Source organism: Arachis ipaensis, chromosome B9 (genome assembly GCF_059453495.1).
Source record: "Arachis ipaensis isolate K30076 ecotype BB chromosome B9, ASM5945349v1, whole genome shotgun sequence".
NCBI lineage: Eukaryota > Viridiplantae > Streptophyta > Magnoliopsida > Fabales > Fabaceae > Arachis > Arachis ipaensis.
The window spans coordinates 3,550,858-3,622,946 of record NC_142444.1 but is presented as its reverse complement, the minus strand read 5'-3'; the positions used below and the strand labels follow the sequence as shown (position 1 = coordinate 3,622,946).

At 35.6% G+C, this 72,089-nt stretch overlaps 2 protein-coding genes and 1 pseudogene across 2 annotated transcripts; 1 reads left to right on the top strand and 2 right to left on the bottom strand.

Moving 5' to 3' along the window:
- Nucleotides 1-38,465: 38,465 nt before the first annotated feature.
- LOC107614865 (UPF0481 protein At3g47200-like) lies at nucleotides 38,466-39,842 on the top strand (annotated as a pseudogene).
- Nucleotides 39,843-40,315: 473 nt separating this feature from the next.
- LOC107616713 (UPF0481 protein At3g47200-like) lies at nucleotides 40,316-42,505 on the bottom strand. The gene is made up of 2 exons (XM_016318655.3): nucleotides 42,402-42,505; nucleotides 40,316-41,861 (listed from the first exon to the last, which is right to left on the bottom strand). Exon 2 carries the CDS (start codon nucleotides 41,817-41,819, stop codon nucleotides 40,467-40,469), a length of 1,353 nt encoding a protein of 450 aa, XP_016174141.1. The 5' UTR covers nucleotides 41,820-41,861; nucleotides 42,402-42,505; the 3' UTR covers nucleotides 40,316-40,466.
- Nucleotides 42,506-65,705: 23,200 nt separating this feature from the next.
- On the bottom strand, nucleotides 65,706-67,142 carry LOC148543543 (putative disease resistance protein RGA1). Its single transcript, XM_088498564.1, has one exon. The coding sequence runs from the start codon at nucleotides 67,140-67,142 to the stop codon at nucleotides 65,706-65,708; it is 1,437 nt and encodes a 478-aa protein (XP_088354690.1).
- Between the last annotated feature and the right edge of the window lie 4,947 nt (nucleotides 67,143-72,089).

Genomic DNA, 72,089 nt, shown 5'->3' with positions numbered 1-72,089 from the left:
GAGAAAAATAAAGAATTAAAAAGAACATTTAAATCACAGCAACAACACAACAACACCAATTGAAACATTTAAAAAGAAAGCAACCAAAAAGAATATCTAAAAATCACCAAGGTTGAAAACAATAAATTGATCTCAACGAATTAAAAGCTAAGCTTCCAGGAAAGTAAAGAATACCCAAAGCTGGCAGGTGAAACAGAGCAGGAAATTAGAAGCATAGAACATAGCAGAGCAGATCCTGAGGAAGAGGGGGAACAGCACTGACCGGTGAAACAAAGCTGGCGCCGGCGATGGTAACAAGTGAAGTAACAACAACAAAGTTTACAGCTTAACTAACAATAATTATTCATCCATACCTAAACATTACCAGCAATCCAATAACAATACAACAATAATACATACCTAAACATTACCAGCAATCCAATAACAATACAATCCAATCCAATTATTCAATTGAAACAGGCAAACATGCAATAACAATCCATTCCAATAACAATACAATCCAATCCAATAACAATACAAAGTTCACATTTCTGAACCAGTAACTTAGTTCAGTTGAAACAGGCAAACAATTATTCAATCAATTATTCAATCACTATATCACTATATCAGTTCACACTTCACAGTTCACAAAAAAAATAATTATTCAATCACTATATCAACATATCAGTTCACAGTTGAATGACTTGAATCAGAGTTCAGAGTTTCACTATTTCAGTAAATCATAAATTCAGAGTTGACAGAGCTTCACTATATCAGAGTTCACATAGCTTCACTATATCAGAGTTCAATCATAAATTCATAGTTAATAAAAAAATTACCTAGAGAACATGCAAGAGACTGTGGTTGCGGAGAGGGACAGAGACACCGAGAGGCAAGAGACAGAGACACCGAGTGACCAGAGACACCGAGGGAGACAGAGCATACAAGAGTGGTGGAGCAGACGGTGGCTTCGAAGGTTGAGATGGCTGCTGCTCAATGGAGGCTTCGAAGGTTGCGCGACAGAGCTCGAAGTCGAAGGCTTTCTCTCAGAGCTCGAAGGCACCTTCAACGCTTCAACCGAACATGCAGTAGGCCAGTAAGGAGAGTGGGAGACAGACAGCGACGCCGAGTGGTGACTGGTCGAAGGGAGTGATTGCTCGCCGGAGGTGACTGGTCGAAGCCTCGAAGGAGCTGACTGCGCGACGGAGGTGACAGGTCGAACGAGGTTATTGCGCGACGGAGATGACTGCGCGACGGCGAACCCGTGTGGCCGTGTGAGCTGGTGAGATCGTGATGGCGTTCTCTACTTCTCTCTGAAGCTAGATGAGAATGGTGAAGGTGAACTGTGAAAATGAAAGTGTGAATTGTGAAGGGAATTGCCAAATTAGGGATTGATTCATTGATTTAGGGTTTTAGAGCTCCAAACGGCAGCGTTTTGCTGCGAAGCTCAAAAATCAGCCGGTTTACAGTTCGGTTCGACCGACCGGTTACCGGCCGGTTCACCAGTTCAACTTCGATTTCCAAATTTCACGGTTTTTCTTATTGTTCAAACCATCTTTGTGACCGGTTCACGGTTCGACTGGCCGGTTCGAACCGATTTTCAGAACATTGGTTATTATTATTCATAAAACAGCATACTAATTTTATTATTATTATTATTATTATTATTATTATTATTATTATTATTATTATTATTATTATTATTATTATTATTATTATTATTCATAACACAGCATAATAATTTCCTAATCTAAGTTTAGTTACTACTAATTTATTGTCTAAATTTTAATGAATTAAAATTCAATTATTAATGATCATGAATAAATTAATTTATTACATTTTTATTATTAATCATAATAAATTATTAAACTCAATTACTACTGCTAATAATAACTACAATCTACTCTAAGGGAGTATGTACAGATCTGATCTCATTCTCCTTCTTCTTTCATTCGTTCATTAATTATAAAAAAATTCAATTATTCTGTAGAGCTTACCATACCATATCATATCATACATACATACATACATACATGATTAATTCCCATTTTAATTTCTATTTCTAACTACCTAATAATAAAATCATACACACATACATGATTAGTCTCTACTTAATGCCATTACAATATATATTGCTAATCAAATTTAATATTATCACTATTATTATTATTAAATCAGATTATTAAAAAATAAAAAACTTACATAATTTGGATCTCCAAGATAATTAATAATATAAAACTCTGGTTGATTTACTTCTTTAATTTTTGGTCTTCTTGACATTTTCTTTGAATTCTGTTCAAGATTTGTTGTGGTCCAACAATGGTGATGCAGGAAGAAAGTGGTGGGGTTGAGTGTGTGTTGAAGAGAGGGAGACGAGAGTGAAAGAAAGTGAAAGAGAGTGAAAGGGATACTGCTGAATCGGGGAAAATATTGGTCTTTTGTACCAAGGGAGTCACGGGCCAACCAAGGGAAGCAATTGCATGCGTGACGCGTGGACAGAGAACACAAATCGAACCCACCGATTTGTGCACCATCCGCGTCCTGAAATCGGTGCCTCCGATTTCCTTCCTACCACTCGGTGCCACCGATTTCTTCTACCCAGCCGTCACAAATCCGTGAAACACCAATAAACCCCATATCGCTGCTATACTCCATCAACGAATTCATATCAAAATTAAAAAATTCTACGTTCTTTCTTTTTTTTTTTCTTTTTCATCCTGATAATAATAAAATAAGGATAGAACAGTGCTTTTCCAAATAAATGAGTGGACAGAATGAAATGGATTCAATTCAATAACGCATCAGTGCTTTTTCTCAAAACACTACGTGAATGTGAATAGGGAAGCCAATCAATTGGGAATTGACTCATCAACTGATATATTTTTCGTGTGGGTTAGTCAATAACATTATGTGTCCTTGAATCGGTTCCTTAACTATCATACGTTTTTTCATAATTAGGATCATTTAGTATTACTTATATTTATATAATATACCTGTATATTTGTTCTCAAATTTTGTATTTTTATTGTCTTGATTCTTCTAACACTTATATATACTCTTGTACATTGTACTTTTGAGAATAACTTGAATAATATACTCTTCATATTATTCTCTTGTTTCTAACATGATATTAAGAATATAAATTTTTCTATTTTTTTTTCATAAAAATTCGTTTATAACCTCTTTATTTTCCTCATCCGATAGTGTTTTTAAACCTCGTTTTTTATCCTTTTCCGGCGCTTTGTTTTGTCACTGCCGCCACCAGTATGTTCGTCTCGTCGTCACGATTCTAACGTCTCCAGACTCGCCGCCAACAGCCACCAGATACACCTTCACATGCTGCCTGAAGATCGGTGTAAGTTTCAGGTTCTCCTCTCTCTAGACGTTGATCAACGACACCTAGAGCACCATGTGTTGAAGCCAGAGAAGTGCACGGACCCGCTCCAACCCGCGTCACACCCAACCAGGCTCACCTCTTTGACCCGGTGCCACCTCCCTCTCCGTGTCAGCATTGATGCGTCTTCCTTCTCCTATCACGTGTTGTCACGTGGCCTATCTCTGCTGACGTGGTATCTGACGTAGCGGCTAACATGACAGATCGTGGGACCCTCTCTAAGATTTTTTGGTGAGTTCTTTCAATTACATCCTCAGCAAACAGCTCCTTCAGTTCCCCAATGTTACATCCTACAACTCCATACAAATAGTTTGCTGCTTCTTGCTTGTTACCATTACAAGGAGCTACTTCTTTACTGTACTCTTCAATGTAGAGGGATGTCCATTAAGATTTCAAGTGTTGACCTTGTTGCTTCAGATTTTCGTTGCCACGATGAATGGGACCAAATGATATCATTTTGGGTATGCAATACTCGTAGAAGCTGGTTTTTTGACGCCAAAAAAGAGGAACTCTTTGTATCTTGGGAGTTGAAGAAATTTGATTATTATGATCAAATGTTTGATTCAGTAGTTGGGCAAGCGTTGCTTCCCTTGCCACCTTTGCATCATCTGCCATCGCACATGATACAACAAGAACTTTTATTTTTGTATATTGGATTATGAGTGGTGAAGTCTTTAAAAGTGATCTAAATTAGGTGTTAAACGTTATTGTGGGTGTTTACAAAACGTCAGTGACGTTTTCACTTTATATAATTAAAATAATATTTTTTTTACAAAACGTCAATGACGTTTTCTCATTTTATAATTAAAAAATATTTTTTTACAAAACGTTGGTGACGTTTTGTTTTTTTATATTTAAAAAAATATTTGTTTTACAAAATGTTAGTGACGTTTTGTACTACCATCATAGCATTGTAAAATACCAAAATGAACAAATATTGTCGTATTTCACATTAAAATTATCCATATCTAAAAATTTTAGCCGATACAACAACACCTGAGACTATTTAATTGAAAAAGTATAAGTAGACAATGAGAGTATTAAACAATATGAACAATAAATGTTCAATTCAATAGATATGTAGATAATTATATTCATTATTTTTAATTGAATGATTATTTCTTTTGATTCAATTTACTGCTGCTCACTGCTCGTACCACAAACAAAAAATCAAAATTTATTAACACTCACTTCTAAGTTAGTGTTACAGCCCAGCCCAAAGGATATGCTGGCCGACCCGATCCGTAGGTCACCTGACCCGAACGGGCGGGTGAGATGCTCAATAACTGACCCGGACACACGTCTTGCACAGCTTACCGTTATAGCTGTATTGGGAAATTTCGAGGAAGGTGGGTCTGTCTTTGCGGGACCCACTCCTGATAGGGTATATATGGGGAAGAACCTACCCCTCTCCCCCAAGGTACGTCACACCCCACTTGATCATTTTTTCGCTTGCATACTTGACTGACTTGAGCGTCGGAGTATCTTTGCAGGTGACACCCTCCATTTGGCGAGGAGCTCGGGAAACCAGTTACAATCGCCTACCACCACCAAATCTGAGAGACGTCCCCAATCCGTTCGGTACCCGACTAACTGAACAGTTAGTATTTTAGTAAAATATTTTTATAATCATTCGTCAATCTTTTCAACTCATGTAATCAAACAGGTAAGAAAGGTGCGTGTGTATATTTTTTTAGGAAAAGTTTCATACATTTCAGAAATAATGATATTTTAGTGACTTTACTCGTTGTTTTTAATTATAAAAAAATATATTAATTAAAATTAACAGATAAAACTATTAAAATACTAGTATTTCTAAAATATTTTTCGATAATTTATTAAAGGCTGAATTTTGATGTTCGAAACGTACTTTATTACCAAACCTTTATGTCTAATGTCATCTTCTATTTTGTTAGTATATTATGTGAAATTATGTTACACATAAATAAATAAGATATATATAATAACTAATTTAATAGCTAATTTTTTATATACACGTATAATATTTCATCCCGTGATCACTTTCTATTTCTAAATTCTATGTTTCATATAAAGTATATTTTAAATAAATCTAATATCATCATCTTATGCATCTTTATACATGTTCAATATTTTTTTTTAATTTCTTACTTGAACCGTTTTTAAAGAATTAAACACATATTTTAAAATATATTTATAATGACAATCTCAAAATTATAAGATAGCAAAAAAGGAATTATAATTCATTATTTATATGTATTATTTTATAAAAAAAAAAAGCAAATACAAGCTAGATACCATAAAATTACTTATTTTAAAAATTTTAAGTTGACAGAAAAATATATAAATAATTATATATTTATTATCATACTACTCCTTCACATAACTCTTTTTTATGGATTTATGCTAACATTATTTTCTTCTAGAATAACAATAATATACTTTTAAATTATAAAAATTTTGATATCATATTATGAAATTATTTATTTTAAAAACTAAAGTTAAAATTCCAATATCATAATGTCATGTTATAAAATCACTTCTAGAGTATTACTTCTTATATAATAAAATTGGTCTCATTTTAAAAAAATCATATTACTTCTTATATAATTATTTTGATAGAATAATTAAAAATAATATAAAATTTAAATTAAATTAAAACTAAATATTAAAATAATAACTCTCATATTTAATTTTAAGTCATTATTTATAATATATAATTTTATAAATACTAAAAATAAAACTGAAATTATAGCATTAGAGTGGCTAATAAGAGAAGAAATATATATATCACCAAAAAGTATACATACATGTAAGTCATTCCTTTACAAATTAAACAATTAAGGAAGCAAACCAATAATTTAATGAAAAGAAAGCAATGAATGCAAAATAATGGTTTCTGAGTTAAATAATCAATAAAAAAAAAAATGAAAAAGGTTTATAGGAAGATAGAAGAATAGGGTCATAACTTGCCTTGTAAGAGGAGAGAGAAGAGGGAGATCAGGTAGTGTTTGGAGTTTGGACACATATATCATTTTAATAAGGTAAAAACTTTACACTAATTTGATTTAAAACTATAAGTTCAAAAACGTTTATTAAATGTTTAAATATACTATAATTATTGAATAGATATATAATTGGAAAAAATTATTAAAATTAATATCAATAAACTTATAATAAAACAACTTATAATGTTGTCTGTAAACTGTAATTGAATAAAGGGAGTACTTGTAAATGTTCATATAAATCACAATAATTTATTGCAATCTTATAGTTAAGTTATTTATAATCAGTCATTTTGTTAATTAACCCGCTAAATACATAGTTTGAATCGATGATTACACTTAATATAAGATTTTTTTTTTAATCAAAATATCCTTGTTTATTTAATTATAGTACTATATATTAATTTGTTTTTTCTTAATACATCTTTTATTAGAGGCAGTTTTGTTTGAAATTATTTCGGATTATTTTAGCCACAATTCTCTTGATACCTTTTTTTTCTTCTTTAATTAACACATATTTATAAGTTATAACTCAACTGAGATATCACTAATTAAAGTAAACGAGTCTCTGTCCTACTAATTAACTACATACTTTTCTTCTTCTTATATATTATGATATTTTTATATCCATTTGTGAAATTTATGTTGATTAGCAACAAAAAGATTATCAATCTGTAAAAATTGAAAATAATAGATTAAAGAAGCTGGATTATTGTAGAATAATTTCGCTCAAACTAAGAATCACATTTTTGAGAAGCTCCATAAAATAATAAGCATCTTTTTCTCATATCCTTCACTCCATCAACACAACAAATATATGCAGTTACATTACTCTTTTTTTTTTTTTCTTTTTTCTTTTTTAAACTACAAGTATTTGGAGACAATAAAGTATTAGAGATTCTATAAGAAATAAGACTCACGTTACAATATTGATTACTTTATAATGAATGTCTGAACTGCGATACAAGCATTTTTTTGAAAATGAGCGATTAGTTGGTTTTAGATATATTACTAGAGATTGGTTTTTCTTTGACGAGTGGAAATGGCTGTAGGAAACAAATGAATTGTGAATAGGAACTGTCTTGAAATGCAAAATGGTGTCGGTGTTGAAAAAAACTCCAAGAAAAGTCAGTGGACCATCTTTTAATTTCTACCATTTATATTCTTAACAGATATTTTCACGTCTCCTATAATTATTGTCTTCGTGCTCAGACAAAACAAAGAAATTATTGTTCTTGTATTGTTACTTTAATTTGTCTCACATCAGTAATTTTCGCAGTATGTTGATATCTTTTTCATTTGGAGGTCCTCTCTATAGCTGTTTGAACATTTGGATTATTCAATATTTGAGTTGCAACTTGCAACTTGAGTAATCCTCATGAGCTTTTGTTTGATACAGATTAACTAAAAACCGATAAGAATTGAGCTTTTTATGCTGAATTAGAATTGAATTTTTAGTTGCATGCTATATTAATACTTATGTGAGAAATGCAAAAATAGATAAAGTCAAACTATACATAACCAATTTTAGATCAGGTAAAAATTAGGGGTAAATACGATTTTGGTCCCTTAAGTTTAGTGACAGAATCGAATTCGTCCCTCTTGTAAATTTGGGTTTAAAATCATCCTTAATGTTGCATTTGTATTTAACTGCGTCCTTTGTAATTAAAAAATTTTTTTAATGACAATTCTACCCTTTTCATTTCGCGGAAAACGCTTGGTTTCTTTCCTTGGATGAGAAACCCTTAACGTTTATTACACCAGCCTTTATTCACAACGCTTCGTAAAGGAAATCCAATACATTGTGCCCTAACCCAGAATCGGAGAGGACCGTAGATGTTGATGGACTGAAACTGAAGAGAAGAGGCGAGATCGAGGAACTGGAAGAAAGGGACGTGAAGAGTCGCTGAAGCATTACTGATAGGGTTTGAGCAGGTATGATTTTGTTCCTTCTTTTCAGTTTGGTAGCTCTCGCTGCAGTGGGTATTCTCGGGTTAGATTACTTAGGGTTTGGGGGTGTGTTTATCGTTGAAATGAGGCCATGTGTGTGGAGAGTAAGGATTAGGAAGGTCCGTCTGTTTCATATTCTATATTAATGTCTAGGTGTTGTTGTACTCTGTTTCAGGGTGTGGTAGAAGATGATGGGTTATTTTAAAGTGAAGGTTTACCATGGAGGATGGTTTACGTATAAGAACGGTCCATTAGAGTATGTGGGAGGAGAAACAACGGTGATAGAAGAGATTGATGGTGATCGGTGGTCTTTATTTGAAGCGTATGCTGAGCTAAAGCAACTTGGTTACGTCGAGGAGAATATCCTATCATTATGGTTCAAGGATCCAGTTGCTGAAGACATGGAGAAAAATCTGAAATTGTTTAAAACTGATGCGGATTCCATTGAGATGTGTCGAATAGCAGAGTTGAGAGACCATGTAGAGTTATATGTTGTCCATAAGGTTCAGGACAAAGAGATGTTTCCTGATGTTGGGTACATTGATGTTGGGGATAAAGATGGGATGTGTGACATTAGTGAGGGGCAGGAGCTGGTTCCGTATGGTGGAGTAGATGAGCGGGGAAAGCAATCTGAACCATTTGCTGCTGACTCTGGGGCAGAGGACGACAATGAAGTTGGGTATGATAAATCTAGTGACAGTGACAGTCTCGATTCGGAGTACAATCCATCTGGGGAAGAGGACGATAGTGAAGATGATGTGCACTTTACTGATAGTGATGATGAGCTTGATCCTGAGGTAAGTGGGTTTCAAGATGAGAATGTGATGAGTAAAAAACCTAGGGCTGTGAATAAGAATGCTTGTGCAAATGAGTAGTTTGAGAATGTTGAGGGAGGAGACAGTGATGACTTAGATTTCGATCACCAGGTTGGGTCTGATTCAGAGCATGAGGGCTTCACATTTCCAGTTCACAAGCTTCAGAAAGATATGAGTCAATACAAATGGGAAGTTGGCACAGTGTATGCATCTCGGGAGGAGTTCAAGGACACTGTAACTTCTTATGCTGTGCATACGGCAAGGTCAATCAGGTTTAGGAAGTGTGACTTGCAGAGGGTTAGGGCTGTTTGTTCGGGGGATTGTCCTTTCTGGGTGTATGCTGCAAAGGTTAGAGGTGAGAAAACTTGGCAGCTACGCAGCATGAACTTGACACACACATGCACACAAGCACACAGGGTGGGGATCTTACATCCGAAATGGCTCGGCAAGGCGTTTAAGAAGAAGGTTGAATCAAATCCGAAGGTGAAAATAAAGGAGTTGGTTTCGAAGGCACAGAAGAAATGGAACTTGACTGTCACTAACTCACTGGCCACTAAAACCAAGCAGATTGCACTTGATCAAATTCAGGGAACCTTCCGTGAGCAGTATAAAAGAATTTATGATTATGGACAGGAGCTGATGAGGGCAAATCCAGGATCCTCAGTTCGCATACAAGTGCAGAGGTCCCCAGATCTTGACAGTGAAGCACCAGCATCATCAAGGACCACTTACTGCATCTTTCATAGGATCTATGTGTGCTTGGAAGCATGCAAGCAGAGCTTCCAGCATTGCAGGGATTTCATTGGCCTAGATGGCTACTTTTTGAAGACACCCCAGGGAGGACAACTGCTAACTGCAATTGGGTGGGATCCCAATGACCAAATGCTGCCGATTGCGTATGCGGTTGTGGAGGCCGAGACGAAGGACTCATGGAGTTGGTTTCTAAGTCATCTTGCATCTGATGTTGGGCTGGATAAGATGGGAAGATCTACCTTCATGTCTGGCCAACAAAAAGTAAGCAAAGTACACTAAATTTATAGCATGAATGACATCCATTCAATTCTCCCTAATTACAATTTTCTTGATTTCATGCGTGCAGGGTCTGTTGCCAGCATATGAGGAGGTTATACCTGGTGTGGATAATCGGTTCTGTGTGAGACACTTGTACAGCAACTTCAGAAAAAGGTTTCCAGGATTACAATTGAAGAAACTGATGTGGAAGTGTGCTAAGGCAACTCACTGGAGGGATTGGGAGAGGCACATGGCCGAGGTGAAAGCTGTGAATCAGGAGGCCTATAGGTACCTAATTGCTATCCCTCCTAGGTATTGGTCTAGATCTAGGTTCACTTATAACTCTAAGGTAGATACATTGGTTAATAACATGTCCGAGAGCTTTAATTCTGTCATTGTTGATGCTAGAGAGAAGCCTATAGTCACCATGTTAGAGGAAATCAGGGTAAAACTAATGACTAGGTAGGCAGAAAATAGAGAACTTGCACAAAATTATTTAGGGACAATCTTACCTAGGATTAGATTCAGGTTGGAGAAAAGATCTAGGTCAGCTGGGGATTGGAGACTAGACTTAGAACCTTTTGTGGCTGGGTGTTATAAGAAAGAAGCTTACATGAGGTGCTATGAGTCAATCATACATCCCTTGAATGGAGTAGATCTTTGGGAGAGGACTGCACACCCTGATGTTATGCCTCCCCCCTATCGAAGGCCTAGTCACAGGCCAGTGAAAAAGAGGAGAGTAGCTGCTGGAGATGAAGAGCAGAGCAGCCGCACTCACCTATCAAGGAAGGGAGAGAAACAAAGGTGCTCTCTGTGTGGATCTGTTGGGCACAACAGAAGCAGATGCCCTAAACCTATTGAGGAGTTGGTATGATTTTTAATTTGTCTTCCTTCTATTAATTGGTATCTCAACTATTGTTGCTATCCCATTATTAAATTGTATATATTTGTGTGGCCCAGCAGTCAAAGAACAAAGGAAAGAGCAGAAGGAAAGCACCAAGACAAACCATCTACCTGCCAAGGGAGGAAGGAAGACTGCCTCTTCCCAGCCCAATCCCAAACAATCTGTCAAGAGGAAAGCTGTTTCAGCAACTCAGCCACCCTCTGCAGCCCAATCCAACAATGCAGCACAGCCCAAAAGGCCTAGAGGCAGGCCCAAGGGAACTACTAAGCCCAATTCCTCAACCCAACCTGCTCCACAGCCCAACAAGGTTGCCAGCCCAACAAGTTCAACACCTCTTTCATCCTTATCACAGCCAGCCACCAGAACTATTCCTTCATCTCAGCCTACCCTTACCACATCTTCAAGCCAACCTGTTGGTCACTTCTCTGCCAGGCTCTCCGGAGCACCTCACATATCTCCAAAGAAACTGAAGTTAATGGCAAAGTTACTTCCAAGGAAATGGGAAATGCTTTAGGAAAAGGAAAATGGGATATGCTTTATTTTGGGTTATGTTGTCTTTTGTGTATTCTGTTGGGTATTTTGTGCATGTTGTCTTATTTTGGGTTATGTTTCTGTGAACTTTGCTGGGAAAGTGCAGTGTGATTTGTTAGCTACTTCTTGCTATGTTATGTTTCTGTCAACTTTGCCTATGAGCATCTATGTGTTGTACTTGGTTGCTGGATTGGACCAGCCAACCCTTTTGGGATTACCTATGTGCCTGAAACACTTTTTATTATCTATGTTATTATGACATTTACCATATTCAGATGAGGTTGTCTTTGATTCAAGTTTGTTATATTGTTAGAAAATTAGTCAGTAATGAAAAACAGGTATTTACCAAGCAGAAATCAAACTCACATTACAACAACCAACCATGGCAACATAATTGTCATTTATACATGTTGAGAACCAATTCAACATAACACATTCATACCAGGTACATCATTGTCACCTAATAACTTACCATCAAAACACTTCTCACCAAAACACAGTCAACAAAACCAACCCTAAAAGAATTTACCAACAACAACAACAGCATCATACCCAAACACCCTTTTCATACCAGGTTCAATGGAATTACACACTTAGTCCTAGACATAGAAAAATTCTGCAGCAGCAGAAACAGGAACCCAGCCCACCCAACAAACCCTAACAAAGCAACGACCATTAACTTCCACTCTGCCGCTTTCGTCCTTGATTTCAGGGAGGCAACCTTCTTCTTCATCCTTGCAATTTCTGGGTTTCCCACCTCTGTCTCCGGCTCTGCCCAACGAAAGAAGTTGCAGCCTTCATGCACCTAGACATAATCACCATCTTCAATCTCCACTCCTCAACCCAAATAACTCAACTCAGAAGAAAAGAAAGAAAAACAAACCCCATAATAAACACAGCCCCAAAATCTGCGCCCGTAGTTCTCCTTCGTCCCCGAGGTCCGCAGCACCGGCCTCTCACCATGGGAACAGAGCAGCAACGCTCCATGCGAGGAAGATTTGCTTCGAGACGAGATCGAGCTTTCGACAGCCATGGCGTTCTCCCTCCTCGAGGTGGACGATAGCCACTCTAGCAATTGAATACCTTCCAGACCGGTGGTGTCGACAGCAGTTCCAGATTCAAGCAACTTGCCCTTCTTTTTTGGGGTTAACATATATCTATTCCCTTTATTTTTATATAACCATTCTTCTAACTACCCTAAAGATGAAAATGGCATTTATGTCCGAAACAAATTTTAAGGGCGAAGTTAAATACAAATGCAACATTAAGGACGATTTTAAACCCAAATATACAAGAGGGACGAATTCGATTCTGGCACTAAACTTAAGGGACCAAAATCGTACTTACCTCTAAAAATTATTATATAGACAGATAAATAGAACAATTGATTGATTGAAATTTTCATTTTAAGGACTTCAAACTATGTTAGAAAAATAAATCCAGCCTGTTTTTCGTAGTTTAAATATCAGTAAGATAGTAACCATGATCAGCATTCATGTTATCGTAAAAATTAAAACGAATACCAAACTCACTTTTGGGGTCTTGCGAATGCTCTCAAGATTTGTGTCAGAAACCTCCCCCAATAAAACTTATTGTAATAAGTGCATGGTCTGATTTTTCTTCTCAAGTAGTTGAAGCTAATAATTCACTCCTCCTAGACCAAACATTAGTACATTACATAATAAATTTGCAGTTGGCTAGACAGAAGACAGTCACCTTTCTTTATTCTTATTGATTTAAAAGAAAAAAAACCGTTATTTTTATCCATAAATATTTAAAATGCTAATAAAATTATCTATGAAAGTATAAAATTAATGTTATACTCATAAAAGGTGAGTTTTGTTTAATAAAAATAACAAAACTATAAATTTTCATTCATTCTTTTAAAATCTCTCCTAGAATACTAAGTAATTTTACTCTCTTTTTTACCGAGAAACTGCGAAGTTCTAAAATCAAATCACTTTGAAATTTAATGGTAAAATGTTTGGTAGACAAACATTATTATTAAGCCAACCAAGTATGGAGAGTAGGTTCCTTTTGTACATACAACTATCAATGTCCTATTAAATATTGAGAAGACTTTTACTATGTAGTATGTACTCATGGCAATACAATCTGAATCCACGGCTATTCATTTTGAGCGGAACAAATTGGTATTAGGGTCTAGGTGTATCCATTTCGGTATATATAAAAAATAAAATAAAGCCATTCTTTATCTAAGAAGTTATAAGAACAGGTAGAAGCAGGTGAATATTCTGCAGAATAGGTTATGATATAGATTTTTACTATCATAAATAGCAGTCTAGTTTTATATAGAATAAAATAGGATAAGACGGAATCAGACAGTGCAAATGTTTAAATTCTATAATAATTAAGATAAGAGAGATTATAAAGTATGCATGTTGTTTTTTATTTGTAATTTTTTAAAAAGTAAAGCTAAGTATCATGATCGTTTTGTTTTGAATTTAACGAAGATTTTTAGTCAGCCATGTTTCTATACAATCTTCAAATGCTTCAAAGTATAAAGTAATTCCACTTGCAAAAGTTTGAAAGAAGCTGCATTATTTTACAATAAGGGTTCGTTTGGAAAGTTTTAAAAGTAATTTTTTAACTTTTGACTTATAAAGAGTAGTAGTATTAATGTCTTGTGCAATTTTCAAAACTAAATTGCGGCTTTCTAAGAAGCTATTTAGAAGCTTATAGAAAAGTTAAAAAAATGACTTCTCTCATAATATTACTATTTTTTACTATATTTTTATAAAATAAGCACTTTTAGAACTAAAAATTTAAATACAAAATAACTTATTTATAAACTACTTTTAATATAGTCATTTATTGTTTAAGTTATTTTTTTAAAAGGAACTTAATTAAGTTGTTTACCCAAACTGAGCTTAAGTCCACTCTTAAATATGGAAAAATTCAACGCAGCAGCATGCAGTGCTAGCTGAGAAAATATCGACATGAACATCATATATAGGGTTGGAACTTGGAAGTGAGCCAAGCTGAGGCGAGCTAGACCAAGCTCAAGCTCGGCTCACGAAAATTGAGCTTGGCTCACGGTTCGACTCATTAACAATCGAGCTTATTTCTTAAACTCAAGCTCGGCTCACTAAAAACTCACGAGTTGGCTCGAGCTCACGAGCTGGCTCAAATAAGAGAAACATAAATACATCATCTATAATTCTATATCAATAAATTATAACTTATATATTTTAAAAAATATTTGAAAAGATCAATTTTATATATTGTTTATCTATCAATAAATTATAAATTTTTTATTTATGTCCTATATTAAAATTATATGTAAAAAATAAATATAAATATTAAATAATTAAGATTGTTATATATATATATAAAATCCAGACAGCTCACGAGCTAATGAGCTGAGCTCATCCAAACTCAAGCTCGACTCATTTAATTTATGAGCTCAATTTCAGGCTCAAGCTTGGCTCACCAGCTCACGAGCTTAGCTTATCGAGCTGTTAACGAGTCGAGCTCAAGCTGGCTTGACTCACTTCCAGCCCTAATCATATAGCATCAAACCAACAGGAAAACTCTCTGCTCCGTAAAATTTTCAAAGAAATTTATAAAAACATTTAGTCTCACATACATAGCTAGAGAGTTCATACTATATATTAATAAATGCAACTCGGTAAGAGTAGGTTGCGTTGGAAAATTATTAATTTTTTAATTTATTTATGGACAATACATATATATTAATTATAATTATAAATTATGTTATTTTATATTAAATAACTTATATAACGATGATGTTATTTATTGTCATAAATATTGAATTTAATAAGTTATAATTACTTTTGATTTAGAATTAAATGAGAATAAAACCAGATAGACAATTTTATTTGGATTTTAAGAGTTAATAGGTGTCACACTTAAATATAAATAATGACTTTGGAATTTTGGTCCCTAACATATTAAAGCGGTCTATGTAGCTCTTTTCCAATAAAAAGAGTTGTGATTCAGTTCTATTAGAGATACAGAAAATTTTAGTTGAAGAAGATCAACGTTTTTGCATTTAAGTATTTCTTTCTTAATGATTTAACATGATGGTCTTAAAGTGAAGAAATATTATATATATAAGACAATTCCTTAGATATATAGATCCTTGAACTTATGCTCCATTTTCCTATAGTTAGAAACGAGTGCTAAATCTCATTATTGTCTTCAGAAGAATCCTGATGTTGTCGAAATTAAAGAAAGTTCAAGTGTGTGTGATACAACATATAACACAATTAGGAACAACAATAGTAATGGTTGGACGAAAATAATTCGCAACACCACCAACCGAAAAATAATAGAAGCTTGAATTATCGAACAAGCTTGAATTTTAAAGAAGCAGTTGTAACTTTATTTATATATGGAATACTCCGAGCAACTGTATCAAGCTTGAACTATCAAGTAATTAATCAAACAAGTTTTTCTAATACAGCAATAATTAATTAATCAAAACTAGTATTACAAAACATACAAATAAGAAGCATCTACGAAGTATGGATTCTACTCACACAGACCTATCTTATTTATATTGAAAAATGATGTTTGCATTATTTTTTATATGCATATTTTATTTTGTGATATGAAAAATAATTTTATTTTATTAATCACTTTAATTATAAAAAATAGAAAGTATATAAGAGAGATGTACACAAAAATAGTACATAAAACATTCTTTATTTACAAATTAGTTCATCATCATTATTACTTGTATAGCCTTCAACTAATACATTATCCAAATTGATGGTTAGTTCTTGAATTTTCGAGTATGAGTTGCATCTTGAATGCTGATCTGTTTTTCATTTATTTTGGATTGATGATAATCGGTGGCTAAAAGAAGGAGGAAATGGTTGAATCTTAGCCCCTTTTTATTGAATATTACTTTCTGCCTTTTAAGATAGTTTTATGAGATATTTTTGTTTTTTGTCTCATAACAAGTCAAGAGACATTTTCTTTCATCTCGTAACCGGTTAGGAGATATTTTTCAATTTTGTCTCCTATGCAACAGAAACAGAAATGGAGTAGAAGAAAAAGAGAGAATCACACCCAGAAGTATCTTGGTTCAGCTGTTAAGTGCAATGCAGCCTATATCCAGTCTCCATCACAACAGTGATAGAATTTCACTATAATCAACTGATTACATACACCAATTCTTTTCTAGGAACTACCCATTCCTATCCGGGACAAGTCTAGAATCTATCCCCAAAACTGAACTTGACTTGGTCACCTACCAAGCTTTCAACCATAAAGTGCTAACCCAACTTGCAAGGGAATCCCCATAGGATCATGAAACACAACATAGATGTACAAAGAAACTCTTAAACATCTTTGCCTTTTTCTTTAATTTTGCACTCTCTGTCTTTTTTCTCTTATTGGCTTTTTCTTACAAAACTCACTCTGTTTGCCTTTTTCACTATGAGATTTAGACAGACAAAACTAAAGAAAAGAAAACAAAATGTAACACATTGAAGGAGAAGAATTTCTGTTAGCTTGGGTAGCTATGAGAACTCTGTGCTTACTCTCCTTACCCCAACCCTTGGCCGTTCACCCTTATTATAGAAGGGGAAGCTTCTAAGATTAAAACCGGTTCAACTAAGCACCAACATCTTCTTCATCACATACAACCGGTTCGGACAGAGAGAAGAGAGAGGAAAATCGAAAGCAAATCAACGTACATATACCTCTCTCTCATCCCTTCTCATCAAGCTTCATCAATCCGAGCCTTCCATCTTGACTTTGTCCCCAAGAATGAATTCTGACCCTTGATGAATCCTTGATCCTTGACAGCTCCTTCTGTTCCATATTTGCTTCTTCCTCAACGTAGCTCCAGTAGCTACCTTCTGTCTTGGATGAACAAAAATGGAAACGAGCCATACCACTGAGATCTTCTTTTCTGACTGAGGCCGATATCTTCTATTCTTGGCATGAAGATCTTGAAGCTTCTTCTTCACATCTTGCCTTTTGTGGCAAAAATCTTAGCCATGCCATGCTTTAGATCTTCCTTTAGCAAAGACCATCATCAACCTAGCCTTTTGCTTCTTCATAACTTCACTGCTTTTCTGATAACTTCTATCTTCTTCTTTCCTGTTTGACATGACTAAAACAAAGAGAGAGAGGAGAGAGAAGAGAGAAGGAAACTTTCAAAGGAAGCAATGAATGATATTAAAACAAATTAATTTCCACTTTCATTCCCCTATGCATAAAGAAACGTGTGGAGTCATTTAATGCAATCAAATCACTTTTAATTTTTCTTTTCAGTTACCAAGGCATGAATTTAATTTGGGCAAAAAACCATAATAAGCCAACATCACTTCAAATTTACGTATATGAGCCAAAAGAAAAATTGATACAGCAATAAGCCAAATGGTATTTTAATGTAATTCGAACCAGGCTAGTTCGAACTCCATTTAGGAATAAATCGAACCAGGCCAGTTCGAATTAAGAAGAAAGAGCTGTTGGTAAATCGAACCAGGCTGGTTCGAACTAGGTTTTCATGTAATTCGAACCACCCTAGTTCGAATTATGGGTAATTTAGGGTCTTCATGTAATTCGAACCACCCTGGTTCGAATTACTAGTGATTGGGCTATATAAGGAGTTCGAATCAGCCTCATTCGAACCATTCTCATCTTCCCCTACCCCACGAAATCTCAGAGAAAACGACCCAGATTCTCTCCGACAAAGACCTGAACGAAATACTCTGCTGATGGGGGACGATCCGGCACGGTTATATCGCTTGGACGGAGTCGCCCATATCGCTGGGGTCATCAACGAGGAGGTTAGCACGGATATAACTTTGTTCTACCGGTACATGTGAGTTAGTGGTTTTGCATGCGGGTTAGATGGTGGTTTATGTTAGTGGTTTATGTTAGTGGTTTCTGTTAATGGTTTATGTTAGTGGTTTATGTTAGTGGTTTATGTTAGTGATTTAGGTTAGTGGTTTTGCATGCGGGTTAGATGGTGGTTTAGTTGTTGGTTTATGTTAGTGGTTTATGTTAGTGGTTTCTGTTAGTGGTTTATGTTAGTGGTTTCTGTTAGTGGTTTATGTTAGTGGTTTATGTTAGTGGTTTATGTTGGTGGTTTATCTTAGTGGTTTATGTATGTGGTTTATGTAAGTGGTTTACGTTAACGGTTTATGTTAGTGGTTTATGTTAGTGGTTTATCTTAGTGGTTTATGTTAGCGGTTTAGTTGTGGTTGTTTAATGTTAGATCTTACATGTCAGTGGTTTATGCTGGTTTCTTATGTTAGTTGTTTATGGAAGTGGTACTCGTTCATGGAATTTTAAGCGCTTACATTTGGTACGATTTTTTGCTTTATCAATTATCGTGTTGATTATCTTTGTCACTGGTAATTAAGTTGGTCCTAATAATGCGGTTCATTTCTTCCGCAGCCTCAGTGATGCATCAGGAGCATGCGGCGGCAGCAGGGCATGGTCCTGGATGACAGATACGTTCCATACCTGCAGATGGCTGGTCTTTACCATCTTGCAAGGCTGAACGATAGATAGTTCCGGTTGGACGAGGCCCTTGTCAGTGCGTTTGTCGAGCGATGGCATCTGGAGACGCACACGTTTCATATGCCGTTCGGAGAGTGCACGATCACACTCCAGGACGTGGCATACCAGCTGGGTTTGCCAGTGGACGGGCGTTACGTCAGCGGCTGCCTATCAGAGTTCCATATATACATTGAGGGTGGCCGTCCAGCCTGGGTTTGGTTCGAGGAGTTGCTTGGAGTGGTACCTCCTCCTAGCCAGGTTCAGAAGTACGCGGTCAACTGTAGCTGGTTTCAGGAGACGTTTGGTGAGTGCCCGGAGGGAGCTGATGAGGATACTGTGCGTCGTTATGCCCGTGCGTACATCATGATGTTGTTGGGCACGCAGCTTTTTGCGGACAAGTCGGGCAACCGCGTTCACATCAGATGGCTTCCGTTTGTAGCTAGGCTGGAGGAGATGGGGACCTACAGCTGGGGTTCTGCAGCACTGGCATGGTTGTACCGATGCATGTGCCGAGTGGCGAACAGAAATGTTATAGCTAGCGGGCCCACTTCAGCTACTTCAGTCATAGATTTTCTGGCGATTTCCTCGCTTTAGGCCTGCAGGATTTGAGACGTTCAGCTGGCCATTGGCCTCGAGGTACTGTACTAAGCTTTGTCTATTACAATTCACTACACATAACCACGTGTTCATTCATAATGTATTGGATACCCTATGCACACATATAAGTAGCTGTAACACATGTGCATGATGCAGGTGGTCAGGTTACATCCCTTCCAGTAGCGAGAAGGGTCCTAGAGTTCAGATGTGGAGGCTCTGGATAGACCGGTTGCAGGATAGAGAGGTCAGTATGTTACTTAATAAGTTTTTTTATTTAATCACGATTTACGAGTTGGGATCACGAGTTGCCCTGACATTGTATAGTTCTGGGTGCAGTTTATCTGGATGCCGTACAGCAGCCCCGACGTACTTCAGGTCGTGCATCCCGAGGTTTTGGAGCCTCGGCATATGGTGTTGTGGCGGTCTATTACATCGCTTATCTACTTTGCCGTCATAGAGTGGCATCAGATAGATAGGGTTCTTCCGCAGTTTAGAGGGGTGCAGCCCCGTCCAGAGGCCGCCCTGAACATCGACTTTCTGATGTCGAAGGACGGCAGAGGCGGCGATCGATGGTTCCCGTCCCACTTGCAGAAGTGGCATCAATATTGGGACTCCCGTACGGATAGCGTGCTGAGGTTCGATGTTGTTGCTGACCCTGGTCCGTCGCATCAGTTCTTGGATTGGTGGAGTCAGCACGGGAAGAGGTTTTTGTCTCCAGATCCGCAGTTGGGCGATCCGAGAGCCGTTGCTATTCCTGTTGAGGCCTCACAGCGGGGACCTGGGCGAGTTCCTGAGATGGAAACAGCCTGGTTTGAATTATATGATACAGCTTCTCCCTCTGTAAATCGAACCAGCCTGGTTCGATTTACTTCAAGCTTTTTCTCTCTCTGTAGTTCGAACTGCAGTGGTTCGAATTATTAACAAATAGAGTTCGAACCACCCTGGTTCGAATTATATAAAAATACGGCCTGGCTTATTGCTGAAACAATTTTCGTTTTGGCGTATTTAGGTTACAGGATTCTTCACTTGGCTTATTAGGGTTTTTTGCCCATTTAATTTAATCAAAATTTGAATTCCATAACCCATGTGAGTAGGTAACCGAACCAAGCATGCTCCATTTTCTTTCTTTTCTTCTTCAATTTCGGACCAACAAATTGTTGGATCAAGATGAAGCATTTCTCTTCTCATATTTCATGGCCCAATTCATTTTGCCATCCAATTAAATAATTCAGCCACAAAGTATGAAATATTTGTGCACAAGAGCTGAATATTTTCTTATCACTTTGGGCTTTAATTACCTTTTAGCCCAACTGAAAAGTTTTTTTTTCCTCCACACTCACAAACTCATTAAACAAACAATTAGAATAAAAAATCAAATTAACAATTTTGTAATTAATATTTTTAACAATGTTTAATCATCACAATAATTTCAAGTTTTCTAAACTCATCATGGTTCATAATCCTATTAGGGTGCTTGGAAAAGTTAATTAGCAATATACATTGTTAGAATATAATTAGGATCAATTAGGATCAATTAGTATTATTTAGTATATCTGAATATTTATTATAGGAGATTACGTCTTTATTATTACGATTCTCTTAGTACCTATAAATACCCTTTATATTGTATCATTTCAGACAACTTGAATACACTCAATAATATACCATCTTTTCTCCAGTTTAGTCTCTTGTTTCTAACATGGTATCAGAGCCATGGTATCCTCCTTAAGGAGGATAGGCTATTTTTCTTCGGTTGAAATTACCGTATTTTTCATACTTTTCTTCTGTGCCATTCTTCTTTCCCTTTTGTCACTCCTTTGATACTTTTTCACCTTACCGACTAGCCTATTTTCTCTGTTTTGTATTTTTTCGAGTCGAATGATCAAACACTATTGTCATCCGCTGCTTATATATTCTCATCAAGAAATCATATAGTTTTCGCTCTCTTTCGGCAGTTCCATCTGCGTTCTCTCGTGACTGTTCCGTTTGTGTTCTCTCATGGCAGTTCTGTATGCGTTTTCTCGTGGCAGTTCCGTCTGTGTTTTCTTGTGGCAGTTCTGTCTGCGTTTTTTCCAGCAGTTCCATCTGCACTTCCTTCAGATAGCGGCAGTTCCATTTGCGCTTCATTCAGACAAGCGGTAGTTCCATCTGCGCTTCCTTCCAACAGTTTCATCTGCACTTCCTTCTGGCAGTTCCATCTGCGCTTCCTTCTGGCAGTTCCATCTGCACTTCCTTTAGACAACGGCAGTTCCATCTGCACTTCCTTCAGACAAGTGGCAGTTCCGTCTGCGCTTCTTTCAGACAAGCGGCATTTCCATATGCGCTTCCTTAAGACAAGCGGCAGTTCCATCTGCGCTTCCTTCCAGCAGTTCCGTCTGCATCCGTTCTATTAGTTTATGCATTTTTTTTATTTCGTTGTATTACTTTTTAAATAAGTTTCAAACTCAAGTTGTCACTTGAGTTTGAGGGGAGATGTTAGAATATAATTAGGATTAATTAGGATCAATTAGTATTATTTAGTATATCTGAATATTTATTATAGGAGATTACGTCTTTATTATTACGATTCTCTTAGTATATATAATACCCTTTATATTGTATCATTTCAGACAACTTGAATAGACAACTTGAATACACTCAATAATATACCATCCTTTCTCCAATTTAGTCTCTTGTTTCTAATATACATGAAGTCGATTCTGTTCTGATATGAACTTTGATGTTTGGAATTGATGACTTAACATACTTCCTATGGTCAAGGTTTTGGATCGAAACTTCATTTAATTAATGGTTTGTCGTTGACCAACAGAATATTGCATACACAAGATAAAATTCGAACCTCGACACTTAATTAAGCGGACAAGTGAGCTAATTATTAGACGAACCCAAGTTGGTTCTTCCTATATGGCCAAGTTAGTAGAAGGAACTCCATGAATATCTCAAAATTACCAAATCCAACCACCTACAGAGTTGAAGCACCCTTTTCTTCAAAAGCTTTTAATGTTGCTTACTTATCCTTTTTCTTTAAAATTATATTTTCTGTCTTTTTCCTTTTAAATGTTTGCCATAATAGATCAATTTTTTACGAAGAATTGGTCTTTAATTTGTATGGTGTACTTAAGAATGTTTCAATTTCTAATACTCAAACAGAATTAGCTTTAATAAAAGGATACACGTGATTTCCATCAAAGTATGTGCAAAAATGGTTAAAGAGATATATGAACTATAAGATAGGGACATTTCTTGCTTATTAGAAGCGCAAAGGATTTCCCTGTATAGTCCATTAAAGTATATATAAATGAATGTGTAGGCTTTCCTATTTGAAGATGCATAGTTCTCCAATTGCTAAGTTCTCTGTCCAAAAACCCCTCTCTATCTTCCCTCTTACAAGGCAAGTTATGACTCTATTCTACCTTATTGAGCCTTTTTCTTTTGTTATTTAATTTAGAAACTTTTCCTGTTGCATTCCTTTGTTTTCATGAAAGATTGGTTTGCATCCTCGGTCATATTAAGATTGACTTATATATATATTAGTTAAAAATCTTTATATGGATTATAATCCCTTTTTCAACTATCTTACTTTTGGATCTTGTCATTATAAATATTTTAAAATGTGTTTAAATCATAAAAAAAAATAGTTCAAAATAGAAAATTAGAAAGTATTTGATGTGTAAGATAGAAGATATATATCTTCGATTAGGTCTCTTTTAACAAAGTAATTTATATAGAATTTATCTATTAGTAATATATTAAAACAGAATTAAAGGTAGCTTTCATATTCATTCTTAATTTCCTAAGTTTTTAGTATGATGTCACGTCGGTTTAAATCTCTTTACCATGATATCATATCAGTTTAAGTAGCAAAATGATTTTTTAATCCTTTTATTTCTAATTAAAATACTTCTCAATCCTTTTAATCCATTTATTATGTGATGCATTAGTGTTATTTGCATTAATAAGGGTAATTAAATTTTATAATTATGTTTTGCATGTTTTCATCATTTAATAATTGTGATGGTTATCAGTAGTTAAAAGAAGGGGGTTCGTTGAATCTTAGCCCTCTTTTTCTGAATGTTACTTTCTGCTTTTTAGAATAGCTCTAGGAGGTATTTCTGTTTTTTGTCTCATAACTGGTCAAGAGACAATTTCTTTTTATCTCGTAACCGGTTAAGAGATATTTTTCAATTTTGTCTCCCACGAACAGAAATAGTAAAGGAGTAGAAGAGAAAGAGAGAATCACACCCAAAAGTATCCTGGTTCAGTTGCTAAGTGTAATGCAGCCTACATCCAGTCTTCATCACAACAGTGACGAAATTTCACTATAATCAACTTGATTACAGACACCAATTCTTCCCTAGGAACTACCCATTCCTATCCGGGACAAGTCTAGAATCTATCCCCAAAACTGAACTTGACTTGGTCACCTACCAAGCTTTCAACTGCAAAGTGCTAACCCAACTTGTAAGGGAACAAGTCCAGATTCCACCCCAACCCGAACTTGACTAGACCTCAATCTAGCTTTCAACCGCAAAGTGCTAACCTAACTTGTAAGGGAATCCCCTCAAGATCATGACAACAAAACAGAAATACATACAAAGAATTTCTGAGATAATAATGACTTTTTCTTTAACTCTCTACCTTTTTACACTCATTGGCTTTTTCTTACAAAACCTCACATTTTGCCTTTTACGAATGAAACACAGACATACTCACTGAGAAAAAGAAATATTTGATGAGTTTGGAAAACTCTAAATTAATATTTGTGATGACTAAACATTATTAAAAATAATTAATTACAAAATTATTAATCTGATTTTCATTTAACATATATTGATTAAATAATTTTGTTACAGGTTTTAATATTGGGCCGAAAAACAAATTTCTGGTGCAAGCCCAAGTACATTCAGCCTTTGGTTTTGATAATATATAATGAATATGGCTGAATTGATTCTTTATGTTACTTGGGCCAATTTAATCTATTATGGTCACAAGTCCAAATTGAAAATGCTTTCCCATTTGCTCATTGCTTAATCCAAATTTCATCAGGAAAGCAAATGTTATTATTGGGCCAGAAATTTAATGATTATTGCAACCAAGCCCAATTCCATTTAAGATGAGAGTTCCTCATGCTTTGTCCGAATCCATAAAGCAAAGAAAAAGCCTCAATGCTTCCAACGGATTCCATTTCACTCTTTGGAAGGATTTGAAATTCAATTCACTAGCATTAGGAACATGAGAGAGAACTTGACTTTGATTTGATGGGAATCATTATGATTCACGCTACTCCACCTAAAGAGAAGTAAAAGCAACCTTTTATCAATTTAATTTTGTTTATCTCATAAAATTGCTTTTTTTCCAAGATTGTTTCTTCTCTCTCATCTCTTTCTCTCTTCAGTTATTACACAGAAAACATTGGTAGCCATGGAAGCAAAAATGAGCTACCGAAAGGAAGAGAAAGCAAGCCTAAAGACCATCACAATGATGGCAAGAAAACATACTAAAATAAAAATGAGCTGTGGCTGAGATTGTCACCAAATGTGGTTAAGATTTGGTGAGGTAATCTTGAGCTCTTCATGCTCAAAAAGGAAGAAGAAGATTCGGCCAGCAAGGTGAGATTCTTGGAGGAGATGGCTTGTCTTTGATTCTGCTCAACCACCACAGGAAGTAGCTAGAGTGGCGAAGTGATGGTAGAGGCAGAGATTGAAGCAGATGAAGTCATCATCATCATGAAGCATCAAGGGCCAGAAATCCATCTTGGAGAGCAAGCCAAGGATAGAGAGCTCGGATTGATGAAGAGTGATGACCAAGGAAGGACTAGAGGTAATTGCATGTTGGTTATTGCATGGTTATCTCTTCTCTCTCTGTGTGGCCAAACCGGTTTCTTGAAGGAAGAAGAAGTTGGCTTGGGTTTTTGGCTTCAAGTGTGGAGGCTTCTCTCTTCTATAAAAAGGGGGAACAGCCACTGGTTGGAGCAAGGAGTTAGAAGTAAGCATTGAGAGTGCAAGGCACAGGATTCTCAGAGCTACCTAAGCTTACAGATTTTTTTCTCCTTCAATGTATTCTGTTTTGTATTTTTCTGTTTAATTTTGTCATGTCTTGAGTCTCATGGAAAAAGGTAAACAGTGAGGTTTGTATGAAAAAAGCTATAGAGCGGAAAAAGGCAGAGAGTGCAAAATTAAAAGAAAAAGCCATAGATGTCTTAGAGTTCCTTTGTTCATCTATGTTGTGTTTCATGATTCTGTGGGAATCCCCTTGTAAGTTGGGTTAGCACTTTACAGTTTGTAATCAAGTTGATTATAGTGAAATTCCATCATTGTTGTGATGGAGACTGGATGTAGGCTGCACTGCACTTAGCAGCTGAACCAGGATATATCTGGGTGTAATCTTTCTTCTCTCCTACTCCATTTCTGTTTTCTACTGCACAAGAGCAAAAATAAAAAATGTCTCGTGCCAAGTGACGAGACAAAATAAAAAAGTCTCGTGGCTAGGACGAGCTAAAAACAGAAAAGTCTCCTCGAAGTCCAGCAAGTGTTAGCAAGTAAAAAGGGGGCTAAGATTCAACCCCCATTCTCTTAGCCACTGAAATCATCAATTGGTATCAGAGCTTGGTCTCAAAGAGATCAAGCTTTGCAGCTTGGAGTAAAGATCCTCATGGCAGAAAACAGTGGCATAAATGTGGTATCCTATAATCTGACTGAAGGTCAATCAAGCAACAGACCTCCTCTTTTCAATGGAAAAAATTATACCTATTGGAAGGAGAGGATGAAGATATTTGTACAAGCAGGATTACAGACTTTGGAAGATTATCCTGGAAGGGCCTCAATTTCCAACTACCACAAGTGCAGAAGGAGTAGTCTCTCTTAAACCAGAAGCAAGATGGACTGAGGAAGATAGGAAGAAGATAGAATTAAATGCCAAGGCAGTAAATCTGCTAAACTGCTTGAGGAATACCGACGGGTATCAAGATGCACAACGGCAAAGGAAATCTGGGACAAATTGCAAATCTCCCATGAAGGAACCACCATTGTAAAGAAGACTCGGACAGACATGTTGAATAGAGAGTATGAAATGTTTGCAATGAAGGAAGGAGAATCCATTGATGAACTGTTCGAATGATTCAACACCATCATTGTTGGCTTAGATGCTCTGGAAATTACACATTCAGAATCTGTGCTAGTGAGAAGAGTGTTGAGATGTCTTACAAAAGAGTGGGAAACAAAAGCTTTAATTATTTCTGAGAGCAGTAGCTTAGATTCCATGACAGTTGATGATTTGAGAGGAAATCTTCTTGCTTTTGAAAACACCTATTTGAAAAAAGATTCAAAAAAGAAAGGAATTGCTTTTTCTTCTGTGACTAACCCTCTGGATGATGAATCCAGTGATAACTCTTCTGAAAATGAGTTTGTTTGCAAAAAAATTCAGAAAAATGGTAAAGCTCAAAGGCAAAGGCAGCAGCTCAAGGAAGATGAAGAAAGACCTTAGCAAAGTAACCTGTTACAATTGCAAGGAAATGGGGCATTTCAGATCTGATTGTCCCAAGTTAAAGAAGGAGGAGAAGCCGAAAAGAGTAAAGAAGAAGGGACTGATGGCCTCATGGGAAGACTTGGAGAATGACTCAGATGATGATGATGATGAAACCGAGATCAAGTCACAACCATGTCTCATGGCAGATCACATAGATCAGGTAGTCTTTCATAACCCTAACACTGAAGATCTTCATCTTATGATAGACCACCTTTCTGAAAAAATAAGATGTTTTCTGCTGGAAAATCAAGAGCTTGAACAACAAATCACCATTCTTAAAGCTGAAAATAGTTTTCTTAAAGAGAAAGTAAGAGAGGCTAAAACTGCTTGTGATCTTGTTGAGGAAAATAAGCAGTTAAGAGCCCAAATTAAGAGCTGTGAAAGTAATCATTCCGTTCTTGCATATGTAGATTGTTTTAAGCAAAATGAAGAGTTGTTTAAAGAGGTTAAAAGGCTTAAGGAAGACTTAGCCAAATTCACCCAAAGTTATGAAGATTTGAATCAAATCTTGGCTAGTCAAAAACCTCTTTATGACAAGGCTGGGTTGGGGTTTTATAAATCTGAAAAATCTCATTTTGAAAACATTGCTTCATCTTCAAATGATGCAAGGTATCAAGATCCCACCTACTTTAACAAAACAGCAACTCCAAGATTTTGTAGGCTATGCAATCGAAATGGACACTTTCCTATCCAATGTTTCTTTGGTGAAAGAATGATTGGTGATAAAGTTTGTAAAGTTATTTTTGATTACAATGGCTTAGGACATAAGAGATGGTTTAACGTGAAAGGATCCAAGAAAATTTGGATACCTAAGGTCACTTAAACTTGTTTTGTAGGTGTGCCTAGCATCCAAACGGAAAGAAAATATGTGGTATATGGACAGCGGATGCTCTAGGCATATGACCGGAAAGACAACCTTCTTCATAAAGCTTGATGAATATGATGGAGGACTTGTCACTTTTGGTGATGATGCAAAAGGAAAAATAGTGGCTGTTGGGAAAGTTGGTAAAAAATTTTCTTCTTGTATAAATGATGTTCTCCTTGTACATGGTTTGAAACATAATTTGCTTAGTGTTAGTCAATTGTGTGATTTGGGTTTTGAAGTTGTTTTTAAGAAGTTTGTTTGTTTGGTTGTTTGTGAGAAAACTGGGGATATTTTATTTGAAGCCAAAAGGTGTAACAATATGTATGGATTAACTCTTGAGGATTTAAAGGAACAAAATGTAACATGCTTTACATCTCTTGAATCTGAAAAATGGCTTTGGCATAGAAAGTTGGGACATGCTAGCATGTACCAAATTTCTAAGCTAGTCAAAAAGAATTTGGTTAAAGGAATTCCAAACATCAAGTTTGATAAGGATCTTACTTGTGATGCTTGTCAATTGGGCAAACAAGTAAAATCATCTTTTAAATCAAAAGATGGAATCTCAACCAAAAGGCCATTGGAGATGTTACATATTGATCTTTTTGGTCCTACTAGAACTCAAAGTTTAGGAGGTAAACACTATGGCCTTGTGGTGGTAGATGATTACTCTAGATTTGGTTGGGTACTTTTTCTTGCTCATAAGAATGATGCTTTTCATGCCTTTTCTACTCTTTGCAAGAAAATTCAAAACGAAAAAGATTTGAAAATTGCCCATTTGAGAAGTGATCATGGAAGAGAATTTGAAAATCAAGATTTTGAAAAATTCTGTGATGACTTAGGGATTTCTCATAATTTTTCATGTCCTAGAACCCCTCAACAAAATGGGGTGGTTGAAAGAAGGAATAGAAGCCTTCAAGAGATGACTAGGGCTATGCTATGTGAGAATGAAATTCCTAAATTTTTGTGGGCTGAAGTTGTGAACACAACATGTTATATTTTGAATAGAACAATCATTAGAAAAGAATTAAAGAAAACCCCTTATGAGCTATGGAAAGGAACCCCTCCAAATCTTAAGTACTTTCATGTTTTTGGATGCAAATGTTTTGTGCTTAATAATAAAGAAAATCTTGGAAAGTTTGATCCAAAATCCTATGAAGGAATGTTTGTTGGATATTCCACCACAAGCAAGGCCTATAGAATTTATCTCAAGGAGCATAGGATTATAGAGGAATCCATACATGTTACTTTTTGTGATTCTAACTTAATTCCCAGTACTGTGATAGATAATGATTCAGATGGTGAAGAAGCTGGAACAAGCAAAGAAAATCCCAAATCTGTTCAAAATGAAGAATCTGCCAGTCCAGTTTTGTCTCGTCAGATTGGAGGAGAAATTTCCATTTTGTCTCCTGAGCAGGCACGAGCAACTGAAACAGTGAGACCACCAAAAGTTCATCAAAGCTCTACACCTGTCTGAAAGCCTAGAGAATGGAAGTCCATGAGGGGTTATCCTCATGACTTCATCATTGGTAATCCCTTTCAAGGAGTAACAACAAGATCATCCACCAAAAGGCAAACCGAACCAAGCAATCTTGCTCTCTTGTCACAAATAGAGCCCAACAATGTCAAACAAGCACTTGAAGATCCACCATGGGTTAAAGCAATGCAAGAGGAGCTTGCTCAATTTGACAAGAATAAAGTTTGGACACTAGTACCTCATCCGGATGGTAAGAAAGTTACCGGTACTAAGTGGGTATTTAAAAATAAACTTGGTGAGGATGGACAAGTTGTTCGTAACAAGGCTAGATTAGTGGCCCAAGGTTACGATCAAGAAGAAGGTATAGATTTTGATGAGTCTTTTGCTCCGGTAGCTAGAATGGAAGCAATTAGATTGCTTCTTGCCTATGTCGCCCATAAAGGTTTCAAAATGTTTCAAATGGATGTTAAGTGTGCTTTCCTTAATGGCTTTATTGATAGAGAAATGTATGTGGCACAACCCCCCGGTTTTGAACAAAAAGAGTTTCCAAATCATGTTTTCAAATTAACTAAGGCTCTTTATGGTCTTAGACAAGCTCCAAGAGCTTGGTATGAAAGGCTTAGTGCCTTCTTGTTGGAAAATCAATTTCAAAGGGGTACCACCGACACTACTTTATTTATTAAAGCATCTAATGATGACATACTCCTTGTTCAAGTTTATGTTGATGATATTGTATTTGGATCGACCAACATTTCCTTGTGTGAAGAGTTTGGAAAACTCATGACTAGTGAGTTTGAAATGAGTTTAATGGGAGAGCTTACTTTCTTTCTTGGCCTCCAAATTAAGCAAACTCCTAGTGGTACTTTTATTTACCAAGGAAAATATGCAAAAGAACTTATTAAAAAGTTTGGCCTTGAAAATTCCAAAGCAATGGGGACACCAATGCATCCCAACACAAAACTTGAAAAGGATGATGATGGTCAAGATGTGGATGAAACAAGGTATAGGGGAATGATAGGTTCACTCATGTACCTTACCTCCTCTAGACCGGACATTGTCCAAAGTGTGGGTGTATGTTCAAGGTTCCAATCTCACCCAAAAGAATCCCATCTCACGGCTGTTAAGCGCATCATTAGATATATTAAGGGAACTTGTGATTATGGATTATGGTATCCTAAATCTGATGACTTTTGTGCAGTAGGATTTTGTGATGCAGATTTTGCGGGAGATAGAGTGGATAGACGAAGCACATCCGGCATGTGTTGCTTTCTTGGAAGCTCACTCAATATGTGGTCAAGCAAAAAGCAAGCCACAGTGGCTTTATCCACCGCTGAAGCAGAATACATTTCCGCATCTGCATGTTGCACTCAATTAATTTGGTTAAAAACACAATTAGAAGATTACAAATTAAAAATCAATAGTATACCCTTATTTTGTGATAATATGAGTGCTATAAACATTTCAAAAAAATCCTGTTTTACACTCAAGAACAAAGCACATTGAAATTAAATATCATTTCATTAGAGAACATGTGCAAAAGGGAACTATTGATATTCAATTTGTAAAATCTGAAGACCAAATTGCTGATATTTTTACAAAACCCCTCTGTGAAGACAGATACTGTAGCTTGAGAAAAAGTTTGGGAATGTTTGATTTAAGTTTCATTGAAAATTTGTGAATTTTTTAACTCTGTTCAGTTTTGTCTCGTAGGTTTGGACGAGATAAGAACGCAAGCTTAATGGAGGAGCTATGATCAAGGGGGAGGCAACGCAGATTTAAATTTTCATGGGCCCCACCTAATAATTCCTGACCCCACCATGGCAGTTTAGTTAGTTATTCTTTCTTTGAAAAATAAAATCACAAAATCCCTTGGATTGTCTTTTCAAATCTTGTTGGAAGAAGCATGTTGTCAAATCATATCTTTTCCTTCCAACTAATCCCTTGATTCAAGGAAAACTCCCTTTTTATCACTTTTTGAAACTCCCATTTGGTTAATAACCGCGCCATTATGGTCATTAACTTCCCCATCATCTCTCTCCAATCCTCATTTATTGCACCACTAACCTCCTTCCACCCTCACTCTCTTTCGGCACTCACCCCTTCATATTCAACCTCTTCATTTATCCTACCATGAAAAAGAAAACTGCACTTAGGAGAAGTAGCCAAACCCCCATTCCAAAAAACCCACCTTTTTCATCACCTCCAACCCATACACATATCAATCTCCATTCTACCTCCTCTTCTACTCATTCCCCTCCTTCCAAAAGGACCGAAACCATGCGCCGTAAGGTCGTTGCTAAGAAAACGTCAAGGAGAGGCAAATCTGGAAAGGCCAAGGAACCTAGTGTTGAAGAGGATGAAGACGAGTCACATACCTCGCTCCCTCAATCATCACCGAAAAGATCCACCCCACATGCAAGAAGCTCTCAAAAGAGGCAGAAAAGCTTTTTGTTGCATGATACTAAGGAACCTGCGAATTTGGAGTCACTCGAATTCAAGAACAAGTTTCACAAACCTCATTCCCATTTTGATCCCTCTAGGTTCTACTCATGTGCGTTCTATGAATTTCACAAAGAGGTCTTGCTGAAACGACATCTCTGCCCCTCTTACTTGGTGAATCTTGAAAGTCTGGCCACCAAAGGAATCAACTTTTCTTCTTTGTTTGATGCTCTGAAATGGACCCCTCTAGTTCACATTCAGAAACTGGTTTACCCGGGGCTGGTCCGGGAATTCTATGCAAACATGCGTTTGATTGATGACTCAATCCATTCTTACGTCAAGCGTGTTTACATAACTCTCAATCCTCAAACCATAGGTGCTGCTCTTGGGTATGAAGATGAAGGACCAAAAGTTTACATGATTGATAAATGGGATGATCAAGTAGGAGTCACCCAACAAGCTGTCTTGCAACACATCTGTGCAAACCTTTCTGGACTAGATGGATTAATCCCAACCCACAAAGCACTCGGCCCAGAGAACTCTCTATTGCACCGTATCATCACTCATATCCTCACTCCTCAAAGTGGTTCTCACCATAGAGTAACAGTTTCTGATTCTATTATCCTATTTGCTCTCATTACTTCTACACCAATTTCATTTGCTTATATTATGATACGTCATATGTGGGAAGCAGTAAAGAGTACTAAAAAGGCTAATCTTCCATATGGCATGTTCCTCACATGTATATTTGAGTACTTTAAGGTTGATTTGTCTAATGAATCTGTTGAGAACAAGGTTTCCATGATTAAAGGAGGAGGAGTTTCGGGCAAGAAAGGCAAGCGGTCTGTTCCCTCTGAACCATCTCTCAGCGATCTGGAGAGCTGTCCTGAATCCTCGGATGTCACTCAATCAATCTGGGAAGTTATCAAAGAGTTTCGCAATATGGCCAAGTTAATGCGTAAATCTCACAAGGCTGCCCGAAAATTGGAATATGAACAGGAAAGGGCTTGGAAGAAATGTCACGAAAGAGTTGGCTTCATGATTAAAAGCTTTGATGATGACATGGGGACAGGGGATTACGAAGATGATTCCGGTTCAGAGTTCAACCTTTCTGATGATTAATGACTGTTTCTTTATTTTTACTTGATATTGGCTCCATTAGGCTCAATCTGTTTTTTGTAGGAGCATGACTTGATACTCACTGCTCTATGATGCTTTGATACACTCTTGTTACTTTATTATGGATATTTTGTTGTGTTGTTCATATTTTGTGCAGGTGCCCCTTGATGACAAAAGGGGGAGGAAAATTAGTTTCCAAAATTGAAATTGAAACTAATAAAACAAGGGAACAGGGGAGGATTTGCTGAAACAGGGGATGAAATTTTCAAATTGAAAATTCATGATCTCCCTTGTTTAAAGAATGCATGTTGTTATTGCATTTGTTTCACTATGGTTACTGCTGCTTGAAAGGCATTTGGCATTTGGTTTATGATGATGTTTGAGAATATTTTTATTGATCATATGAATGCCTGATTGTTGATTTATCTTGATGAACATTTTTTGAAACTGGAATGCTCTTATTCATCTTGGTAAACATGTTGGTTTGAAAATTTTTTTTGGCAGTTCCTTTAAATTGTGATATCTAACAGTTGGCATGTTTTGATGTGATCATATGTGATTCAAAAATATTTTCCTTACTTGAATAATATGGCTCTGATATCTTGACTGGAAAATATTTGAAATTTTTGAACAACTTTGTTTTATGGTAATGTTTGAGCAGTAAATCAGTTTATGATATCAAATGAGTTTTGATTATCAATTAAAACTGCTCATAAATCAAGCATTTAGCATCATATGATATGCTAAATAACATTGTTCTTGAAGCTTGATTAAAATGTTACAGGTTAGTGCTTCTCTTGGTAAAATAAGCATACATCAAGGGGGAGCCATGTGACATTTAGAAAGGGGGAGAAATTCAATCTTCAAAGGGAGTACTCATACTCAATTTTTTTAATTTCTTTCCATTTCAATTTTAATAATGTTTGTCATCAAGGGGGAGATTGATGAGTTTGGAAAACTCTAAATTAATATTTGTGATGACTAAACATTATTAAAAATAATTAATTACAAAATTATTAATCTGATTTTCATTTAACATATATTGATTAAATAATTTTGTTACAGGTTTTAATATTGGGCCGAAAAACAAATTTCTGGTGCAAGCCCAAGTACATTCAGCCTTTGGTTTTGATAATATATAATGAATATGGCTGAATTGATTCTTTATGTTACTTGGGCCAATTTAATCTATTATGGTCACAAGTCCAAGTTGAAAATGCTTTCCCATTTGCTCATTGCTTAATCCAAATTTCATCAGGAAAGCAAATGTTATTATTGGGCCAGAAATTTAATGATTATTGCAACCAAGCCCAATTCCATTTAAGATGAGAGTTCCTCATGCTTTGTCCGAATCCATGAAGCAAAGAAAAAGCCTCAATGCTTCCAACGGATTCCATTTCACTCTTTGGAAGGATTTGAAATTCAATTCACTAGCATTGGGGACATGAGAGAGAACTTGACTTTGATTTGATGGAAATCATTATGATTCACGCTACTCCACCTAAAGGGAAGTAAAAGCAACCTTTTATCAATTTAATTTTGTTTATCTCATAAAATTGCTTTTCTTCCAAGATTGTTTCTTCTCTCTCATCTCTTTCTCTCTTCGGTTATTACACAGAAAACATTGGTAGCCATGGAAGCAAAAATGAGCTACTGGAAGGAAGAGAAAGCAAGCCTAAAGACCATCACAATGATGGCAAGAAAACATACTAAAATAAAAATGAGCTGTGGCTGAGATTGTCACCAAATATGGTTAAGATTTGGTGAGGTAATCTTGAGCTCTTCATGCTCAAAAAGGAAGAAGAAGATTTGGCCAGCAAAGTGAGATTCTTGGAGGAGATGGCTTGTCTTTGATTCTGCTCAACCACCACAGGAAGTAGCTAGAGTGGCGAAGTGATGGTAGAGGCAGAGATTGAAGCAGATGAAGTCATCATCATCATGAAGCATCAAGGGCCAGAAATCCATCTTGGAGAGCAAGCCAAGGATGGAGAGCTCGGATTGATGAAGAGTGATGACCAAGGAAGGACTAGAGGTAATTGCATGTTGGTTATTGCATGGTTATCTCTTCTCTCTCTGTGCGGCCGAACCGGTTTCTTGAAGGAAGAAGAAGTTGGCTTGGGTTTTTGGCTTCAAGTGTGGAGGCTTCTCTCTTCTATAAAAAGGGAGAACAACCACTGGTTGGAGCAAGGAGTTAGAAGTAAGCATTGAGAGTGCAAGGCACAGGATTCTCAGAGCTACCTAAACTTACAGATTTTCTTCTCCTTCAATGTATTCTGTTTTGTATTTTTCTGTTTAATTTTGTCATGTCTTGAGTCTCATGGAAAAAGGCAAACAGTGAGGTTTGTATGAAAAAAGCCATAGAGCGGAAAAAGGCAGAGAGTGCAAAATTAAAAGAAAAAGCCATAGATGTCTTAGAGTTCCTTTGTTCATCTATGTTGTGTTTCATGATTCTGTGGGAATCCCCTTGTAAGTTGGGTTAGCACTTTACAGTTTGTAATCAAGTTGATTATAGTGAAATTCCATCATTGTTGTGATGAAGACTGGATGTAGGCTGCACTGCACTTAGCAGCTGAACCAGGATATATCTGGGTGTAATCTTTTTTCTCTCCTACTCCATTTCTGTTTCTACTGCACAGGAGCAAAAATAAAAAATATCTCGTGCCAAGTGACGAGACAAAATGAAAAAGTCTTGTGGCTAGGGACGAGCTAAAAACAGAAAAGTCTCCTCGAAGTCCAGCAGGTGTTAGCAAGTAAAAAGGGGGCTAAGATTCAACCCCCCTTCTCTTAGCCACTGAAACCATCAATATTCAATGAAAGTCATGAAGGAGAAGAATAAACAGCTCCAAGAGCTATGGGAACCTGAACGTGTGCTCTCACTCCTTTTCTCAAACATTGGCCGTTCACCCTTATTATAGAAGGGGAAGCTTCCAAAGTTGAAACGGTTTAATCGAGCTAACTTCTTCTTCTTCAACACCAAAATCGGTTCGGACAGAGAGAAGAGAGAGGGAACCGAAAGTAAAAACCAACATGCAATTACCTCTCTCTCATCCCTTCTCATCAAGCTTCATCAATCTGAGCATTCCATTTTGACTTGGTCCCCAAGAAGGATTTCTGACCCTTGATGAACACTTGATCCTTGACAACTCCATCTGCTCCACTTTTGCTTCCTCCTCCACGTAGCTACAGTAGCTACATTCTGTGATGGATGAACAAAAAGTAGAGACGAGTCATACCTCAGAGATCTTCTTCTCTGACCGAAACGGATTGCTACCACTTTTGGCATGGAGATCTTGAAGCTTCTTCACCACATCTTGTCATTAGTGGTAAAAATCCTAGGCACACCGTGCCTTGGATCTTCTTTTTGCTGCAAAGGTCATTACCCTAACATTTTGCTTCTTCCTAGCTTCTCTGCAATTTTTCTGATAACTTCTTCTTCTTCTTTCTTCTATCTTCTTTTCTGATGGATGTGACAAACAAAAAAGAGAGAGAAGAGAGAGTAGAAACAAATCATTGATTGTTAGATTAAATAAAATTGAAATCACACTCACAATCCTCAATACATAAAGTAATGTGTGGAGCAATTAATGCCATCAAATCAATTTTAATTTTCCTTTTCAGTTGCCAATGTATAAATTTAATTCAAGTAAAATTTGAATTCCTCTTCTCAATTGGGAGTAGGTAACTGAACCATGCTTTAACAAAATTTGACCCATTTGTTTATAATTGCCGTATGGTTTCCTTGGGTCATTTCCTTCGTTATTTGTTTTATCAACATGGGCCTATTATTTAGGCTTTTCTTCATTTCAAATTTCAGCCCCTAATATTTGAATTAATTTTGCCCAAGGTTGAATTTTTTTCGATGATCCATTTGGGCCAATTTGGTTTTCTTTTATTTCAAAGCACACTCACTTATATTAATTTTGCACATGGCTTGATTAATAACAAGTTGGGCTCATATTGCCTTTTGACCCAATATGAAATTAAATTGCTTACCTGCACACTTGAACAAAAAATCATCAAACAATCTATTAGAAATTATTAAATAAAATACTTAATAATAATTTTAATAATTTTCTAATTTACATTTTAATAATGTTTGATTATCATTTCAGTTTTTCAAACTCAACAAATTGTAATATTAGCTTTTAAATGTAATTAAGAATAATATAGTTATATATTAAGTGATGAAAGATTACAACTGTATCTATAACAATCACTTTAACTGTCATAAATAATAAAAAAATAACATAAATACGTGTATACCTAAATATATATCTCTCATTTTGAAATATCTATTTATATTCCTAGTATAACTATTTTAAAGAAATTGAATTGTTATAATATATTAAAATAGAATTTGAAATAATCTCCTATCTTTAATCTTTTAAAGAAATTATTTTAATTTTTTTAATTAAATTATTTTTTAATCCTTTGACTTCTACTTCTCATGTCTCATTATTGTAACTTAGAATTTTTTTTTTATTTTTTTTCTTACTTTTATGGCATTTTTTTAGATTACTCTATACTTTTTATATTCTCTTATTCTTTACTTTTATAATGGATACTATATGATTTCAATAGTAAAGTTAATTATATTTAATAGGTATAAATTGAATAATAATACATAATTTATCCTCTTTTTTTCATACTCATTGCTTTTTATATTTAGTTTATAAATCAACATTCACTTTACACTTTTTCTTTATCCTCGTTTCACATCATCTCATATCTCTCGTTCTTTTTCCTCCATTTTTTTTTAATGTTTTACATATGTATTTGAAGAATTTGATTGAAGACCACAACTCTTCTTTTTAGTTTGCTAATAATGTGGATTAGGTAATAAAGTCTTAAAACACTAGACTTTTACAAAAAAAAATTTAACTTTTTAATTTTTGGTCTAATTGTATTCATTAATTGTATTATTCATATATCATTTTTTTCAATAATTTATATTTTTAATATCATTTAGTTGTAATATTGTTAAAAATACATGACATTATCGTGAGTCATGAAAAATAAAATTAAAAAATTAAATGTTAATTTCAACTGCAAATCATATCCTTTATAATTGTATTTTATTTTTTTATTTTTAATTTAATTGTGCTCATTAATTGTATCATCGATATATTATTTTTTTTCTTTTTAATAATTTATATATTTTAATAGAAAAAAGATCCTTTAAAATGGCAATGTTAATAAAGTGGTAAAGATGCTTTAAAGTGACAATACAACTTTAGAGGAATCGAATACATTTTAATATCATTTAATTCTAATATTGTTGAAAATACGTTATATTATTGTGAGTCCATGTAATTCTTTGCCTTGAAAATATAAACTTTGCAGATTGAAGCAAAACCTTGTCATTGGAGCATGGCCAGAAACAATTCAGAGGAGGCAAATGCAACAAGGCTTGCCGAACTAGTGAATCAAAGATTCGAAGATAATCAAAATTCAACTCCCAAGATACAAAGAGTTCCTCTATTCTTGCGTCAAAATCCACACTTCTACAGGTACTGCACACCCAAGATGATATCATTTGGTCCCATCCATCACAGCAACCAAAATCTGAAGCAACAAGGACAACACTTGAAACTTCAATGGACATCCCTCTACATTGAACAATACAGGAAACTACCTACTTTTAACGGTAACAAACAAACCGCCGCAAATTAGTTGTTCGGAATTGTACAAAATAACATAGAGGAAATAAAGGAACTCTTCTCTAAGGATGTGCTTGAAGGCTATTGTAACAATGAACTGATATGGATGTTGTTTGAAGATGGATGTTCTTATCTCTTTTGCTTGGAGAATTTTGACATTGAGCATCCAGAAGCTCTGAATCTAAAGGTTGATCAATGGATGCATATTTGGCGAGATATGACCTTGCTAGAGAACCAACTTCCAGTGAAGCTGTTGAAGCTGCTCAGCACACAAAAAGGATCTGATTTAGAGAATTTACTCTACAATTTTGTTACAATGGGTGCTGTAAAGAGGAACTGTACCGTGATGATTAGACTTGCATATACAGCTGAATCAGTTCATCATCTGCTGGGTTTTGTTCGATCTTACTTTGTTGGTGAAAGTGAAATGGAGACTGAGAAAATAGGAAGTGATTTGATGGCTCATCTTCCTCTTCTTCCTCATCCTTGGCAAACTTACAAGAACGTCCGTGATCTTAAAAAATCTGGGATTCGAGTTGCGAAGGCAAAGAGTCCTGAATGGAAATGGAATAACTTGTCTTTCACGTCAAGATGGTTTAGCGGCAGATTGAGACTTCCTGTTTATGTAAACAATGATGTTACGCCTTATTTCTTTCGAAACTTGATTGCATATGAGATGTGTCCGGACTTTTGTAGCAGCTTCGAATGCTGTTCGTTCTTTTCTTTCATGGATTCTTTGATTGATGATGCTGAGGCTGTGAAGGAACTTAGATCAGCTGGTGTTATCCAAAATTTGCTTAAGAGCGATCAAGAACTGGCGAATTTTCTTAATGATATTGGCCATGAGTTGCCCACTAAAATATTTAATCATCTGAGGAGCAATGCTGCCCCCTTTCAGCAAGAAATATGTTGAAGTCAAGTTTCAAATAGAAAGACATTACTCAAACAAATGGAGGACTTAGTTGGCTGAAGCACGCAGTACTTATTTCAATTCTCCATGGTCTTTGCTTGCTTTTCTGGCTGCGTTTACAGCATTAATTCTCACTTTTTTCAAACATGGTATGCCGTGCATTCTAAAGATCAGTGAAAACTTGTTCGGTAACACAAGCTTTTTCCATATGTAAAGGAAAAAACAATTACAACCTCTTGTTTAATGCAAAGATTACAACACTACTATTCTAATTTAAATCCCTATTTGGTAAATAGCACGTGTTAGTACTGAATAACATAAAGAATTAGTTGCACGTCAAAGAAAATTAGAAGGAGTGAGAGTTTATAAGATGAGAGACCATTAACGTGATGCCGTTAAGGTTTTGAGTGTTCAGAATCTCTGAATCTAAATCTATTTTCTTAATTTCTGGATGATGGGTTCAGAAATCAGAATCCCAATAGAATGGTTGAAAAAGTTAACTGAAGAGAGATATATAGTAGTCTTTTCTGTCATTATTTGAATTTTTCTGTTTGGAATGAAAATGAGTTAACCCTTAATAAACAATACTATACAAGCTTTAATTACAAACATGTTTTTCCATTACATAAGGAATCAAATAATGCCAATGAGTATGGGTCTCACACACACAAATAATAGATAGAAAACAACTCGAGATACACGCTTTTTTTTGTCTAAGATTCTTAGATGCAAATCATGATCAGTGTGGGTCACACACACACATACACTGATAAACGGACCCTTATTATTTAAATGTGGTAACTAATTTTTAGGAGAATGTATGGTATACCATGTTTGAAGAACAGCGAGAATTAATCCTGAAAGTGCAGCCAGAAAAGCAAGCAGAGACCAGGGAGAACTGAAATAAGTACTCTGTGTTTCAGCCAGAAAAGTTCTCCATCTACTCGAGTAATGTTCCTGAATTTGACGCCTCACTTGGATATATTTCTTACTAATGGGGATAGCATCGGTTGTGTATATTTGATTGAACATTTTAGCGGGGAAGTGATGCCCAATATCATTAAAGAATTTGGCCACTTCCTCATCACTCTCAACCAAATTTTGGATAACACCAGCTGATCTAAGCTCCTTCACATCCTCAGCATTATCTATCAAGGAATCCATGAAAGAAAGGTAACAACAACATTCGAAGCTGTTGCGAAAGTCCGGACACATCTCGTATGCAATCAAGTTTCGAAAAAAGTAAGGCGTGACACTGCTGAATACCCACAAAGGAAGTGTCAATTCTCCACCAAACCTCTTGTTTACCTTAACCTGGATCCCTGATTTTTTCAGATCACGTATGTTCTTGTAAGTTTGCCAAACTAGGGAGGAACGAGGACGAGGACGAGGACGAGGACAAGGCATCTGAATACCACCATTTTGGTTTGGGATATTCTGTTCAATCTCTGTATGAAAGTAGGAGGAGCGAAGAAAATCAAGTATATGATTTCTTATAGGGATTGTGATCGATGTCATTCTTCTCCGCTTTCCTTCGCCCATGCTCATAAAATTTGTGATTAAATACTCCAAGTCAGCACCTTGTGTTTTGCTCAGCAGTTGCAGCAGTTTAATTGGAAGTTGGTTTTCCAGCAATGGAATATCTCTGCCAATATACATCAGTTGATCAAGCTTTAGATTCAGTTCTTCTGGATGTTGAGCATTAACGTGGTCCATGTAATAGAGCAAAGAACATCCATCCTCAAGCAGCATCCAAGTCAGTTCTTCATCATTATACCCTTCAATTACATCCTCAGCAAACAGCTCCTTTAGTTCCACAATGTTATCTCCTACAACTCCATACAAATAGTTTGCTGCTTCTTGCTTGTTACCATTACAAGGACCTACTTCTTTACTGTATTCTTCAATGTAGAGGGATGTCCATTGAGATTTCAAGTGTTGACCTTGTTGCTTCAGATTTTTGTTGCCATGATGAATGGGACCAAATGATATCATTGTGGGTATGCAATACTCGTAGAAGCTGGTTTTTTGACGCCAAAAAAGAGGAACTCTTTGTATCTTGGGAGTTGAAGAAATTTGATTATTATGATCAAATGTTTGATTCAGTAATTGGGCAAGCTTTGCTTCCCTTCCCACCTTTGCATCCTCTGCCATTGCAAATGATGCAGCAACACTTGACGTTATTTAATTTGTAAGCTGCTCGCACCACAAACAAAAAATCAACATTTATTAACACTCCAAATTATTATTTTAGTATAGTATTTTTTATCAACTCATGTAATCGGTGCGTGTGTATTTAGTTTAGGAAAGAACTTTATTTTTACATTGCCAAATTCTTATGTCTAATATCATCTTTTATTTTGTTAGTGTATTATGTAAAATCATATTAGATATATATAAAAATAAAATTGGTCTTACATCAAATAGACAATATTACTTTAATGAAAAATCAATATGAATTTGTCGCCTGTATAAATATTTTGATAGAATAATTAAAAATAATATAAAGTTTAAATTGAGATTAAAAGTAGTATTAGAGTTCTAATAGGAGAAGAAATATACATCTATCACTAAAAAGTATATATGTACGTCATCGTTTTATAAACAATTAAGGATGCAAATCAATAATTTAATGAAAAGAAAGCAAGGAATGCAAAAGAATGGTTTCTGAGTTAAATAATTAATAACAAAAGAAAAAGGTTTATAGGAAGATAGAAGAATAGGGTCATAACTTGCCTTGTAATGACAGGAGAGAGAAGTTTGGACACATATATCATTGGAGAAATTAGTAATTGGAGAAGCATGCATCTATCTATATAGGAGAGCCTACACACTCATTTATATACTTCATTTTAGGTTGCTCGATTGGCTTTATTTTATTCTCTATATACGGACATCCTTTACCCTTCTAAGCAAGCAATGTGGTGCCATGCTTAATTAGGTAAAAACTTTACACTAGTTTGATTTAAAACTAACGTTTTGAAAATTGAGCTGGCTATTAAACTCTTTTTTTTTTTTTGGTGACTTGCTATTAAACTCTTTTGGTTATTAATTTATTAGTTTAAAAATTTAATTGTGGTTAAACTAAAATAATCAAATTTTAATAAAATAATATATAAAATTACAAATAATCATATAAAAATGTGATTATATTAAAAGTACGATATCAATTAAAATCTTATAATCTCATGTAACAACAAAAATATCCAAATAAAATATTGAATTATATATATATATATAACAACAAAATATATTTAATTATATATATATTAAATTATAATACAAAAATCAAATAACAAAAAAAAATATTTAAATAAAATTTTTAATTATATAACAAAAAAGCATCAACTAATTTAATCAAGATTCAACCGTATAAATGTCGGATTATAACAAAATAAAATATTTATATATTTAATTGTATATATTAGATTATAAATAAAGATTAAAAAATCTAAGATAATAAGTTATAAAATAATTAAAAAACTATTTAAATATAATTCTAATGAACTAGTTATCTATTTTATTAATTGTTATAACTCAAATATTATTTTTATATATTTTAATCTACGTCTAATAAAATAAACCAAAAATAAAACAAATAAAAAAATGTAATTTTCCATTTGTTCTGTTTTTGGTGGTCCGTGGTTTGTAGTTGGATTTTCGTGATTGTCTAAAAAGAATGGAAGTAATGTTAATAATGGGCATATGCCCAAAAGGCCTACCAACATAACTTATAACTTTGGAAAATCAGCCGCCCCTTTTCTATTATAGTTGAGCTATACATTCAAGTATTTTTAGTAATTAAATTTAATTAAATTGATTTAAATTTAATAAAAATTATTTTTATTACATCAGCATGTATTACATATGCATTTCAATAACACAAAATATATTATTTTTTTGCTTTTATCTTTTTTTTCTCTTCCTTCTTATTCTTTTAAATTCGTACACGTAAGTTTTTTTTTTTTTTCTTTTTTTTTGCACACGCAGATTCTTCTTTTTCTTCTCTTTTGTTATTATCATCACCAAGGCTGCGTTTGTTTTTAGAGACAGGACAGAACATGACACTGAAACAGAGACAATAAGACGGAGACACTAAAAATGATCTTTTGTGTATTGTGTTTGGATACAATGGACAAGACACTAATGTAATGTCTAGTATTATATTTGGATACACATGGACAAGACTAAAATATTATATGAAATGACTAAAATAGCCCTGTGATTTCAAATTTTCTACATCAATACAAATTAATTTAATAAAAAATGAGAGTACGTAGGAGTACAGACGGAACTTGAAAAAAATATTTAAAGAGGCAAAAAATTTTAATAAAAAAATATATTAGTATTTATATTAAAATAAAATTTATAAATATAATTATTTTATTTTAAAATTTATTATTAATATGTAGGAATACATATGGTTAATGATGGTTTCAGTGGCTAAGAGAAGGGGGGTTGAATCTTAGCCCCTTTTTCTGTTGCTAACACTTGCTGAACTCAGATGAGACTTTTTTGTTTCAGCTCGTCTTTGGACACGAGACTTTTTATTTTGTCTCGTCACTTGCCACGAGACTTTTTGTTTTGTCTCGTCACTTGGCACGAGACATTTCAGTTTTTTGCTCCTGTGCAGTAGAAAATGGAAATGGAGTAGAAGAGAAGAAAGATTACACCCAGATATATCCTGGTTCAGCTGCTAAGTGCAGTGCAGCCTACATCCAGTCTCCATCACAACAATGATGGAATTTCACTATAATCAACCTGATTACAAACTGTAAAGTGCTAACCCAACTTACAAGGGGATTCCCACAGAATCATGAAACACAACATAGATGAACAAAGGAACTCTAAGACATCTATGGCTTTTTCTTTTAATTTTGCACTCTCTGCCTTTTTCCGCTCTATGGCTTTTTCATACAAACCTCACTTGTTTGCCTTTTTCCATGAGACTCAAGACATGACAAAATTAAACAGAAAAATACTAAACAGAATACATTGAAGGAGAAGAGAAAACTGTTAGCTCAGGTAGCTCTGAGAACTCTGTGCCTTGCACTCTCAAATTTTCTCCTTGCTTCAAACAGTGGTTGTTCACCCTTAATATAGAAGAGAGAAGCCTCCACTTATTGAAGCTAAAACCGAACCAACTTCTTCCTCCTTCAACACAGAACCGGTTCGGCCACACAGAGAGAGAAGAGATAACCATGTAAAACCCAACATGCAATTACCTCTAGTCCTTCCTTGATCATCACCCTTCATCAATCCGAGCTCTCCATCCTTGGCTTGCTCTCCAAGATGGATTTCTGGCCCTTGATGCTTCATGATGATAATGACTTCATCTGCTTCAATCTCTGCCTTAACCATCACTTCGCCACTCTAGCTACTCCCTGTGGTGGTTAAACAGAATCAAAGACAAGCCATGCTTCAAGAATCTCCTCCATGCTGGCCGAATCTTCAACGTCCATTTTTTAACATGAAAGGCTCAAGATACCTCACCAAATCTAACCAAATATGGTGAATATCTCAGTCACAGCTCATTTTTATTTTAGTATGTTTTCTTGCCATCATTAGCTTGATGGTCTTGATGCATGCAACTTCTTCCTTTTCTTGGTTGATGAGCATAGCGTTCATAGCTTCCTGGACAAGGACCGAAGGAAGAAGAAGAAAGAGATGAGAGAGAATGTGAAGTTAAAGTAAAAGCAATTAAATGAAACTGAAACATATTGATAGATTGCTTTTACTTCCCTTGCTTTGAGTAGCGTATAGCATTAATCATAATGATTCCATATCAAATCAAAGTCAAGTTCTCTCTCATGTTTCCAATGTTAGCTTATTAAGTTTTGAAATCCATTCTTAGCAAGTAATGGAATCCGTTGAAAAGCATGAAGCCTATTTGCTTTCTTAGTTTCGGACCAGGCTTGGAACCATTCATCACTAATAAGACTTGGGCTTGTAGTATTGAAATTAAAGCTGGCCCAATTAGTTAACATTTGCTTTCCTGATGAATTTTGTTTCGGATCAAGCATGAGAAAATTAATCATGGGCTTGGTTGTAACAACATTAAGCTTGGCCCATCAATAAAAATTCAGCCACTTGTTATAAACCATGCATCAAGGCTGATTGTTGGGCTTAAACTAAAGGCTCATTTTTCGGCCCAACATAAAATCTGCACAACAAAATTATTAATTAAGCAAATATGAATTAAGATAAAATTAATAATTTTGTAGTTAAATATTTTAATAATGTTTGTTCATCATCAAACTTAAATAAGAGTTTTCCAAACTCATCAATCTCCCCCTTGATGACAAACATTATTAAAATTGAAATGGAAAGAAATTTAGAGATTGAGTAAAGAATACTCCCTTTGAATTTGAATTTCTCCCCCTTTCTAAATGTCACATTGCTCCCCCTTGATGTATGCTTATTTTACCAAGGGAAGCACTAACCTATAACATTTGAATCAAGCTTCAAGAACAATGTTATTTAGCATATTATAAGATGCTAAATGCTTGATTTATGAGCAGTTTTAATTGATAATCAAAACTCATTTGATATCATAAACTGATTTACTGCTCAAACAATTTCATACATAAAAAATGTCCAAATATTTTTCAAACATTTCTGTTAGTATATCAGAGCAAAACAAAATGATAGAAAATTATTTGAAGTACACATGATCAAAACAAGGCAGTTTTAATACATTACACAATTTAAAGGAACTGCCAAAAATAAGTTTTCAATCCAACAAGTTTATCAATGATGAATTAACAGCCAGGCATTAAAAATAAATCAAACATCATTGTAAACCAAATGCCAAATGAGTATTAACTAATCATGATAAACCAAATGCAACTTAAGCAGCAACCATAGTGAATGCAATTACAACATGCATTCTTTGAACAAGGGTGATCATGAATTTTCAATTTTGAAAATTTCATCCCCTGTTCCCCTGTTTTTCCAGCCCCTGTTTCGTTCCAATTTCAATTTTGGAATCCTAAATTTCCTCCCCCCTTTTGTCATCATGGGGGCACCTGCACAAAACATGATCAAACACAGCAAGATATTCAAGGTAAAGTAGCAAGAGTATATCACAGTATTCTAGAGATTATCCTAGAGCAGTGAGTATCAAGTCATGCTCATACAAAAAACAGATTGAGCCTAATGGAGCCAATATCAAACAGAGTAAAAATCACTAATCATCAGAAAAGTTAATTTCTTCTTCTTCAGTATTTTCTTCACTGTCATCTCCCAAATCTTCTTTAAAACGTTCCACCATCAGATTGACCCTGTCTTTGCAATTCTTCCAAGCTTTCTCACTCTCATAAGCTTGCTTGCGGGCTTCTTTGTGGGACCGAAACATCAAGTCTGCCATGTTCGAAAATTCTCCCAAAATCTGTTTGATGGACTTGATTGTTTTGGAAGATTCTGGTCTGCTTTCATAGTCACTATCCAATGCAGCAGATTTTCGCCCTTTGGTTTCCTTAGTTGCTCCTCCTCCTCTGATTGAAGACACCTTGTTTTCTACAGCCTCATTTAACAAATCAACTTTAAAGTACTCAAATATTCTAGTTAAAAACATACCATAAGGCAGGTTAGCCTTTCTGGTACTTCTAACAGAATCCCACATGTGCCTAATCATAATATAACCAAAGGATATAGGAGTAGAGGTAACCAAAGCAAATAAGATGAGACAGTCAGAAAATGTTACTCAGTTGTGTGAGCCGCTTTGGGGAGTCAGAATATGAGTGATGATGCGGTGAAGCAGGGAATTAACCGGTTCTAGAGCTTTGTGTGTTGGAATGGTGCCATGCAATCCAGAAAGGTTCTCACAAATGTGCTTGAGAATAGTCTTGTATGGAGCACCAACTTGTGTGTCCCATTTTTCCACCATGTATGCTCGCGGTCCTTCATCCTTGAACCCAAGGGCCGCTCCAATTGTCTCAGCATCAAGGGCTATTTGAACCCTTTTGACGTAGGAATGAAGGGTGCCGTCAATGAGCCGCATATTGACATAAAACTCTCGAACAAGACCAGGGTAGACTGGTTTCTGGATGAGAAGCAGAGGCTTCCAGTTGAGGAGTTCAAACAGAGAGGAGATATTGATACCCTTGTTGGTGAGATTTTCAAGGCTAACAAGATAGGTTGTGCACAAATGACGCTTCTCCATAACCTCTTTATGAAACTCAAAAGAGGTGCAAGAGTTAAATCTGCTTGGATCAAAGTGGGAGTGTGTCTTGCCATACTTGTCTCTGAATTTCATAGATTCCAAGTTTGGAGGTTCAGTAGTGTCATTGAGTGCAAATCCCTGATTCTTCTGGGAGCTTTTTCCAGGAGTAGTCCGCTTCGGTGATGAGGGTGGAGGTGAAGGAATGGGAGAAGCATGAGATTCTTGCTCTTCTTCCTCTTGGGGCTCCTTGTTCTTCCTGTTTCGTCCTCTTCCGGAACTCTTTTGTGCCACTACCTTTCTTCTCATGGCTTCGGTTTGTTTGGTTGGAGGTGAGGGAGAGGATGAGGAAGTAGAATGTATGTGGATGTGAGTGTGAGTTTGGAGTGTTGATGGTTTTTGAGAAAGAAGAATTCTTTCACTCTTTCTTGGCGCGGTTTTCTTTTTCATGGTAATGGGGGAATGAAATATGAAAGGTTGGGGGTGATAACCAAATTGAGTGGGAGAGAGAGACAAGGTGGGTGAACACATTTAATGAGGTTTGGAAAGAGAATATGGAGAGAGTAATGACCATTAGTGGACGGTTAATGACCATAATGGGTGGTTATTATCCAAAAAAATGATTTCCCTTTTAACTTTTGAAATCCAAAACTGAAAAGTTGTTGCCTTAAATCAAGGGATTAGATGGAGAAAGGGATTTGATTTAACAATAACCACTTCCAAGAGGATATGATGACACAAGGAAGAAGATTCTTATTTGCATAGTGAGATAACTAACAAAACTGTTATGGTGGGGTCAAGAAATTTTGGTGGGGCCCATAAAATTTTGAATTTTGCGTTGCCTCCCCCTTGACCACAGCTCTTCCATCATGCCATTATTTTTATCTCGTCCAAACCTACGAGCAAAACTGAACAGAGTCACAAATTCACAGATTTTCAATAAAACTTAAATCAAACATTCCCAAACTTTTTCTCAAGGTACAGAATCTGTCTTCACAGAGGAGTTTTGTAAAAATATCAGCAATTTGGTCTTCAGATTTTACAAATTGAATATCAATAGTACCCTTTTGCACATGTTCCCTAATAAAATGATATTTTATCTCAATGTGCTTTGTTCTTGAGTGCAGAACAGGATTTTTTGATATATTTATTGCACTCATATTATCACAAAATAAGGGTATACTATTGATTTTTAATTTGTAATCTTCCAATTGTGTTTTTAACCAAATTAATTGAGTGCAACATGCAGATGCGGAAATGTATTCTGCTTCATCAGTGGATAAAGCCACTGTGGCTTGTTTCTTGCTTGACCACATGTTGAGTGAGCTTCCAAGGAAGCAACATATGCCGGACGTGCTTCTTCTATCCACTCTATCTCCCGCATAATCTGCATCACAAAACCCTACTGCACAAAAGTTATCAGATTTAGGATACCACAATCCATAATCACAAGTTCCCTTGATGTATCTAATGATGCGCTTAACGGCCGTAAGATGGGATTCTTTTGGGTGAGATTGAAACCTTGAACATACACCCACACTTTGGACGATATCCGGTCTAGAGGAGGTAAGGTACATGAGTGAACCTATCATTCCCCTATACCTTGTTTCATCCACATCTTGACCATCATCATCCTTTTCAAGTTTTGTGTTGGGATGCATTGGTGTACCCATTGATTTGGAATTTTCTAGGCTAAACTTTTTGATAAGTTCTTTTGCATACTTTTCTTGGTAAATAAAAGTACCACTAGGAGTTTGTTTAATTTGGAGGCCAAGAAAGAAAGTAAGCTCTCCCATTAAACTCATTTCAAACTCACTAGTCATGAGTTTTCCAAACTCTTCACATAAGGAAATGTTGGCCGAACCAAATACAATGTCATCAACATAAACTTGAACAAGGAGTATATCATCATTAGATGCTTTAATGAATAAAGTAGTGTCGGTGGTACCCCTTTGAAATTTATTTTCCAACAAGAAGGCACTAAGCCTTTCATACCAAGCTCTTGGAGCTTGTCTAAGACCATAAAGAGCCTTAGTTAATTTGAAAATATGATTTGAAAACTCTTTATGTTCAAAACCGGGGGGTTGTGCCACACACACTTCTCTATCAATAAAGCCATTAAGGAAAGCACATTTAACATCCATTTGAAACATTTTGAAACCTTTATGGGCGGCATAGGCAAGAAGCAACCGAATTGCTTCCATTCTAGCTACCGGAGCAAAAGACTCATCAAAATCTATACCCTCTTCTTGATCGTAACCTTGGGCCACTAATCTAGCCATGTTTGATGTAAGACATAAATAAAAAAAATTATAATTGATAGATAGACAATATATTAAATTTATTTTTTTAATATTTTTTAATATATATTAGTTATAATTTATTGATATAGAATTATAGATTATGTTCCTATTATTTGAGCCAGCTCGTGAACTCGAGCCAACTCGTGAGCTCGAGCCAGCTCGTAAACTTTCGTTGAGTTGAGCTTGAGCTTACGAAATAGGCTCAATTGTTAATGAGTCGAGCCGTGAGTCAAGCTTAATTTTTGTGAGCCGAGCTTGAGCTTGATCTAACTCGACTCAGCTCGGCTCACTTCTAGCCGTACTAACATCTTTATTGTTTCTGATTTTTTTCGGTGTTATCATTAAATAATTTCAGTTTATTTTTTAGTTTATTTCGGTTTATTTGTAAAATAATTTCGAATCATTTATGTGTTAACTGAGGCTCAACTAATGCTGCTGATAATTATTATATATCATTAATCACTGATATCACAAAAAAGCACTTGCCAATACGTGGAAAATATGCTTCAATTCTCTCTATAAATTAGACTTCTCACTAGGCTCACATTGTTCATACATATATAGATACACTAGAAGAGTAAGAGAGATACAGTGTATTAACGAAAAAGTTCCTGAATTTTTCATTTTCTGGTTTACTGCCCACCAACTCTCTTATGTGCTATCATATATGCTTTTTTTTTTCAAATGAACATCAATTAAACTAAAAAATGAATCGACAATACTTAAAGAATAAAAAATTTTGTCAATACTTACGAGCAGCATCAAGTGAACAGTTCAATTAGCATACATATGAACCGAAATTAGTTTCGATTTGAACAAACAGTTAAAAAGACTCAATCATTAACAAAAACACATCAAATTCATTTTTGGATCCAAATAAACCTCAATTAAGCTAAGAAATAAATCAAAATTACTTAAGGAATAAAAAATTTAGTCAATACTTAATAGCAGAATCAAGTGAACCTCAATTAATACACAAATGAAGCGAAATAAATTAAGAAATAAACCGAAATTATTTAATGATAACAGCAAAAAAGATCAGAACGAACCAATATAGATGTTTGCAAAATATCAGTGTTATTGGTGATAAAGATAACGAAAAAAAAGAAAAAAAAAAGAAGAAGTCGCAACATTGAAGAAGAAGAAGAAGCGTGTGTGAATTTGGAAGAAGAAAACGAAGAAAGAGGAGGAGAAGAAAAAGGAAAGAAAAAAAACCTACGTGCGCGAATTTGGAAGAAGAAGAAGATCAGATTAAGAAGTAGAAAGAGGAGAAGAAGATGAGAAAGGAGAAGAAAACGAGAAACGAGAAAGAAAAGGAAAAAAAGGCGCGTGATTTAAAAAGTTGTTATAACAACTTAGTTAAATTTAGTTAAGTATTTTACTTAGATGTAGAATTTTATTCTTTCTATTATAAGTTCAAAATTTATTAAATGTTTAAATGTACCAAATTAATGAATGGATATATAATTGGAAAAAGTATTAAAATGAGAGTAATGCTAGGTAGACAAAAAAATAACCAGAACTTACTTTATTTAGCATTCATTAATTGTCGTAACAATTAATGAATATTAAATAAGGGAACTTATGACTGTTTTTGGCTGATTTTCTTTGGTTACCAAACATTTCCGATTGAATAAAGAGTGTACGAGTTAAATCTCAATTTGGCCCCTAAAATTTAGCTCGATGCTCAGAATGACCCTCACAATTTCGTTGGCCCCAATTAGAACCCCTAAATTTGCAATTGTGGCTCCAACTTGCCCCTGCAATCATCTCCGTCACTAGAATGCTGATTTGATGCAATTGCATGACACGGTGGATACTACTTAAATGACGGCGCACTGGTTTCGCGTCCAAACCCTTTGGAAACCACGTTATTTCAGTTTTTTGTGGGTTAAAACTCTCTTTCTTTCCACTATGACGATCATAAGTTGCTAAACATTAAGAAAACCTTTACACTACGTGGTTTCCAAAGGGTTTGCGCGCGAAACTAATGCGTCGTCGTTTAAGTAGTGTCTACCATATCACGCAATTGCGCTAGATCAGCATTTCGGTGACGGAGATGATCGCAGGGACAAGTTGGAGCCACAATTGTAAATTTGAGGGTTCTAATTGAGGCCAACAAAATTGTGGAGGTCATTTTGAGCATCAGACCAAATTTCAGGGGTCAAATTGAGATTTAACTCAAGAGTGTACTTGTCCAATTTTAAATGTTCATATAAATCACAATAATTTATTGCAATCTTATAGTTACGTTATTTATAACACAAAACAAGTAGTACTTATTAGATAAATGTATGTGTATTTTTAAAGATCATATATTTAAAGATCCGAGGCTCATAGTATCAGTCATTTTGTTAATTAACACGGTAAACACGTAGTTTGGATCGATTATAACACTTAGTATAAGATTTTTATCAAAACATCCTTGTTTATTAAGTTATATTATAGTACTATATAAGTATATATCATTTATTGTTCCTTAATACATCTTTTATTAGAGGCAGTTTTGTTTGAAAAAATTTCAGATTATTTTAGCCACAATTCTCTTGATACCTTTTCTTTTTCTTCTTTAACACATATTTATAAGTTATAACTCAACTGAGATATCACTAATTAAAATAAACGAGTCTCTGTCCAACTAATTAATTATATAATTTTTTTTCTTCTTATTATGAAATTCCTATATCCATTTGTGAAATTTATGTTGATTAACAACAAAAAGATGATCAATCTATAAAAATTGAAAAGAATAGATTAAAGAAGCTGGATTATTGCAGAATAGTTTCGCTCAAACTAAGAATCAGATCCTTGAGAAGCTCCATAAAATAATAAGCATCTTTTCCTCATATCCTTCACTCCATCAACACAACAAATATATGAAAAGTTACATTACTCTTTTTTCTCTGTTTTTCTTTTTTAAACTACAAGTGTTTAGAGGCAATCAAGTATTAGAGATTCTATAAGAAATAAGACTCACGCTACAATATTCATTACTTTATAGTCAAAACTTGAACCAATACCACGGATTAAAAAAGAGATATTATCTTTCACTATAATCAAATTAAATCATGCGTTAGGTTCAAAATTATATTAATTATTACTTGATGAACTCCTCCACTAAAAGATCAACAAACTAAACTTAGGGGGTGCATTGAAACTTCTTAGAAAGTTCCTTTAATTGTATTGTCTAATATTGTGAGACTAAGAGCGGTAAATTTAATCCAATAAACATACACTAATAATATTTGAGTGACAATAAAAAATTAGTCTAAATAAGTATCAAATATTAAATAATAGAAATATCGTTTTGAACTAAATAATTTAATTTTGATTTAATATCTAAATTTTGTATAACATCAAACACAAACTTTCAAATCTTTTTATTTATTAAAATAAATTTCCAATTATATATAGCCCCTTCATTTCCTTGGAGTTGCTCACACTGCACTTATAATAGAAAGATGGCTAAACTAACTATAGCAAAAAAATTGTTTCTTCTTCTTTTGGTTTCAGGTTCATCATTACTTTATTATTAGTATCTTAACTTTTTTTCCCTTATTGGAATATATAATCATATCCAAGTTCTATATAATATAACCTATTGAAATATAAAATATATTGATATTATGTAGGGGTGTTGATGACAATTCAAGTGATTGGAGATGAGAGGTGTGAAGATGTTTGGTATGACGAAAGTTGCAAACGTGGAAACTCCTATTATTGTATCCTAAAATGCATCACCAAATATGATCTCATAGCCCGTGCAGATTGCAGAGATTCCTTTTGTACATGCACCCATAAATGTTTTTCCTATTAATTATTTAGAAGAAACTCAATATTTGAATTGTATTACAAGATGAGCATGATTAACTGATTATAAATTGTGAAAGTTGTGAGGTTATTATTTATCAGGGAATTATTTTGTTAAATCCTATACACAATAATAGAAGTTATTTCTCAAATAAATAATATAAGCACTTATATTCAATTAAATAAAAGGAGAAATATTATTGTTCCCGTGTGAAAGTGGGCTCTGAGATATAGCTCGTTCTGCCGGCACTTGAACTAGTTTTCCTTGGAGCGAACTGAACGAAACGTCGTCTTCTTATGGAGAGGCGACATTGGGTACCTTTGGAATGCTAGTATATATATCTGATTGTTTGTTGTGTATTCCGTTATCCGTATAAGGTTTGACAGAGTCCATGCTGGTTGTTATTCAAGTTTATTGGGATAGTAGTAGTTTGAGTGGAGCGGTTATTTTAGAGAAGTTATCTTTGCCAGCTATACTAGGTTCCGAGATTGTTGTTGTTGTGGGCCAAGGTTTGGATAACAGATCATAGCCCCCAAGTTTGACCTGTTTTTCAAGGCCGAGCTATAACAGGTCGAGCTTATTTATAGCTCGGGACCGAGTATAATGGCAGCCCCAAGGTCGACTTGTTTGCCTGCGGAGGGGTTTTTTGAAAAATTTGTCAAGGTTGAAATTTTAGGCGGTAAATTAATTGTATAGGAGAGAGATTTTCGGGAAACGTGCGTTATAAATGTGTGTTGGGACTGGGAATAGTTGGAGATCAGAGTCGTTGATATTAGGATTGGTAATCGCGATCAACGGTTGGAATTTGGTTGGGGGTTTTGATATTTTACCTGGAGATGTGGCTTAGTGGGCTGGTAAATTTTCTGGACTCTTGGCTTACCGTTTTTGGTCTACGTCTTCTTTGCGTTGTTTCCGGTATGAGCAAAAATTCGTTTTCGTTTCTCTTCTCCTAGTTCTTCTGCAAATTTGCTGATGGATAAAGGGAAAAGTGTAATGATTGATAAGAGGGTTAAGGGTAAGAGGAAGAAGGAGGTGGTCGAAACTGCTAATAAGATTGTAGAAGAGATTTTTGTTTGGGATCCTGTGAATCCATATGGGTGGGTTGCTGACTCGGTGAAGGGTTGGGTTTCTAGTTTCGATGATGAGCTTAGCGTGTCTCAGTTGGGTTCGCCGTCGTCTTGAGTTAGGGAGGGTAGTGAAATAAACCTTAAGTTTATGCCATGCAATGCTGATGATCGGGTTTTCCATTGGGGTGAAGGTTTTGAGTGTTTTTATATGTACAGTGCTGTGTTTGTGGAGTTAGGGGTTAGGTTTCCGTTTTCTGAGTTTGAGTGTGGAGTTTCAATGCAATTGAAATTTGCTCCATCGCAATTGCATCCAAACTCATGGGCGTTTGTTAGGGCTTTTGAAATTTTGATGGATGTTTTGGAAATGGAACCGTCTTTGGAAGTATTTTTTGCTCTGTTTCAATGCAAAGGTGTGAAGAGGGGGTGCTGGCTGAATCTTGCTAGTGCTCCTGGACGGGCTATTTCCAGCCTTTATCATTCTTCGTTCAAAGGTTTTAAATCCATGTTTTTGAAAGTTGGTGTGGTTGAGAGTGATTTTCCGTGGTATGCTGATTATTGCTTGTTAGAAGAATTTCCTTTGTTTTGGGTTCCGAGGCCTAGGCAAATTCTAGGGATGGATGTGATGGAGTATAAAAACGAAATGGTTGTTGAGTTTTTAGTGAATCATGTATCGTCTTCTTCTCTGCTTTTTGTTGTGGATATGCTTGATCTTGAGTCTGATAAAGATGCTTTGTATGAGTATATAGGTAAATAATTGTTGGTCTTTTCTTGTTTGTTTTGATATGTTGTTGTTTCCTGGTTTCTTAGTGTCTTGTATTTTTGCAGTGGAAAAAGCTCCTAAGGTGACATCTACTAGCTTGCGTGCATTCTTTCGGTCGAAGAATGTTGAAAGGCAAGGCTCGAGTAGTCAGGTTGCTGCTGAGGTGGGGGCCGAGGTGAACCAGGGTTCCCCGATGAGGAAGGTTAGCTATAAGAGGAAGAAGGTGGAGAGGAAAGAGAAGGAAGCTTATGGGGCCGAGGATATCCTTGGTGAGAAAAGCGTTGATTTGGAACAGGTGAAAAGATTTGTTGATAATCAGAGGGTTTTGCATGGTTATAGGGGAAGTGAGGACTTGACGTCTGTCTGGGGGGAGCATTTCCCATACTCTGCTGTTGCTGATGAGCATGCCCAGAATCCCTCTGATGTGAAGATTGTCCATGATGTTGGTGATGTTGGCGTGGCTCAGTTTTTTCAGGTATCGTTAGGTGTTGTTTGTGTTTTAGTTTCTTTTTGGTTGCTTAGCTTGTTTGTTTGAGTAATATTGTCTGTGTGAAATTTAGGTGTTGGAAGTACGTTTGATGTGTATTGGTCGGTCCCAGGAGCTTAAACATGCTCGGGACTCCTTTGATAAAGCTTCCATGGCTCAGCTGATGCAAGAGAATGTGGAGAAGTCGAGCAAGCTTCGTGATGCTCTTGACTTGGTTAATACTTAATACACCGCAAGAGAAGTTGACGACTACTGAGAAAGCTGAGAAAGATTTGAAGGAGAAAAACACAGCTCTGGAGGTGAGACTGGTGGTCCTTGGACTGGAAAAGAAACAGGCTGAAACTGAGAAAGAGGATCATGGCTTGGAGATGTTCTCGGCTGGATTTGAGAGGGTTGTCAAGTAGGCCAAGTTTCTTGCTCCTGCTGCTGATCTTTCGAAAATGGATCCTTGTAAGGTTGTAGTTGGGGATGAATTGGTTGAGGACGAGGATGGTGTTGAGGGTGAGGGGGAGAACCCTGATGTTTAAGTTTGTAATAGATAGTTTTTAAACTTGTTTGACTTATGTTCGTTCAACTGTTTGTGGTAAACTTCTGGCGTTTAGCCGAATATGGTGATATTGAGGATTAATTTTGTTGTTTCCTGTTTGCGCTGTTAGGAAGATGTTTGAATATGTGTTTTTGTTTGCTTGTGAGAATCGAATGATTGAGAGTTGAAGTATAGTTGTGAGAGTTTCGTTGTTTGTCTGTGTTTTGTACCTCGTTTGTGTTTTGGTTTTGTGCGTGGAAAAATTTCTGTGCGAGGTATATGTTATTAGTGTTGTTTTGACTTGTAGTCGTTTGGATGTGTTAATTCTGAACTATACATGTCCGATCGACGAAGTTTGGAATTGGGTTTGCAGGGGATTCGTTTAGTCGCACTTCATTAGATATGCTTGAATGTATCCTATAGTTAGTATTGTTTGTTTTGAAGTTGTTGACGCAATTTGAATACTAGGTATGACATAGTTAGTTGTGTTTTATTGTGGTAGAATGAATTGGGAAGATGCGGGGTGGTGTGCCTCATTAAAACCTCTCCAGTAAAACCCTCCTTAGGGATAAAATCTGGCAGTAGGAAAAAGAGTGCATCACCGTGTCCGACATATATGTTAGCTAAAATACATTTTTAGAGATGATATATTCCAAGTGTTTGGTAGGGTGGTTCCATTGAGCTTTTGTATCTTGTATGCTCCTTTGCCAATAACTTGTTGGATTCGGTATGGGCCTTCCCAATTGGCACTTAGTTTACCATGCCCTTATGGTTTTCGTATGTCTTCGACCCTTCTCAGTACAAGGTCTCCTTCTGTGAAAGTCATCGGTTTGAGTTTTCGGTTGTATTTCTGAGCTATAGCTCGCTTGGATGCTAGTTGGTGTAATGCTGATTTGTTGCGTTCTTCCTCTATGAGGTCGAGCTCGCCTTTCCTGTTTTTGATATTGTCGCTCTCATTTGTGTTTGCTGTTCTGGTATTTTGTATGGATACTTCGATAAGTATCATGGCATCGCTTCCATAGACTAGCTTGAAGGGGGTTTCCCTTGTTGATGATTGTTCTGTTGTGTTATAACTCCAGAGTACTTCAGGAATAAGCTCGGCCCATTCTCCTTTTGAGTCGTCGAGCTTCTTTCTGAGGCCCTGCAAAATTATCTTATTGTCGGCATCGGCTAAACCGTTAGTTTGCGGATGTTCAACAGAGGAAAACTGTTGGACTATTTTGAAATTTTGTAGAAAGTTTGTGAATTTTTTATCTATAAACTGTCTACCATGTCAGTGATAATGAATTGAGGGATACCCAAGCAGCATAGTATGTTTTTCCATATGAAAGAAATCATTTTTTCGGAAGTAATTTTTGCCAATGGTGTAGCCTCTATCCATTTTGTAAAGTAATCTATGGCGACAATTAAAAATTTGACCTGACCTGGAGCGGGTGGAAATGGGCCGAGGATATCTAGCCCCCATTTATTGAACTGCCAACATATCTCGGATGTATGTAACTACTCGGCCGGGTTGTGGGTGATTGGTGTGTGGCGTTGACACTGGTCGCAGTGTTTAACTTTATTCATATAGTCTTGTTTTAGGGTTGGCCAGTAGTAACCTGCTCGGAGTATTTTGGCGGCTAGGCTTCGGCCACCGATGTGTGTTCCACAGACTCCTTCATGGACTTCATCTACTGCCAGTTTGGCTTCTGCCGAGTTTAGACATCGTAGAAGAGGTATTGTAAATCCTCTTTTGTATTGTTCGGTTTCGAGCATAGTGTAGAAGCTTGCTCTTCTTTTGAATTTTCGATGATTTTGGATGCTGTTTGGAATGATACCTATTTTTAAGTAGGTTATGAAGGGTGATCTCCAGTCATCTTCCTGCAAGATACTCGAAATAGTTGTTAGCATAACGCTGGGCTCATCTAGAGTTAGTTGAGATAATATAGGTATTGTTGTTTGGCTTCTTGTTGTTGCTAATTTTGAAAAGACGTCTGCTCTGTCATTTTTCTCGCGAGGTATATGGGAAATATTAAATTTCTGGAAGGTGCTGATGAGGTTATTGACTGTTTTTTTGTACTTTTCTAATAGTGGGTCTTTTACCTGGAAGTTACGTGTTACCTGTTGTACTACCAGTAGAGAATCGCATTTGACGTTTATCTTTGTGATGCCCATGGTGTGAGCGAGTCGCAATCCTGCTTTTAAAGCTTCATACTCTGCTTGATTGTTACTTGCATGGAAAGTGAATTGTAGTGATTGTTCGAATTGTATCCCGTGGTCGCCTTCGAGGAGTATTCCTGCTTCATAGCCTTTGTTGTTCGAGGCTCCGTCAACGTATAGTGTCCAGATGATATCTTTGGGAGCTTGTTCTTCTGTAGTGAGTTCTGCAATGAAGTCGGCTAGTGCTTGTGACTTGATGACTCCTCTGGATTGGTATTAGATGTCGTATTCTGACAATTCGATCGACCATTTGATTAATCTTCCAGCTAGTTCTGGCTTCGTCAGTATTTGTCTTAAGGGTTGCTCTGTTCTGACCACGATGGTGTGGCTTTGAAAGTAGTATCGCAGGCGTCTGGCTGTTGTGACCAGGGCTAGGGCTAGTTTCTCCAGCTTTGGATAGCGTGTCTCAGCATTCTGAAGTGATTTGCTGACGAAGTATACTGGTTGTTGTTGCTTTTCTGTTTCTGTTACCAATACAGAACTTATAGTGTAGTTAGTAATAGATAAATATAGATAGAGTGGTTTACCTACTTCTGGTGTTTGGAGGATTGTAGGAGCTGAGAGTATGGCCTTTAGTTCTGTGAAAGTCGTTTTGTATTCCTCGGTCCATAGGAATTCTCCTTGTTTTCTCAGGTTTTTGAAAAAGTGATGTGCTCGGTGGGCTATACGAGGCAGGAACCTGGCCAATGCTGCTAGTCGGCCAGTTAGTTGTTGGACCTCTTTGACCGTTCTTGGGCTTCACATGTTTAAGATTGCCTGGCACTTCTCGGGGTTTGCTTCAATATCTCGGCAAGTGAGCATGAAACTGAGGAATTTTCCACTCTGTACCCCAAAAGCGCACTTCTCTGGGTTTAGCTTCATTTTGTATTTTCGAAGTTGTTGGAATATCTCTGTTAGGTCTTTGACGTGGTTTGCCGTGTGTGTTGATTTTGCCACCATATCGTCGACATAGACTTCTATATTTCGTCCGATTTGATTTGTGAAAATTTTGTCCATGAGTCGTTGGTAGGTAGCACCTGCATTTTTGAGTCCGAATGGCATAACCTTATATCAGAAATTACTGTTGTCAGTAATAAAAGCAGTCTTATCTTGGTCAGCCTCATGCATTAAGATTTGGTTATAACCGGAATAGGCATCCATAAAACTCAGGCATTGAAAACCAGAGGAACTATCAACAAGTTTATCAATGCATGGGAGGGGGTATGCATCCTTTGGGCAGGCCTTGTTAAGGTCTGTGTAGTCCACATACATCCTCCACTTACCATTGCTTTTCTTTACCATTTCCACATTGGCTAGCCAGGTGGAGTATCTGAGTTCTTTGATGAATCCGGCGTTGAATAGTTTTGTAGTTTCCTCGAGGGAGGCTGTTCTTTTGTCAGCGCCGAGATGCCTCTTTTTCTGGGCTATAGGTCGGACTGATGAATTGATGACCAACTTGTGGCAGATGATGTTGGGGTCTATTCCTGGCATGTCTGCTGGTGTCCAAGCGAACAAATCGACATTTTGTCTTAATAGCTCGGCCACCTGACATCGTTCGTCATTTCCTAGCGCGTTATTGAGGTATGTGTACTTGTCTGTGTCGCTTGTTAGTTGAACTTTAGTAAGATCGTCTGTTAGCATTGGTCGCTCTTGATGGTTGGTCCTTGGGTCTAACTCGGCCAGGGGTGGTAGTTGTCCCGAGTTATACACCGCTTGGACATATTGTTGGTCTGGCTGTTTTGGTTGTTCGCTCTTCAAGCTGGCATTATAGCACTGCCTGGCTTCCTTCTGGTCTCCATGGATGGTGACGACCTTGTTATTCTGTGAAAGAAACTTGACACACAAATGTACAGTAGAGACAATAGCATTGAATGCATTTAAAGATGGTCTGCCCAGAATGATGTTATACGGGCTTTTACAGTCTACGACAAGGTATTGTATATCTATCGTCTTACTGTTAGGATATTCTCCGAAAGTAGTTTGTAACCAGATATAACCTCGGATTGAGACGCGCTCACCTGAGAAACCTACCAGTTCTCTGGATGAGGGTTGGAGATTCTTATCACTTAGTTTCATCTTTTGGAACGTTGAGTAAAATAGCACGTCTGCGATGCTTCCTCGGTCCATGAGAATTTTCTTTACCAGTGGTTCTCCGACCTGCGCGGTAATGACGACGGGGTCGTCCAGGTTTTGATCATTTGTCTCATAGTCTTCGGGGACGAATGAGATCTCTGGTTTATCTCTGTTGATAGGTTAGGATGGAGTTGATTTTGTCATTGTCATCATAGCTCGGTATGATCTTTTTCTTGCCGAGTTTGTGCATCCACCTCCTGCAAAACTGCCAGAAATACAGTTTATTATTCTGCGAGGTGGATTGATATCATTATCTACCTTTTTCCCTTTATCTCGGGAATTGTCCGTTGTTTTAGATTGTTGGCTGGGATCTTCTGTGCTCCATTTTCGTCCTCGGCTGTCAATGTATCTGTCCAGCAGTCCCTGGCGCGCGAGCTTTTTGAGGACATCTCTGGCTATTACGCAGTTGTCTGTAGTGTGGCCATACTTTTGGTGGAAGGCGCAGTATTTTGACCTGTCGACGTGTCGCTAGTCCTGATATGTACCGGCCCTGTTTGGGGGTTTGATGAGTTTTGAGTGTAATATATCCTTTATGATGTCCTCCCTTTTTGCGTTGAGGGGAGTGTAGTTGTCGAACTTGGGTGTTAGTCTGAACGTTCTCTGATCCGTTCTGCTGTTTGATTGCCTGTTTTGCCTTTCCTCCTCTCTGTTTGAGGTAGGTTTATCTGCTCTTTGCAGTGCTCAGAATTCTTCAACCTCGATATGTGTCATTGCTTTTTTGCGAAACTCGGCCAGGGTCTTTGGCTTTGCAATGACTATGGATTCTTGAAATTTTTCTGGTCGGAGGCCGCTCTTTAAGGCATAGAGGTGGACTTCGGGGTTTAGGTTAGGTATCTCGTTGGTTGCTCGGCAAACCTGGTCATGTAGTCTTTTAGGCTTTCGTTCGGTCCCTGTTTGATGGTGCTTAGGTAATCAGAGTTGTGGAAGTATATTTTGGACGCGGCGAAGTGGTTGATGAACTGGTCTGCTGGTTCGTCAAAGTTCGAAATGGAACCTTCGGGGAGGTTGGAAAACCAAATCAAGGCGGCTCCATCTAGAAAAGTAGGGAAAGTGCAGCATAAAATCGGATCGGAATCCTTATTCATGAACATCATAGCTTGGAATTTGGTGACGTGGACATTCGGGTCTCCTATTCCATTGTAGGGTTTTAGGGTTGACGGTAGGGTGAAGTTTTGAGGCATTTCGAAGCTCATGACTTCTTTTGCGAAAGGGTTGGTTCTCTTTTTGGTGGTCGTTTTGGTGACTTTAGGGATGGTGTGTTTAGTTTCCGAGGTATGCTCATCATTATTGTCTTTGTTTTCGGCACTTTTGTGTTCTCCTTTGCTTCGGTCGTGCTCCATTTGTCGCAGGAGCTTGCCCATTCTTTGGTTTTCGGCCCTAAGGGCTTCGTTGATTGCCAAGATTTTGGCCTGATTGGTGCTCGAGGGAGCGTGGCTGTGCTCGTTTGCCATGCGTCGCAAACTGCAAAAAAGAGTATACTAATATGCAGAATGGGAAGTTGTGGGGTTAGAAAAATATCGGCCCCACGGTGGGCGCCAAATGTTCCTGTGTGAAAGTGGGCTCCGAGGTATAGCTCGTTTTGCTGGCACTTGAACTAGCTTTCTTTGGAGCGAACTGAACGGAACGTCGTCTTCTTATGGAGAGGCGGCGTTGGGTACCTGCAAATGGACTCCAACGCTCAAGTAAGTATGAGTGTGAGAGAGTTCAAAGTAAGATTGAAATGAATAGCGTACCTTTGGACTAGCTTTATGCTAGTATATATATCTGATTGTTTGTTGTGTATTCCATTATCTGTATCAGGTTTGACGGAGTCCATGCTGGTTGTTATCCGAGTTTATTGGGATAGTGGTAGTTTGAGTGAAGCGATTATTTTAGAGAAGTTATCTCTGCCAACTATATTAGGTTCCGAGATTGTTGTTATTGTGGGCCAAGGTTTGGGTAACAGATCAATTATATATTTAAGTTATTCTCATTCATTTTGTTTTTAACTCTGATCTCTTCAGGGGCGGAGCTACACATATGGAAAGGGGGGCAATGCCCCCCTCCCCCCAATTTTTTTATTTTTGTTAAAAAAAAGGAATAATAGACATCGCCTCTCTTTTTTTATTTTCCAGCCTCCTCTTTTTTTTTGGTACACTTTTTTAGTCTTCTTTTAATTCATAAAAAAAATCAGTCCATTTTTATATAACATTAACAAAGTATAATAGTTTTAGACTTAGTCTAATAGTTTATTTTATTTAAAAAATAAAATATAAATTTTTTTCTCTCAAACTTCTCACTTTTATTTTTTAGCAGGTAATAATTTTAGTAAATTATTAAACACCGCCCCCCTAAATAGTTAGTCTAGCTCCGCCTCTAGATCTCTTCACTAACACATACTAAATTGAAGAATGATAATAAAAAATAAAATTGAAAGAATAAAGTTTGAGCTTTAGAAAGCATGACTATTCTCATATTTATTCTTTAAAATTATTTGTTAACTGAGTGCACGACTGATCCTTTAATCCTTCAACCAAAAATTAAAAAATAAATATTCTTTATGATACGTCTGCATGTAATATGTCTATTAAAATATTATTAGAGTTGTTAGTAGTTTGGAGTTAAATCTGTAATAGCTAGTAGTTAGTAGATGGATATTTATGAGGTTAGTTGAAAATATCTTTATAAATAGCATGACTTTTGCATCATATAAAACATAACTTCAATACAACAACTTCATATAATATTATCTTCTTTTATTCCACTCTTCTCTCAGAAATTCAATATGGTATCAGAGCCATGGTATCTTCCTTGAAGAAGATAAGCCATTAGTTTTTCGCTGAAAAATCACCATACTTTTTCTTTAAACCCAAATAATCAGTCTCCATTGTCTTCTTCCTCTCTAATGGCAGAATCATCTTCTAACTTAGCACAAAATCCCACTAGCCCTTTCTATATTAGTGAAAATCCAACTTTTGTTATCGACTCTGTTCCTTCTCCAATAGCTGGTGTTGTCTTGGCTATATCATTTCCTCTCTCTTTCTATTATCCAAAATTATGGTCATTGAGACCTGCGCTTTCACGCGCCTCTCAAAATTTGTTATCATCATCAACTTTTCTTCTTTCTCTTCTCTTCTTCTTTTTTTTTCTTTCTCCTTCTTCTTCGGTAAAAAGAAAACACCTCCTGTCTGTACATTTTCTTCCTCTTTTGATCTATCTGTTCAATCCATTGTCGATTGTCGCGGCATCCCGACGTCTCCTTTCTTCTCTTTTTTTTCCTTCCCTGGTTGTCTCACTCTCAAACACAGAACGAGAGAAGTAGCCTTGTTTCTTCCTCTCTTTATCTATCTGTTCAAAACACTGCCAGTCGTCGCAGCGTCCCCGACGTCTCCTCCCCATTTTTTTTGAGTTCAACAGGTCAAAAATCACTAGCATCCGCCACTAAACGTCACCGCATCGCACGCATCGTTTCTTCTGCGCCGCACGCGTCTTCTTACTCTGCATCACCGCATCGCACGCATCGTCTCTTCTGTGTCACTGCACGCCGCTCACAGAAGCCATGTTCCTCCCTTCTGTCATGACCAAATTGCGGCGTACGCCGCACCGCTCTTTTCCTTTGTCTTCTCTTCGTCTCGCGCCACATGCCTCTTCCTTTGCGTTACCGTGCCACACGCCTCTTTGCCAACCATCTCATCGAAACTTATCCAAGTTGAGGATTATTGATCCATCAACTTGTGGGGGCATATTAAAATATTATTAGAGTTGTTAGTAGTTGGGAGTTAAATCAGTAATAGCTAGTAGTTAGTAGATGAATATTTATAAAGATAGTTAAAAATATCTTTATAAATAGCATGACTTTTGCATCATGTAAAACATAACTTCAATACAACAACTTCATATAATATTATTTTCTTTTATTCCACTCTTCTCTCAGAAATTCAATAATGTCTAAACTTTTTATATATAAAATATGTGCGTGAAATAAATTTATTGTACATTTTATTTGAATATAAAGTATCATATTTAAATTAAATACTAAATAATATAGTCCTCACAAGTCACATCTCTACTATTATAGAGCTACATACGGATGACTTGAACACACAAATTAAAAATAAATAACCATTTGTAGAGATTTTTGCAGATTATGATCTCTATTTCTCTCTTACTAATATTGAAAAATAAATTTACTACTATTAAAGAGGCTACAGTAAAATGAAACACTTTTAGTTTTATTAACACTCAATTTGAATTATTTTATTTTCGTTTAACATTCTTTTATTATAACTATTTTTAAAATACCCTAAATGAAAAAATTTCTAGCACTGCACAACCGAAGAAAACAATTGAATACATAATTAGAAATTGAATAAAAGCCTATCATCCAATTTAAAATCTGCTGCCATATGAAAAATTAAAATCCTTGATGGCAAACAAAAAGCTGATGAGGGAGAAGCAAAAGAATTCTATACATATTCCTTTTCCTGCGTATTTTAAACGAATGACTTAAAAATTCCAACAGAGAACTTGCATTGAGTTTCATATCCTGAAAATTGAAAAGCATATGCAAGATCTTTTTTCTTTTGTTATTGGGGTTCTGTAATTTGAAAGAGCAGGACAAATGAAGATAAATTAAAATACAATACAACATATTGAAACCATGATTATGCAAATACACAACAAAATGAGAAGAACAGAAACTGATGAATACGCAGTGTATAAACTAAGACTACAATAAACAGATACAATGACTGCTTCAAGAACTTCTTCTGCTCCAACATCCGACTTGGTCTTACCACTCCTGTCCCATGACAAGCTTAATTTTGTGAGGTCTTGTTTACGCTTCAAATTTGCATCTTCAGCTTCAGATATTCTCCCAACATTTGCTAGACCTTCTATTCTTAGCTTTCCTCCTAGATTCAAATCACTTAGCTCCGCCAAACTATGCCCTTTCTTTGATTTCACAATGTATACGCTTAGTGTTCTCAGATTACATAATTTGTGAGCCTCAGGAAACATACCAGATATTAAAGGACATTTATCAATGACAAGATGTCGGAGATTTCGCATCCTTGTCAAGTGTTTTGGTATAAGACGAAGACACCACAATTCTTTTAGTTTCAAGATTTTCAATCTGCGCAAATTGCAAATACTAGCAGGCAAGCTCGATATACCCAAACCATGAAGTTCCAAATACCTCAAGCAACTTAAACTCCCAAAAGATGGTATCTTTCTACCATATATGCACAAAACCCGAAGAGAATCATTTGTTGGAGTCAGTTGCTCTACATTTAATTGATAAAATGTCCGCAAGGATTCAACTTTCTCAAAGTCTCTCTTCTTGAATTGACTCATATTTAAGTCGGGAAAACCAATGTGATGGAGGTTTCTTGAAAAATCACCTACGATTTGTTTCTCCGACTCCAAGCACATACACTCTTTCTCTGAAATTGATTGAGCAAGATCATGGACTAAATCATGCATCTTGAAATAAATCTCCCCAGAAAAGTCATCACCTAATCCAACAATGGGATAGACGGAAAGGGACTCAGAGCTTCGTGATGGGCTAAGAAGAAACTCCACAACTCTCCCTTTATCTTCATCTCGTCCATACACTTGAGGAACTGCGATAGTTGAGCTTGTTTGGCGCCATTCAGCAACTTCACTTGACCTTTTTCTTATACCTTGTCTAAGATCAAAGTTGCTCCTATGTTGAGCAATTCGATCCAACCTCCCTATCATCTTATTCAACTTCTTCCCAAGCTTGCGCTGATGCATCATGTTCTTTGGATTCAAAGATGAGAAGCACCCAAGTTGAGAAGATTCAGTAGGCAACTGATCAAGGATATCATCCAGCACATACATTGCATCTTTAAGCTGCTGCAGCCACACCTTCAGAGGACGATTTGACCATTGTTTCTGCTCAGCATCATCAAGAACAGCTTTGATGAGTTCTAAAGTGCGTGACATCTCTTCAGCCTTTTCCTTGATTCCAAAGGAGGCTGCAAATTCACTCTGGACAAGAGGGATCAAGTTCTCCAGCACAATTTCAATCAAGGTCTCAGCCATTTTCAGAAATGCAACAAATGAAGAAAAAAAAGAGAGAAAAGAAGACAAAGATGAGAGATTGGTTTTGCTTTAATTTGATGAGTGCAGATGGCTGTAGGGAACAAATGAATTGTTAATAAGAACTATCTTGTAATGCAACAAATGAAGAAAAAAAAGAAAGAAAGGAAGACGAAAATCAGAGACAGTGCTGAGATAGGTGATGCATGTAATGGAATCTTCCTCAAAAATGGAAAAGAATAGACCAAAGAAGCTGGATTATTTTTTTTCTCCAAATCAAATTTAACATAGTATTAAAGCTTGTTATTTTGGTGATTTCTATTGGAACTGGTTCGGTATTGCCGTATTGGTGCATGGTAGGATAGAGTCAGCACTATGTTAGAAAATTCTTAAACTTGGAAAGACTCTAAAATGTTGATGGAGTGAAATGAGAATATATTTTGTGAGAAACATTTCTGGAAATGAATATCATATTCTTCTCTATATCATACAACCTATACCATTTATATAGCCAATGTCCAAAGAAAATAGTCTTTATAACTTTTAGAGAAAATTTGTTTCGCTGAGATAGTAGCTAGGTAGATGCATGGCAAAGGCAACATAAACACTCACATTTCCCAAAATGATTGGGAAGAAACTCATCAATATTTGAATTATACTAGAGAGAGACCCGCGCATTGCGCGGAGAAGTAGATTATTTATATTATATAGTATATTTTAATAAATGTTATATTAAAAATATTTTAAAGAACATATTATAAATAGATTTTGAATTTATTTATTTTTAAAAAAGACATAGGTTATTTATATTAGAGTTATACAAAACTGCATTTTCATTTTTTTTTTCACTTTTCGATTTACATTAATGGCTACACTTTGTCTTTTTTTTTGTAGTTTTTTTGTTTGTAAATAATTAAAAAAAATAAATGAATGAGAATGAAAAACATATAAAAATGTCATATTAAATTTAAAAAATTTTTGACAATTAGTATGAGAGATTAAGAAATGAAGAGTAGTAAGAATGTTAATAATTAATATGTATAAGTTGTAGAATTTGAATGTTTGTAACTGAAATTTTTTATAATTATTATTATTATGACACTTTTAATGTATGCATGTTTATTGCATTTAATTAATACTTGATGTTTCAATTAAATAATAATAGATAAGAATTTTTTGTTTTAATTTTTTTAAAACATTTTACTAAATAGTGATTGGTTGATTTTCATCTTTTGCCAAGTCATTAGAATTGCTGATGTGACATCATTAGCAAAGAAAAGACGGCTTAAACTCATTGTGGATATTATATTAAATTTAAGAAATTTTTGACAATTAGTATGAGAGATTAAGAAATGAAGAGTAGTAAAAGTCTTAATATGTATAAGTTGTAGAATTTGAATGTTTGTAACTGAAATTTTTTATAACTATTATTATTATGACACTTTTAATGTATGTTTATTGCATTTAATTAGTACTTGATGTCAATTAAATAATAATAGATAAGAGTTTTTTGTTTTAATTTTTTTAAAACATTTTACTAAATAGTGATTGGTTGATTTTCATCTTTTGCCAAAGTCATTAGAATTGCTCATGTAGCATCATTAGCAAAGAAAAGATGGCTTAAACTCATTATGGAGAGAGTTGGTATCAATTTTTAAATAGATAAATAGATATATAGATAGATGTAAAAGATTTCATTTTCATCCTACATAGCAAACAATTACAACAAATTATAAGAATTTTTTCCTATTAATTAGCTATAAGTAGGAACAATTAGAATAAAACATGTTATAAAATAATTTGTACTCATCTAAAGTGAAAGCTGAATTGACAATATTTCTTAACCTAAGACATAACTTTCTCTTCAAGGGTTGTAAAATTATTATTGAAGTAATTTTTTTTTAAAAAAATTATTCCATAAAGTATTAAAAATACAAATAGGCTTCTCAATTTCTTTCTCAACAATTTGATTTAACTAATGAATTGGACAATCTTATTACACAATAAAATTGGAAAGATATCCATATTTTTCTACGGATTTCAAAATTACTATTCATGTGATTTTTTGACCAAAAAATTATCCTTTTTTCACCGATTTTTATGATTTTAAATATAATACAAAATATTTTATTTAAATCCTACGTAATGATTCGTAAACAATTACAAAAGAATTTTTTTTTATTCGTACCAAAAATCAATACAAAAAACAGATCAGAATATGTTATAAGACTCTTTTGTACTAACCTAAACTGGAAGCTAAATTGGCACTCCTCTTCGACCGGAGATATTGCTTTCTCCTCATTCTTGCTTGTCTAAATTGGATAGATCTAAGTGTTTCAAATAATTGTGTTTCTACATTTTTAAAATAGGCATCAAAATCACCTTATGAATCAATTTATAATAAAATAAGGAAGGTGCAATAAAAATTATGTTAAACAAACCAAGCTGTAGAATCATATGTTGGAGGCACATATCTTCTTGTCTTTTTTTTTTTTTGAAAGGATTGTTCTCCGCCTCTTTAATCTAGCCATTTTGGGTATTAATTCTTCCAGTCTGTCATTACCTGTAAATTCTTCTACAATAAAGAGAATAAGACATGGTCAAAGAATGATAATCTATTCCAAGTAAATTGTAGAAGTAATATTGCACATGTGGAATAACAATTTGAAAAAGAGGAATACATAAATGTAAATTGTGGAATAATTTTAAATATATATTAATTTTGGTTGTGACTGTTAGACAGAACTGTTAAAAAAAGAGGAATACATAAACCTGTGCTACTTGCAATGATTTCACAATTAAAATATTATTTATAACAATAAAATGAGAAGAGTAAACGACAAATATTATTTATAACATGAGGAATGGAGGATGGACATTTATGCAATGCGGCTCCATCGAAGATGGACATCACGATGGACAATTTGTTTTGAGGAAAAAACAATGGCTTATAGGACCAGAAGAGGATGTAGGTAAGAAAAAACAATGGCTCATGGGATGGTACGGAGAGGTGCGAAAAGGAAGAGGGTTTCTAGAAGTATGAGAAAGGTAAGGGATTTTTTTTGGGTAAATATTAATTTGTGTTTTTGTTGTTTTAGAAATAAGGATTGATTTGGAAAAAGTTAAGTTATTGGTTTTGATTGTGTTTTTTAGTTTTGTTTTGTATTTTTTTTTTTTTAAAATAAAAGTTGATTTGGTAAGATTTGATTGGTTGATTCTAAAATTTTCTCAAGTAAACAATGTTGCTGATATGGCGTTCGTAGAAAAAGAGAAATAACTTAGAAGTAATGTGGGTAAACCTATGTATCTACTTTTATATATTAAGAATAGATATGATAGTCGTCCTTGCATCTCTGATGTTAATGAGCTACGGATGACTTGAACTTCTTTTTTTGGTAGGATAAGAAAAATTAATCAGAACATTCTCAGGATGTTGAAATTCCAGATTTAAAAAAAGTGATTCTCTTGTATTATTAATAAATTATAATGTCAATTTGCATAAAGAAAAAGGAACAAATTAGCATAAAAAATAATATGGACAATTAGCTAATAATAATTGAAAATTTGAAAAAATTCACATGGATCAGTGAAAACTTGTTCGGTAACGCAAGCTTTTTCCATATGTAAAGGAAAAAACAATTACAACCTCTTGTTTAATGCAAAGATTTACAACACTACTATTTTAATTTGAATTCCTATTTGGTAAATAGCACGTGTTAGTACTGAATAGCATAAAATTAGTTGAACGTCAAAGAAAATTAGAAGGAATGAGAATTTATAAGATGAGAGGTCAGTTGCTTCAAGTCTTGCAATCTGTTAGACTAATAGCAGATGTGCAAGATAGAGTGGTGTAAAAATTTGACAAAGAAGGAGTTTATTCTATTAACTCATTTGTGCAGGTATTGCAGGAACAGACCTTGGATGAGAAGCTTTACAACTATCGATTTACAAAGGACATTTGGAAAGGAATTGTTCCACCTAGAGTTGAGCTGTTCACTTGGTTTGTGTTAGTTGGGAGGGTCAATACAAAGAATCGGCTAAGCAAACTGAGAATCTTACAATATGTGTGTTGTGTAAGAAAGATGTTGAGAATGTACAACATTTATTTGTTACTTATGAGTTCTCTTCGCAGGTGTGGTGTGCATGGATCTCAGTTTTTGGACAGAAGTAGATTGCACCAGGTAACTTGAAAGAACACTTTGAGAGTTGGAGATCCATGCCAGTAAGAAAGGAGCAACGGAAGCGTTGGCTAGTTGGGTTCTTTTCAGTGGTATGGATTATTTGGCTACGACGGAATAATGTCATTTTTTAGAATAAGACAACAAGGGTTGTAGACTGTGTGGATCAATCGTTTTCATGTGCTACAGAGTGGTGTGGTTAATAACTCATGTTGTTGATGGCTATGTCAAAAATGACATAAGAGTTAATTGTTTTATGTTTCTAGACTAGTTACTTTGCTCCACTTGAGTGTTGAGCTCTTTCTTTTTAAAAAAAACTTTATGCCTTTAAGATTTTAAATTTTATGTGGTATCTTATTATTTTATATTCTCTCATTTGGTTTCTTTGTGAAGTCTAGTGGCCTAACCTGGCTTGTGGATGCTTCAATTCCATTATGCTTCAGCATACTCAATGGCAGAATGTTGACGTTGAGTATCTAGAATCTCTTAATCTAAATCTATTTTCTTAATTTTGGATGATGGGTTCAGAAATCAAAATCCCAAAAGGATGTTTGAAAAAGTGAACTGAAGAGAGATATGAGTAGTCTATTCTGTCATTATTTGAATTTTGATGTTTGGAATCAAAATGAGTTAGCCCTTAACAAACAATACTATACAAGCTTGAATTAGCATACATGTTTTTCCATTACAATCATAAGTAATCAAATAATGCATTACAAAACATACAAATAATGGAAAACAACTCGAGGTACACACTTTTTTGTTGTTTAAG

Excerpts from the sequence above, each read along its gene's own strand:
- LOC107616713 (XM_016318655.3), bottom strand. The coding sequence starts at position 41,819 with ATGGCAGAGGATGCAAAGGTGGGAAGGGAAGCAAAGCTTGCCCAATTA.
- LOC148543543 (XM_088498564.1), bottom strand. The coding sequence starts at position 67,142 with ATGGCTGAGACCTTGATTGAAATTGTGCTGGAGAACTTGATCCCTCTT.